This window comes from Mercenaria mercenaria, chromosome 7 (assembly GCF_021730395.1).
Source record: "Mercenaria mercenaria strain notata chromosome 7, MADL_Memer_1, whole genome shotgun sequence".
Lineage (NCBI taxonomy): Eukaryota > Metazoa > Mollusca > Bivalvia > Venerida > Veneridae > Mercenaria > Mercenaria mercenaria.
In genome coordinates, this window is record NC_069367.1 from 25,897,031 (window position 1) to 25,950,449 (window position 53,419).

Genomic DNA, 53,419 nt, shown 5'->3' on the forward strand with positions numbered 1-53,419 from the left:
AATTTGTTGAAAGACGTATCCAGACTTAGAAATTTAAAAATTGCAAATTATCTTGGCCAAATTACACGCATCTGAAATACGGAATAAGTTACGTAATGAACTGGGACTTGTAATGATAGTTGAGGTCGATTCCTTTTCTCTTTACCAAATTGAATGAAGATTTACTGGCCACCGTTGGTGTGTAGAATACTTGTAAAACTTGCTTACTTTTTGATCCACCTAATTCGGAACAGGTGTTTTGGTGAATTACGACTTTATTCTACGAGATCCATACATAACATACACATCATTCTAAAGGTCTCCAATGCTGGTATCTTTAATGGTGGAAAATCAATGGCCAAAATTATACTTTTCACATCGTACAAATCAGGCAAAATCACAATTTCGATTCTTTTTAGAAATCTTAGAAATTTTTTATAAGGAAATTTTACATTATTATGACTATAATATTCTAAAAGTTTTATAACAACCCTTTCACAGAATAAAAGAAAAACTCATTTTTTAAAATAACTTTGATGTTAAGGTATTAGACCCGTAATAGAGTACCTCCTTTTTGAAGAGTATTCAATTCCTACCATAAACCTACTTTAGCTGCAATTTTCGGGGTGGGGGGAGGGGCGTAGGTTCAAGCCCCACTGTGACGATTTTCTTTCCTTATTTTCCTTTTTCTTCTGGTAAGGTTTTACTTCTTTCAAGAGTTATTATTGATTTATTGTACAAAAGAATAAAATCTTCATTTGATAAGCGATTGTTTGCTGTTCAAAGTGAATTTACCTCTGAAACAGAAGTAGATTAGACATCGTTAAAAGTTACATGCGGTAAAAGTTCTCTCTTTTGCTTTCACTCTTTAGATTACATATTGTGAAAGAAATGTAGGTAGGTTTTACTTCTTCCCCAATGTTATTTTGGAATAAAGTGAGCAAAATTCAAAACAGACCCACAGAATTCGACCTTGATTTTTCAATGTTGGAGTTTGAATTCTGTCACATTAAATCCGTTTACTAGCACCCTGGAAAAAATGATATTGACAGTTTTATTTTGTGTTTTAGAATTGTTTACTAATAGTTTAATGTTTCTTTTATCAAACTTAATGGTATAATGAATTCTCTGCAAACGTTTTGGATAGTGGCCATCGCTTGTCTCTACTTGAGCTTGAAGAAATGCAATAAATTATTATAATACAAAATTTATAAAAAAAAAACGGCACGGTAAACAATAAATTCGTAACTAATCAAGATATTTGAAAATTATTCACAAATCCTATTACAACCTTATGGGTCCATTTAAATGATGTATGATATCATTAGCATTGTTTTACATTTAAAGAGAAATGAGGAAAAACCCTGTAACGGAAAAGGAGGATCAAACAGTAGATAGCTTGCGAAAGACAGGTGAGTCAATAGCTGAAATAATTCCAACAATTAAGTAGTTGGAATAAACAAGAAAATCAGTTATATTTACATTTTCCGAAAAAATATTTAATACAGTTATTAATTACGGATAACCGAAACTTACTACAGACAGATGATTATGGCAGAAAAAGTTAAATAAAATATAAGATATTTTTATGATTTCAGAAAAAAATATCGTCATGTTCAGGAAATTGTTCCCCAGTCGAAACTATGGACTGCATATCAACACAAGTATCAGTTGTATGCTCTCACATCTATCCCTACGAACCACTCGGAGGGTTGTCATCATCATCGTCACTATCATCCCCTCCAATAACGTGCCCATCAATTGACAGTTTACCACTAATATCGCATTTGTCGCCATCCTTGATCTAGTGACCGTAAAACAAATGTATGTGTTTTGCCCCGTATATAATATTCAAAGACGGTTGAGTAAAATATAATGAGTATTTAGTTGGAAATAACGCAGTTCCTTATCCAGGATGAGATTTAGGTAGGAATGTTAACTTATTGACACTTTAAAACAATATAAACTGTCTTTGTTTTAAGCTTAACTTTTTGATAAAATCACAAATGAGTTTACAATTTGGTTAAACGCATGTTTGTAATTTAATCCATGCAGGTTTACTGTTCCGTTTGATTAACGAGACTGATTTTCACATTTTTATATTTTGAACTACAAATATACACAACATTCCACAGTTACAATATAGGTCATCTGTCTAAATATAGAATGATCAACTCGCATTCGTAAGAATATGAGTTACTAAAAATACATAGGATTAAGTAGAGGCCATGAAGTCTGTCTAACTTGTAAAATGTTATTATAACTTAAGATTTGTAATAGACTATTATATTATTGAAAAGGCTTTTTAAGAAATGACTATTTAATACGTCGTACTGACAGTGAGGATAATTCAAAAAATCATTAACTTTCATGGACAAACTCTAGTATTTTGCTTGGCTGCATTTTATGCGCACCTTATAGCGACCTTTAAAAGTCTTCACACACTTGTATTCAGTGAAAACAATTAGTTCATGCCCCTTGGGATCTTTGTTTCTATAAAAAATATGGAGTAGGATGTAAGGGGTGTTGCGCATTTAAATATCAGTCATGAAAAGACTTGATGAAACTGGGTCTGTTGATATTTCCGTATTTTTCAAGTGACATCTTATACGTGTAAGTATGGCTAGAAAGTTGTTCCTTGGAAGACAGTATATTAAACAAATACTTAATAGAACTTCTCACGCCTCCGTCGGTAATTTGGCTATAAACCTTTCATATTACTAAAGTACATTTATGAACAGTTTACACCTGTAAAAATTTTATTATATTGTTGATATCAAAATCAAAGTTCAAGAAATTGTTTTATGTTATAATATCATTTCATTTATTTAGGTCTCAACCTAATATCAAAACTTTACAAAATGCACTTTAATGTCTAAACCTTACCATTTAGCGAATTTCATTATATTGCAACATTAAAAAGAATAGAAAGGCCTTTTTTTATTCTGTAATATCTTTAAAACAAATTAAATTTGGTTTGTTATTGGACTAAATATTCCTCTGTAATATAAAACAAATCAAGTACATTTTTATTACATTTTGAAAACTGGTAGATGTCGTGAAATGAATTAAACGATAGCACCAAATGTGTTTCAGTCCTAGCATGGTATCCACAATGTCATATTTTGTTAAAGGTATGGGAAATTGAAATAATATTAAAGATATTGACAAAATACTTAGCGGACGTGAGAAATTTTGTTAAGTGTATCTAGAAGTGTTTCACTTACCTATTATTATTATACACTCGAACAAACTTTGAGGGAAAGACATTTTACATGAAGCATGGTAACCTAACAAGTTTGTTTAAAGACTACCCACTTGGATCAGCTTTTTACATAGGTCACATCAGGATAGCTGTGTTTAGAATAGAATTTATTCATCGCCCCTGTAAGTACATGAAATTAACAGAGGTCAGGTTTGTTCAAGTACAATCCCTCGGTCAAAAATTGACACACCAACGTTTATTCATCTCCACTACATGAAATGGATAAGATTTATTTGCTAGTGGTCAGCTGTTAATTTATTTTCAAATTTTGTAAACTATGATATCCTTTAATCATGTAATATAAGATACGGTCAGTGTTGGACAAATGATGTTTAGCTTAAAAACGCGCCACAGAATAACTAACTGGATTATTTTGTATTTCCATGACGGAAATGTGACATTGTACATGCTTTGCATGAAAGCATTGAAAAAGAAACAAGTAACTACTTTATTTAATACAAATTGACAGTGCTATATATAAGGCCAAGATAATGTCTTTAATGTCTAAACATTTTATTAAATTGATGTACCAGTATGCACAGTGTTTGATGTAATAGGCTGAGTTTATGTACAATGTTAGATGGTTATTTATCTGTGTTATTATTACTGTACTGTAAAGAGATTGAACGAATAAGACTGCAAATATATTAATTCTGGGAGGGCCTTAATTCTCCACTTGTTATCTTCTTGTAAAGCTGTATTATAACAGTATTATCATAATGATTTTCATGAAGTTTACGCGGTTCACAAGGTTGTGGTGGGTCTCTAATGCCATGCACAGCAATTAGATGTGAATTTTTGGCGTCCACGAGGTACATTGTTTTAAAATGCATTAACAACAATGTAAGAGTGATGTTTGAAATAAATGGTACCTAGTTATTAAAGTCAGCGATCTTAACCACTCGGCCACGGAGGCCCCGATTTATATTCTACACAGGAAATTCTTAAATATCAAAAGAGTAAAGTTTAGACTTAAACTATTTTCTATGTCATGGCAAAAGGTTCTACAAAGTTTGTTCAAATCAGAAAAGTCCAACATTTTCCCAACTTTAAGCTTAAGAAGAATAACTTGTACTGAAACCAAACAGTAAACCTTCCATTTTTCTGTTTAATAGGTCACAATGACGAAATATCAGCAATAACAGTCAACCGCTGTATGATGTTCTTTCAACAGCATGCATGTTCCTGGTACATGTGTTAGCTACAAGTTATTGAAGAAACTAAACCACGAACAGGACAAAACGTAGAATGAAGAAAACAGGTAGACTGCACATTTTATAAATTATTATTATATTATTTGAAAGATAATGTTTTGTTTAAAGACTGGCACAACGAACATAGTGTGATGATCAGTTTACATTCACTTATCACCTAAATCGTTGATATAAAACAAACGTAGTAAAATTCCTACGTGACATGCTAACTACACTTTATTTAATATTTTGTCTACATATATGTCACTGAACTTACTTCCAGTTAAACAGAATTTCCCTTAAGCCGAAATATAGAAGGAGACGAATTAGGGGTTGCACATTTCATTACGACCCGATCAAAGTAAAACTACTATGTTTTGCTGCGATGCGTTCTATTCTTCCATAGGATTTTCTTTCTTGTATCTTGCGTTAAATTTCCCATCCTGCTTTAAACAACAAAAGGTTACTTACAGCCTATAGCCGTATGACCTGTAATTTAAGATCCATTGCAAAATATACTTTGAGAAGAAAGATAAATCCTCAGGTCATACGATTTTATATATCTGTATTGTATATAGAGTTGTGTACCTTTCAATCGTATGAGATATCAAAGTAGAATACCAGAATACCAACTATTGATCAATACATATCGTATCATACTTGTTAAATAACTGTCGTTAGAAAAGCTTGCAAATAATACGACTCTTTATTAGAAAAAAACATTTTGTTTTAAATCTATCTAGGAAAGGTATTATAACATATTCATTTATTTATAGACATGATAGATTCCATGTGTTGACATAGTGTTGTTCACCCTATACAAAGACCATATAAACCGAGTAAACAAACATTCAAACATCTGTTGTCTGGTTCTGCACGTTTGATAAACCGGAAGTGATTGCGAAACATCATTTATCCGGTAAACGTACAGTAAAGCCTGGGTCCGGCGTACGGAAAAGAAAATCATATAACTTATGAATTAATCGCAACCTGTGAGTACATTTATTACAGTGGTACTGTTTCTATCTTTCTAAAGTTAAAATATGATATTAAAACAGCTGACATTAAATTATTCTAAATAATGTCTTAAAATTAGCTTGAAATGTGCGGTTCACTTTAATAATGGCCAAATATCTCAAATTTAAGCACGCGGACCTATACATTTTATTTCACCATATCATAGGCCATAAAAGTATGTGTATTAATGATGTGAAAGTTTCATTAAAATCTCTATTGTAGAAAAAATTCTTTTCGCGAAAATGATATGAAAATTGTGATTTTCACGTAGATTCCCATTATGAAAAATTGCGTGAGATCCACATTTTTCAAATCGGTCTAGCAAAAAATCAAGCACAAGGCCCTATCCTTTTTATTATTTGCTGACTTTGCTAAGTATAATCTGAACTTTTGAAAAATCAGATTTTAATCAACTTCTACATTGTAGAAAACAATCGACCCGAACGTGCAGAACTACCTTAAAATTTATACATCTGAAACCCTTACAAGCAAATACTACCAGTACTGACGGCTAAACGATTTGTTATCTTGACCATCCCCCCTGTCGGTAGGATCACCTGTAATGACAATCGGGAATTTTCCTATTCTACGTAAGAAGTTTCGTCATTCTCCCGATTTTACGGAAAACATTGATCTCGTTGAGCTCCGTTTTCGTCCGAAGAATGCCGAAATAGCAGTATCAGGGAAAGTGCCGATTGTCAATACGGATTCACGACCCTAAAGGGTTTTGCGACTAAAGAAAACTTTAAGTTGTCTCAAGTACAAATATTTCAGCCCCTTCTTTCCAGCAAATAATTATTAGACATGCATATATTTCAGACATTAAGAAGCTCAGTTTCAAAACAAGCCACATATACAGTCAGTGCAGCTGATAATTTGATTCATGTAGCTAGCAGGTGTCTCTTCAAGGTTTAAAAGAAAAAGACGGAAATATTCAACAATAACTATTTAGCATTTGGAAACATATGGGCTCAGAACCAACTTTCAAGCTGGTTTTTAAATGCCGGACAAAAATATTTCTTAGAATCTCTTTTCTTGTAAAAAACTTAAAGTACACAACTTTTTTCGTAATGTCCTCACTCCAGCTAAACACGTTTACCCACTTCCAACTCCAGACCCGTATTTGTGAACATGTTAAAACTTAGTATTTTCTGCTTGCCTCGTTTCTGCTATAATAATGAATAATTGCATCTTACACATACATGTCTGCAAATGTTATCATATAAACATAATGCAGAAAAGTGATATCATTTAGAATAGTATTATTTGTCGTTCGAATCATAAGATTATGACTGATGAAGAATACAGGCCCTGTTTTACTATTGTATACGCTGATAAGCTTATCTACATTATTCCATGTTACTTCAAAGATAACTATTATTTAATACGGCAACCTTAATATAAATAGGCACATTAACAGAAAGTCCGAAACATTCTATTTTGATTGCTTTTTTAATAAATATATCAAGCGATTGAAATAAGTGCCTCTCGTTGGGTTCCCATGAAACAGCACATGTATGTATTGATACAAAACTTTAAATCAAACAACAAATGGCAAATGTAATACATTTCTATATATTGTGTGATATGAAAATTACAGTCTTAGTACCGTAACAAAAGGTGCCCAATACAATATTTGTAGATAAATATTTCCTCAGATTAAGTGATACGTAAACAAATATCTAAATATAAATTTTTATCTGTTTAATTTTATTTTATGCTCTAATACACTTACTACTGTCACCTGATATAATTTAATTTAAAAATAAATTGGAATTTTTAACTATAAAAAGATTTAATGCACATGCATGTGACTCACGTTGTTAGTTCTACGCATATCTCACTCTCATTTCTCTCACGGCACACCATCGGTAAAGTAGCGTACATAAAATACCGCTAAATATATTAGTTTGAACAAAGAAGGAGAAAACTAAAATAATTGAAAGGTAAAAAGTTAATAAATACTACCATTTATAGTAATTTTATGTAATATTGTACATATTAGTATGATGTGTTAATCAAATTCATAATAATGAGGCTAATATTTAGTATGATAGTTTGTATAATTAATATATAAACATTTAAATTGTAGTATGGAAACATATCTTACATGTGTAATTACGGAAAAGTAAATATTCATTTTCGAAAATAAGCTTAGCATTATTTTATCAATATATACTCGTATTCTATGGAAGGTTTTCCCTTTTATGTTTGTTCAGACGAGTAATATTATTTTGTGTATCAATTACAGGGTTTAATTCATGGTTTAATGAATGTACATTTACTACTACTATTCCTGATACAAACGGAATAGAGCTAGTGACATAAAACTCTGCATCTGATTTAACAAAATTGCATTATTTACTAAGCAAAGCTTATTTACTCTGAGATAATAATACAAGTACTTTTTATCTAAATGTTTTTATATTTGTGTCGCATTAACATTAATGTCTATACATAATGTCATTTCAGAATTTATTATTTCATTCCAAAGAAAATGAAAAAAAAACTGATTAGGAAAAAGACGGGAGCCGTGATTTTTGATGAAATTAGTTTCGCGATATAGTTATATAGACTAAACTCTAATGTTCCTTTTAGAAAAATGGAACAGAAACGGCCAGACTGGGATACGACTGAAAAACTGATTTTGTTATTACGTATGATCTCCGTGTTGCTCATAATCATTATTATTGCATCTGAAATATTCTCCCATGCTCAACATCAGAACGACTTGCTAGAGGAAGAACATACACTGACTGCATTACATGATCAGGTGAGGCATGAGATAGAGATAGAAATGATCTTGTGATGTATTATAATACATCTTTATAAACGTAACATTTTGATCAAATAAAAGGTGCAGTATCTGAATTGTTTAAACAGCAATGAACTTTTTTGAAAGTGTTAACACTTCTTTTCAGAAATTAGGCTGAGAAAGACATATTCGTTAGTGATGTAAATGTTACTCAGACAAACAATATAAATTTCTTCATTTTTTTCTGTGGTTATGATTAAAGTGCAATGCATTTAGATTTTGCAAATGTAAAATACTTTGCGTCATGGATGAAACGCAGAAAAATACAGAAATGAATCATATAATTCCAGTTAAATATGAAACATTTTGAAAACAACTTCGGATTCTGATCTACCTTGCCGGAAAGGAAATGATTTTACTCGGAAATTGATGGTCACACGAATATTTTCTGTTCAGAAGCATGGAAATAATTAGGACATGTATTTTTGAAATTGTACTTTTGTCTGTTCTATAACAGTTATAACGTCAATTGTTTTTTGGTCGTTTTTATTTCATATTTTGGCACCATAAATAAATTCACAGTGCAAAAACAATATGAAAACTTCACTCACATTTCAACAGAAAAGAAGTAGTTTTAACTACAATGAATTTTTGATAAACACTTTCGCGTTCAAGTTTGTATTAAGTATCAAGCTACTTCTTCAAGTATTTATATGAAAATTTCAGTCACATTTCAACAGAAAATAAGTACATGTAGTTCTAACTATTTTTGAAAAATACTTAACAATCCGAAGTTTGTCGAAATACCATCAACGTTTGTGTGACTTATTTCGACCAATCAAATAAATTTAGAATTATATCCTGTAAGATTAGTTTTATAATGGTTCACAGTTTCGGTATTTTTTATAGTAATGTGTCTCTCATGTCCCTCCTGCTAAAAGATACCAATGGTTGAATATAAGTAGGTTATGTATTTAACGAAGTATTAACATAAACGTTTGATTTCTTCTTTTTCTTCAGAAGGAAGTAAACACTAATTACAGTCAGATTCCTTCGGCACAGACGAATGAACTTCAAAGTTTAAAAATACCACAAGGTAAGTTTCTTTTTCGGTATACCTAGAATATAATATATCAAGCACTCACTGACTACTGCATTAAATTCATTATATCTATCTACATTTTACAACTGTTCTTACTTGACATGTTAAACTTTACAACTTTGACATCTTAAACTTTACACCTTCATTGTATTGACTTCATAATGACGGTGTAGTCTGTTTACCCTAGGTGCAGGAATACTATGTGAATAAAACAGGAAAATATGTAACGTTATGACCCGAAACACTTTGTATAAACGAATAAATGCCTCCGCGGGCGACAGGACACGCGGACGGACATCGCAATGACTTTAAACAATGAGTTTTTAAAGGGTCATTAGATGCAGTGTTTTGAATGTACAAATTATATTATAAATAAAGTAAAGATTAAGGGTTTGCGCAAAATTAATCATTATGAACACCGAAATAGTGTTTTTGCCGCTGACCGCTCCAAAGCTATGCCTTAATGTGTTTCTTTATTTCTTCGTATTGTCCTCGTTATCTCCGTTGTCTGTATGTTTGAATTTTCCTATAATGTACATACATCCATACATACACTGCTATATAATTACGTTTCAAGGGGACATGGCCTTTCGTATTTGCTATGCCTTAACATGTTTTCAAAATGCTATTACAAATTAGACGAGGGTAATAGCAAAGAATAGAGAATACGTATAGGTAATACTTATTTTTTTCGGATTGAACCAACAGTTAAATTGGACGTTATATCACACAGTGATGTAGTTAAGACAGAAACAGCACAATTATATGATATTTAGTTGAGTTACTGGACGAAAACGAATCATAGCAGACCTTCATAGTGTCTTTATTTCGTGGTCAAAACAATTCTAGTTAACTAAGTTACTGATAGAATAAAAATTATTGATTGGTTGGTGATACATGTATGTCATGTTTGCTTATTTTGGCATTTAGGATCATCTCTTCATCGCCGAAATAGAACTGTTCATATTGGGAAGGTGGAAACTTTGCTTATTCTCAGATCATACTTGGCCCATGCTACAAATTGGAAAGATGTTTTGGAAGATGTTAAACAAAATATCAGCCAACTTCCCGAAGCTGCAAATAAACTCTACCAGACTGCTGCCAATGAAAAGCAACGGCGAGACAGAATGTCGAGAAAACTTGAAAAACTGATAAATCAGAAAGCTGAAAACATTGACGACTTAGATGGACGGTAAGTTGCGATTACGTTAGCACCTTTGATGAGATAGTTCTCCTACAAGTCATCCCCAGTTAAGCTCGTTTACAGTTCAATTATATGTATACATTTTACAAAATAAATTAGTAGTCTAAAAGCTGATTTTGTCAAATATTTTAGAATTAATGATAACTTTAATGTTTGGATACATTTCCATTTCATCTTCCAATTATGTAAATTATCATTTTTCTTATAGCTCAGCAGTTCAAGATATTAAAATAATGGAGAGGATCCTGGTTAAAAGAATGCCCTCTCAACCAAAGGAGCAAGACGGAGACATGAGAGGTGCAGTTGCAGCTGGTACGCAAAGCAAAATAGAGAACAAAACTCCTAAACAGAACCAAAATCGACACCAAAAGAAGAAAACATCCATCATTGATTTAATCCGCCAGAATCTACTTGGACCAAACTGAGACAGTTTGTCCTCAGCAAGGATGAATCTTTAGTTTGTATTGCATTGCTATTTAGAAATAAACATGAAACTTGTAAAGAATCTTCTTGTTTATGCTTTTCTTTAAAATCAATGATATCAATCGGAACCCCTATATTTCTTTAACAGACCTGTTACACAATATATCTTGTATGAGACAACATGACCGAATAGTTGAATCCCTCACTAGGAACGTATTTTCTTTGATAGACCGCAAATAGTTTTACATGTTTAATTAATTGGAAGTGACGGCGTACCGTCATTTATCCGGGGAATTTAGAACAATGCTTGGTAGCGGGAAGGCTGCTGTAAATCTATTATATCCCATGTTAAATTTAAGCGATACTGTTTTTCGAAAACTTAATTATGACAATAGATCGGTTTTGAAGTAAAACAGTTCAAAATTTTGATATAAATTGAATGGCAATGTATAAAAAAAAACATTTTTCATGACTGATAAAAAGGTATATCTAAAACTATGGCAGTTTCATGAAAATCTACGTTGTAGAAAATTTTTCCACACTCGAAAATATCATAAAAATTGAGATTTTCCCATAGAAGCCAACCATAGGACCAATATTTTCAAACTTGCTGAATTTCATTCTGCTACAAAGATGCTTTGAAAGAATATTGTTTCATAAAATTCTAGAGTGTAGAACAGTATTTCTTTCAAACGTATAGAACAATTTTACCCAATTAATTCTATAAAACGGTCGATTGTAGGCATAGAATGTAACTTAGCAAAATAATAACAGAGATGGTTTTGACTGAACCTGTTCATGAAAGGTTATGCATCGTGTGATAAAATCTGTAAAGAAGAATAATTATAGCAGACACGGTTTGATTGAGTCTGTTCATGAGAGGTAATGAAACGTGCAACATCTCTCACGTCCCCTAGCACCGGCTTAAGCGGAACTCTATTACATGTTGAATGGATTCCATGATCCCAAAGGACCAGAAAATATAACAACACTGAATCCAAGCACGTGGAGACTTTTAACAGCCACCACACGGCATTATAAGATTGCTATTGTGACACCTCTCAAACCCCAAACAAAATAAAACTGCGAAAAATAAGCAGCTATGACTACGACAGCGTTAACATAAAATACCAAAACAGGCAATGCTTGTGAGAAGGAAACACTGAAAAAGACAGTTAGTGACACATTACACGTAAACATAAAAATAAATAAACAAACTTTGTAACACGGTTTCTGAGGTCTTATGATGTTTTAGATAGATATACTGCTTGTGCCAAATACCTGTTCTGGATAATGTTGAAAATCACTTCCGTACGCAGTTTGATATGTGTAAGCTTATTTTTTTTTTTAAATCAATTCAACGTAATATCTGTAAAGAACATATTGGATCATGTCGCATTCCACAATTTTAAACACACGTGTTTGAAGTGGTTAATATGTGCATGATACATGTAGGCATCAATTCTGCGTAGGAATATTTTAGTTAATACATATTTGATCTGGCATTTGGATCGCTGACCCGTATTCAGGCTCTGTTCAGCGACCCTGACTCAGTCTATGTTTAGCTCTGGCGGTCCCTAAAATGTTTGCAACCATTAAACAAAATAATAAAGGTCTTTGAAAGATGCCACTGAACAGATTTGGTGAAGATCCAGCAAGCAGTACATGAGAAATAGCCGTTTAAATGTTTTTGCATGTTCCTTTTTCATGCTCTGTTTGTCCCCAAAGAAGGCTAAGGGGAAGCATATGAATAAAATGGAGAACTAAGGATGCTACATAAGTAGTGTGGTGTAGATTGTTTAAGTTTTTATTTCTTTTGTTTCCATCTTTTGTGGCCCCTAATAGGTGTCAAGCAGAAGCATTTGAACAAACTTGAGAAAGAACATTGCCATGATTCTTCAGCTTAAGTTAGGTGTAATCCTGATAAGTACTTTCAGAGGAGGAGTTGATGCAAATTGGACCGTACAACTATACCAGTAGCTAACTGTTAACCTCCGGTCCAGTTAAGCTAAAACGTAAATAAATTAATGTAGAATCAAGCAATAGGTAACCCTAACACTACGCAAGCGATACACTTAATTGCAAATGGAAATCTATGTATATCTTTGTATAAATACATTATAAATCATTACAAAAAGACCATACATTCTGCTAGAACTACACGACCATTAAAGTGCCTAGGCGATAAGTTAATGGTTTACTTTGAAATGTATCGATTTGAAATGAAAGATGTAACGAGGATTTTTTTTTTCATAGTGAATGTAAATGGTAATTAAAATCTGTATAAACGTAAGGTCATTTGGAAGCATAGAATGCAACCAAGCACAATAATAAAAGACTCGGTTTGAATGAGTATGTTCACGTGTGGTAATGGAAAGTGTAACACCTCTCACGTCCCTAGCTCCGGCTTAAGCGAATAGACTCCATGATCTCAAAGGACCAGAAAGTAATACAATATTTAATCTAAGTTAAGAGGACACTTTTTGCATCCGGCACAGGGCACTTAAAAGATTGCTGTTTTAATAGTAATGAAAAATAAAATCAGCAAAAAGATTCTTTGAAATCATATAATGCAACCTCTAAAAATAATAGCAGATTCGGTTTGACTGAAGCTGTCGAAGTCAGTCTAAATATGACATTTATATTGTCAACTAAGAAACATATTCAATGGTGAACATAATAGTATCCACTGGGTTCTCATCGCCGTATGAATCTTTTAAATCTAGTATAGAAAACTGAAGAACATAATAGAATTAAAGATGGAAAGAAAGTAATTGTGAATAAATCATATTTCATCAATCTCGTGACAAGGGAAAGCAAATATTTATATGCATTGCTGTGGATTACCGCGTATAAGATATAAATATAATGTGATATAATTTGATAAATTTAGTTAATATTTAATCTACGACACACCTGCCGTGTATAGAACGTATCGAAGTTGTATATATAGGCTTAGTACTTGTAATTAGTAAAAGAGATGACTGGAGATGTTTATTTATATCTACAACAAAAGAAACGTAGGATCATCAGCAAGAGTGGCAATTTCAATACATTATGAGGTTATTCCTCAAACATGCACTTCGTAAATAGTTCTGCGCATAAAAATTGTGAACACATATCTAAGGAAACCCAGGATAATAGAACGTATATAAATAATGTCTTATTAAATTCTAACACACAATAGTTTAGACGGAGGATCAGACATAAACAGTTTTGTAAGGTAAATTGTGAAATTTTTACTCAACTTTATACAAAATTTATATGATATGTTACTATTAAATTTTATACGATTGTTGAATAGAAAAATAATTGTATAAGTATTGTAATTAAATGACATTAGAAATAATTTTTTACAGATTATTTTCAGGTTTAGACTTGAGCTCTGAAAACCTGTAATGAATATAAACAAGTCGTATAGAATACATTACGGACCGCCGATTTATATAAGGGTGATGTAATAGAATACACTTATTGAATGGCTTTTCGGTCAATAGTCTAAACTGTTGCATCAAAAATTATTGTTTGCAGTTTTGTTTTTTAAATTATTCACTCATAAGTCCAGTAACTTGGGTTGAATATAGACCAGTTATGTAGCACAAAGTACAAACCCACGATTTATATATTATTAAGTAGTTTTGTAATAATATGTGTTAACATTCCAAAAGGACTTCGATTTTATTCTAAAAACAGATAAAGCAATTGTCCAAGTAGATGTTATATATTTTGTCATGGTTAGAAAATCGCTACTTTCAATATTACACATGAACTTAAACAGTTAGAGCCTTTAAGGGAGGTAATAATAAACAATGGATCAATGATATTTTCTGCTATGTTAATTAATACTCAAACCTTTGGCAAATATTTGAGAAAACAATCGTCAAAAATATGTTTTAAAAAGAAATGGACACATTTTATATTTATTAAAAGATGTGGCAGCCACATTATGAGCCATTCATAATCAGGGTAATGTGTGTCTAAAGATTCTACTCTTACCTTTACCATATTTGTGCTGAATACTGTTTGTGATTGTATATCTAAATTGAGTTTAATATGTTAGCTTCTTATTAATTTTATTTATGTTAAATTATAAGATTAAATAGGGATAATATTTTTTGAGGTAAAATGTTGTTAAATATATCTGCGTTGACATATTAATATAACCCCGAAAAATTTCGAAATAATTTGCACACTGACTATTTTCTCAGGTTATGTTGTTATCGCTCTTAGAAAATGGTCACGATATGCAACTTATTTTTGAATATTACGGGATGTATTAATAAGTTAACAAAGCTGTATATAGATATTTCATTTTGTAAGGGAATAGCCACTGGTGCTTACCACATTCTACATATGTATGAATAAATGACATTTATTATCATATGCATCCTCCGAATAAGCTGAACTTTATCTGATCACGTTATAGAAGCAACCCATGATAATGAAAACTAGGCTGTGTTCCTATTTATTCACATGAATATTATTATAATGTTTGTAATATTTTTATAATGTTTGTTATAAAAATAAAACTTTGGCATAATTCACAACATTTTAGAAATTATTCTTAGACGAACATCATTCATAACAATTCTTTTTCAGAATATATATTGCAGGTTAATGCGAGTTTAAATTGTTTTAAGAGTATACATTTAAGACTTTTAGTTTAATGCACGTACATAATACGCACTTAATTTTGAGCATGTATTATTGTAGCAAAATGAAATGGCTCTGGCATCCTGAAATAAGCATTGTCTGAATATACTCTATTGAACTATTAACTAAACAAAGCTGTAAGATAACATTAACCGCTGTCTGTACATGTATACTGCATTTCAGATCCATTATTTCTTTTTAAAGCGCTTTGATAATTAAGGAAAAAATGGAGAAGAAAGGGGAGACTGGGGTACGGGTGAAAATTTCGTTTTATTAATATTTGTGGTGTCTACATTGCTCATTATCACCATTATTACCGTGGAAACGTCCTCGCGGGCTCAAAGTCGTAACGCTTTTCCGAATGAGGAACACGTGCTGATTGTATCATATGATCAGGTGGGTCTCGCAGAAAACCTAGAAATATTCTTATTACAGCATATATTATAATACATGTTAATAAATGTGACCATTGTTTATTATGGAAATGTTAAATCTTATTTTTTTTTATTATATGAATAAGTACATTGACGGAAAGTTAGCATATTTAGACAAATACTATAAGTGTGATTTCTTTTTATTATGATTTTACAATGAATACCATCTTGAAAATCAAGAGCAAATCGAATAAAGTATTAACTACATCAACTGTGACGTTTGCCGAGGTATCACCACCGGCTACATGATCTATTTATCAAAATATCCTATATGAAATGATTTTGATAATTGTTTACAGCATTGTTAGTGTAATATGTTTATACTTGCTGGTTTGAACTTGGTTTGATAATTGTTTACAGTATTGTTTATCATGGTTTTACAATGTATACCACCTCGAAAATCAAGAGCAAATCGAATAAAATATAAACTTCATCAACTGTGGCGTTTGCCGAGGTTTTTCGTACTTATGCGAAACAATATATCTCTCAGTCCTACGGTCTTCGTGATATATTCCTACGCATAAGAACTCAAAACACGGGTTATTCTACGGTAAACCACACTTAGGAACTTATAATTTCTTAAATAAATTAAGTTCTTAAGTTTCCTTTTATGTTTTCAAGAATAAAACAGTGGGAAATGAAGTATTTACGGACTACACTAATACCTCTACTGCGCAAATGATTGGAATACCAAGTGAACTCGTCTCGAAGGGTGAGTCATCTTCTGGGTATAACTAGAACACATCCGCTGACTGTCTTCTTTTTTAAAGTGTTGTCAATTCGCCAGTTGAAATAAAATCTTTACATGATATATATACTAACAACTAACTCAACACTGTTTCTTGTTGTCATAAAATGCAGTTTTGAATGTACAGATTCCATCATAACTTATGATAACGATTTGGGGGATAAAGAGTGAGAAATTGTGCAGAATTAACCGGTTTAAACTCCACAGTGTTGTTTTGCCATTGACCATCCCAAGGCGGTGCCACATTGTGTTCCTTAAATTTTTCATTTTGTCCTTCTTGTCTATATGTTATATGCGCTTCCGGGAATTTTACCCTTAATATTGTCTCTGACTTTTGTACATATATGCTAGTCGTGCATGCATCCATACATACAGTTTTATATTCTGTGGGACTTCGTCCTTGGAGCATGGCAATTCGTTTAGGGAATGTTTTTATTGTTTTTTAAACATGTATTCAAAACTTTATTACAAATTAGACGGGGGTAATACTCAAATAAACCGACTAAAGTACATGCGTGTTAATGTCTGTATCAGCATCTATATATTTCTTGCTTAAACCAAAATGGATCAAAGACAATGGAAGTGGACTTTATCACAAATATATTTTTAAGAAAAGAAGTAATACAATTGTATAGGATTTATTTTAGTTATTGTACAAAAGGAAAAACAAATCATAGCAGATCTATATAGTTGAAGGTCAAAATATTCTGGAAATCTTTGTTCAAGTAGACAAATATATTGGTAAATATTACATGTATATTAACATGATTGCTTATTTTGACATTCAGGAACATCTCTAGGGCACCAAACGAAAACAGTTGAAATAGGGAAGGAGGAAACTTTGCTTATTCTCAGGTCATACCTGGCACACACTACAAAATGGAAAGATATTCTGAAATATGTTAAACAAAATATCGGCCAACTTCCTCAAGCAGCAAAGAAACTGTACCGGACTGCCAGTGCGAAACAGCTGCGAGACAGGATGACGACAAAACTTGAGAAACTTATATATCAGCAAGCTGAAAAGATTGAAGACAAAGACATATGGTAACTTGCACTAACGTTATCGTTTTATATTTATTGCTGTGGTTTATCCTTCAATCTCCCTCAATAATGAACATAAAGTGTAATTTGTTTGTACGTACATTTTATAAATTATTGAGTTACTGGTCAATGAAAAAAAAATGTATGGTTAAATGCCATTTATTTAAATGTTTGAACACAATTCCGTTCCATCACAAAAACGATATGTATTATCATATTTCTTCATAGTTCAGCAATTCAAGATATTCAAATGATGGAGAGGATCCTGGTTAAGAGAAAGCTGTCTCAGCCAAAGAAAACATAAGTGATGATTTTGCAGCTGATACTCAAAGCAATAAAGAGGACACAGCTCCTAACCAGAACGGTTATCAACACCAAAAGAAGAATACGTTGATAATTGATATAATTCGCGATAATCTATCGGGAAAAAACTGAGACAGCTTGTCGTCAGCAGGAATGAATCAGCAGTTTTTGTATTGTATTTCTATTTAGAAATAAACATGAAGTTTTATAAGAATGATTTTGTTTACTGTTTTCATTAACATGTATAATATCAATTAAAACCACATTTCACAATATATCTTGCAGGAGACAACATTTTAATATTTATTAGAGACGTGTTTTATATGACAGGCCGTATGTTTAAATGTTTAAGTGGATAGAGTGTCGGCCGCTCAATCCAGAGGTGGTGGGTTCGAGCCCTACTCGGGTCACGACCATGACTTCACATATGACACCAGTACTGGTTTTTCCAGGAAGCGGACTCGAGAGTGGTTCCAATAAGCTTGAAGCTTTAATCACAATCGAGCCTAAACAAATTAGTATAAACTAATAAAGCGGACGTGACGGCATCATTTATTCGGAAAAAATCTAGAATAGTACTTGGTAGCAGGCAAGCATCTGGCAGTCTATACTATCCCGTGATAATCAGTCAACGAAGCTGTCTTTCTACAGCTTAAAAGATAGGTTTTGCTGTAAAATAATTCAAAATGATAACAAAAATGAAAAGCAGATTGAAGCCGATTTTAAAGTTGGCGAATTTGGAAAAATGTAGCAAACGGACTATACATTTTAATTAGGCAAATAAGTGGAAAAAGGTATATCTACAACTAAAAACGTTTCATGGAAAATGTACTTTGTGGAATTTTTTCTACCCTCATAGATCTATTTGTACCATCACAAATGTAATTTTCTCATAAGAATCTAACAGAGGACCAATATGTCTAAGTTTGCAGAATAACATTCTGCTACAAAGATGCTTTGAAATTATAATATTTAAAAATTCTACAGGTTAGAACAGTGTGTTTGTTGTTTTGGGTGGTTTGGAAGCATAGAATGTAACCAAGCAAAAATAATAACAGACATGGTTTGGCTAAGCCTGTTCATGAGACTTAATGAAACATGGAACACCTTTCAAACCTTCTGGCGCTGTAAAATGGAAATAAAAACACCAAAACCAGCAATGTTTGTTGGCAAAAAGCACAAAAGAGAGTTAGTAACAATATATATATATATAAATATAAAGAAATAAACAAAGAAACTATGCAATCCAGTTTAGTTTATTCACTTTTTAAACTCTTAGATATATTGGGTTTGCCAAATACCGGTTTTATATCGTTAACGTTGTATATTCTTCCCGGATAATATTGAAAACAACTTCCGTACACAGCTTGAAAAAATGTTTGTATTTACACAAAACGGCCTTGTTCTACTTACATATACCGGGTTTACAAGTTTTAACATTTTCTGTACACTACATATTAGATCATGTCGCATTCCACAATTTCAAATCTGAATTAATCGTACCTATTTCAAGCACGTGTTTGAAGTGGTTAATATGTAGGCATCCTGTCTTCATAGAATAGTTTTGAGTTAATACATAAAAAGATTGCTTCATATCCGGGTCTTGCATTTTGAGAGCAGCATGTAAATTAGTCTATCAGAGCATTTCAACCAAGTATAATAATGCAAGTATTTGACATGAAAGGTAATGATAAGTGTAAAATCCACACGCCCACTAACATTTGCTCCACGTCACTCTTTTCAAATGAATACTAAATGCATTCATAGTTGTTACTTATTCAGCATTTACGCAATGTTTTCAATATTGTTTAATAAAAGAAACAAAATCTTTTGAAGCATTGTAATACTGTCAAATCATAGATCATTTCGTGGGCATGAAATTTCGTGATTTTGTTCAAAACGGCAATTTCATAGGATATGAATTCGTGGATTTTAACTTTTCAACGTAAAATGAATTGGAATTTTACTTGTTCGCTGGGATTAAATTTCATGGATCGACTCAACCACGAAATCCACGAAAATTAGACCCCCACGAATATAATGATTTCACAGTAAAAGGTCGCTCCATATATGGAACTCAATGTTGTTTGTGATTATATAGGTTCATGGTGTCCATGCATTGTTATTTTGTGTTTAAAAAGGATTTATCAACAATTCTAAAGAAGGGTTTCTATAACGTAAACAGAGCAAACAGTATTGAAACAAATCTGAAAGCCGAAAATGTTATGGTTAAAATTTAGTCATTGCAAAATTGTTGTTTCCGAGTGGCCTGTTGCATTTAATTCGTGTTAGTCAGAAGTGATATAATAATAAAATCTGTAAAAATATCCTTTGGAAGCAAAGAATGCAACCAAGAAGAATAATAGCAGACTCGGTTTGATTGAGTCTGTTCATGAGAGGTTGTGAAATGTGCAACACCTCTCACACACCCTAGCACCGGCTTAAGCGGAACTCTATTACACATATGTTGAATGGACTCCATGATTCCAAAGGACCAGAAAATATAACAACACTAGTATAAAGATAAGGTATTACATGTACATTGTAGTTCATAGCCTATTTTCTGGAACAATTAGTCCAAACAGGCATTTAGGGATTTTATTCACAAACAATTCCATGGAGATTATCAATTGTCTATATACATAACTTATATGACTTTATCCGATAAGTGATAGATATTTCTTTAAAGTACTGCTAGATCCTATTTAACGTACATCAACGTATTGATTAACACGACACCAGAGGTAAGGGGCATGCTAGCCTATAAACTCAATCTTTCAATCCTTTGGGCTAATTGACAATCAATTATTATCATAAACCCTATTAGCAACCTAACACCTAACAAATGATAACTGATTACATTGAAAATCAGTCAGTGCTTAATGTGATTGAAAAAAAATAATTTTATAGTTAGATAGATTACGTCTCAGATAACGTAATTGTCATGTTTAAATGAATTGTCGGTATAAGGCAGTGTAAGAACAAGGATCAAATTAAGGTCTTTGTTTCCTGCTTGCTTGAATCCAGGAACTGAGAATACTTTAGGGGCTTATGCATGATAGTAAAACTTTGGAAAACCTCGGTTATGTCTGTCTTATTGAAATGCCATATGATTTTAATTTTTTGTTGTCAGTGAAAATATTAATAAATTCGGAAAGTTAAATGTGGATGTTAATGTATATACTAGGGTAAATAAGAAGACAAGAAACGCATGTTATAATATATTACCACATATGCAGTAGAAATATAACAGGACAGTTGATTAAGGTTTGATGTTGTCAACAATTAAAAAAAGTAAAACGGATTTCATTGAAACTGTTATTATTACGCATATAATAAATAAAAACACAGATCTTCATAACACAAACGCATGTACACTAAAGTCTTACATATTATGTCGTAATATATTCCGTATTTACAAATTGTTCTGAACTTTATTTGAATTCAATATAAAAGCGTCGGTATTCAATTAGATTTGAAAATAATGGATGAAAATAAGAGTTAATTTAATAACGGTTTCCCAATACACGATGACAACACCTGTCATAATTTGAGTGTAGTTATTACATAGTTCTACGGAAGTGAAATCAATCGATTTTCGGTTACTTGCATATTTCACTTACAAAAAGACTTTAAATTGTAATCCACTGGATGCAAATACAATTAGGACAGAACAGGACAGAATATAGATCATTCATAGCCTGCGTGTTGTAAATTAAGAATGTATATTTTTGTCGTGCTTGGAGTTCTATATTAAAGACTCCTGAAATAAGAAAACCATTTTTCATAAAAGAATGCTAGACACATTTTCATTCATACATTTGTGTATTATATACGTTCTTATTCCTTTTAACTGACGAAATATAACATAAATTTCATGGAGTATATTTAACTGCACATATTTTCTGCATTTCTTTTACTGTTTTTTTGTACCTTTGGGCATTGAGTTGGTTACATTTGTAATTAATCTTTAGACTTTTAACGTAGAACAATTGTATGTATAGGATCATTATAAGACCGTGCTGATCTTGAACTATGTGTACATGCATAAAGAGATTCACAAAACTGAAGCTGCTTTTATCACATTACAAAATTATGTGTAGATTTACAAGAAGCGAGCTATCTGATTAAAATCACAGGACAATTCATCCTAATCTATTTTTTCTATTTCATGTTTTTTCCATACGTAAAATGTTGTTGTCTCTGCAGTGTATTTTGTTGTATGTTGTTACGGATTTTATTAGCTATCACAACGGCTTGTGACGGCTGAAAAATTATCCCCGTACTTGGATTCAGTGTTTGTTATATTTTCTGGTCATTTTGGGTCATGGAGTCCATTCAACACATGAGTAATATAATTCCGCTTAAGCCGGTTCTAGGGGGCATGAAAGGTGTTGCACAATTCCATTACATGTCATGAACAGACTCGATCAAACCAAGTTTGCTATTATTCTTCTATGTTGCATTCTTTGCTTCCAACGGACAGTTATACAGAATTTATTATCTACTATCATTTTTTATAATCAAATGTTAGGACCTACATTTATTGGTTGCAGATTTTTTTTTAATGCAATTGATAAATATGCATTTGTTTCATTTATGTTGACATTGTATGACAAACGATATTTATTTTACTGAACCACGTAAACTTGGATTAAAACCACATGCTTCCATTTGACTTTGACTTCTCTCAGGAGGAGAAAACATTAAAAATGATATGCGTCCAAGGAGTTTTAACATTGTGATAATTCAATCTATTGCGTTTTCTATTTATGTGAAAAACTCCTGAGAATTTCGTTGTAGCATATATCAATAATTGAAAAAGACAGAAATTGTTGTATAGCTGTCAAGGAACGAAAGCCAATACGTTTACCACAATGAACACGTAACACCCCCACCCCGCACCCAACCCTCCGTTTGGTAGATGGTAATCACGAGATGAAGAGCAATAACCAGATAAATTAAACTAACCCCAAAATAATTATCTCGCGTGTACTTGAGATACGTTATGTTGCTAATTTTTACAGATATTTCATCACCAGCTTTTAATTCAACTAAGGAAGACACATAGCTATTGTACAAATTGAAATATTTGCTTTGTGAAACAGTACGCGATTGAATATTTGAAACTAGTTCTATGTCCTCTTTATCGAGAATCTTGAATTTAAAAATGCTATGTTTGATTGGTTTTGTAGTATCTTTGACATTAGGCTTTCCAGTTAAAGGGTCACATGGCTCTAATAACTCAACAAAAGAATGAACAAAATATGTCCCGTCAACAGGAACAACCAAGTGTCCATTTCGGTATCCAATGCCATTTCCTTGAAACCCGCCGGTTCTACGCAGTTCTTTGCCGTGACACCATTCTCTCACTAGTGTCATATCACTGCCGGTATCATCTGTAAAAAAGGAAAACTTACGATTAAAATTAATTCTGTTCCTTATTCGTGTTGAATATATTATGATACCATTCGGAAATTTTCATGCGATTATCCTCCGTATACAATTTCGGCATCCTTCAGCCATAAAAGAATTTTCATAAATACCAGAAAATATCGGATTCGTATATGTAAAACACGTAAAGGAAAGGAAACTTCCAATTGTCATTACGGGTTCCCTACCTTATGTAAAATGATGTGATTTTAATAGGTGCATTAATGTTATTTCACATTAGATTTACCATCGATAGAATATAAAGCTAGGAATCAACCATAGAGTACATGTGTTATTAAATTATACCGATTTATACAGCGCCTTTTCATGATGCGCTTTACATATACTGCAGCCACTCAGGGCGCGAAATCATCCTCTACTAGTACAGAGTGACAGAGTGAGATAAAGCCCCCAGAAGAGACAGAGAGAACTTTTCAGATACAGACGTTTCCGGCTAACTTAGCTTAGCTGTTTTCGAATAGAGAGTCTGGTTCTTTAACGTGCCCGGTGTATAGCACCGATACACGCGAAGCCGTCTTTCCTGGAAATAACCAGTACAGGCCTCTAATTAGGTGGGAGACACTCAAGAGCATCTCAAAAATTTCCAGTGCCTGGACCGGGATTCGAACCCCGGACCTCTGGATTGACAGTCAAGCGTGTTACCACTAGACCACCGGCCCACCAAGAGTACATAATAGTGTGAAAATCATAACAATTGGTTGGCACAAATGTGCTTGGCTTTGACCACAACAACAAATCCTTTTGGCACATGAAATCATGAATGTCAAGGTTTAACAGGTAACTCTAATTTTATGTGTTCGTTGGGTCTATATTCAGAACAATCATTTTACGGTATGAAAATAATAGAAAAAAGGTCATCTTTGTATCGGATACCGGCTAGTGTCGTACTTTGCTTTGTCTTGACGTTTTCTCTAACAGGAATCATCTCAGGATCAATATCATCTGTTTAAAAAAAAAGTTGTCGTACTTACTTAACTATTTAGCCTGACAAATAGTATCATAAATTAGAATTCAATTACAAACATGTGATATTCAGTTCGACCCGAATGTTAAAATAAATATATGCCAAACATATCTATGTTACTCTAAGGTTAATACTTAAAATTTTATTCTTAAATACCTCAATTATTTAAACCATTGAAACGATTTTATAAAATATTGTAAATATTCGTACTTTTAAGACATTAGCATTGGTTATCACTGTTATGCACATTTATAGTAATAAGGAAAAGAAGATAGTAACATTTGTAACTGAAATATATGCAATGTTGTACTTTTGTTTAATGTGCCTGACTGTTTCTTCCCTGTGAGTTTTGCAGCTGGCTTCATTTTACCCCATTGTTTCTTTGTCTGTTTACACGATTCTCGCATCTTGCATTGTTCTTTTATTTCTATTTCGTCGTAAGTCTTTGCAGCTATCTAGAAAATATATTAGAAATCTTTCTTTAAAGGAAAGAGAAATATAGCCTTCTATTTAAGTTTTCAAAACATAATTCTTAAAACATTGAACGCATCGAGTTCAGACTTGATTCCTTTGACAAGAATTACATGCATATTTAGAAAAGATGCGTTATTTTTCAAAGAAAGCAAGATTTATGTTAATATTTTCCTACGAAAAGGCAAGATCGCTCGAGAAATTCATTATTGCCCGCAAACATTATCCACCGAAAATGGAACAACAGTTTTATAAGATGCCAAATTTTAAGCAGTTCCTATTATTAATGTGCTATGAAGAATATTCTAGAGCTTATTACTTGTACTTTTCTAGAAATCGGTCAATCAAAGGCTTTGCTTTACTTGTTTGGACGATAACATATTAGCATGATTTTTATTTATCTGCCAAGGAGGGCAACACTACATTGTATTTCATGTGGAAAGATTCAGCCAACTGGCAACAAGTATCAGCTTTATGAAGGACTATGTTAAGAACACACTCTTAAAACTTGAATTCATATTGAAAGTCTTGGACTCAACCTTAGCACTAATATTTCTGTCAATGTGTCGAAATAACAAACGAGCATGACTGTTTTCGTTTTATATGAGGTTTTCTTTTTTTTCTTTTTGGAAGTAATAAATTGTAAGTTCTTATTCATTGCTACATTATTTTAACAAGGAAAGTGACATTTTACGCTTTTGCAAATATTATTAACAAAGATATCATTTCGTTCGTTAGTAACAAGAAGATCCTTTGAAAGCATAACGCAAACCAAATGAAAAAAGATTCTTTTCATAATAAGTAATTAAATGTGTGTACTCCGTGTGTCAAAATAACAACAACACGAATACGGGGACAGATATTTAGTGCAATAACAATCATATCCTAGGGCCAATAGGACTGGCATTTTCTCTACATGTTTTCATTTCTTAACGTTTGTTTTCCATTACGGTAGAAGCACGCCATTTCAATAAAACTGGAGTTAAAGTAATATGAATAACTTTTGATTTTTTTTCTTGTAAATCTGGATCAGTAATTATCCGATGTTATGAATCTTAAGATAGTGCATACTGAGATTGAATGTTTTAAGTTTGCAATAAAACTGAAAAGAAAGACTTATTTGGTTGTTGGATTTCTTCACTGAAAAACTATTAAAAGACTATTGGATGTTTTAAAATTACTTACTCTTTCTACATACTCGTGTAACAGATCAGCTGCAAAGCCACATTTAAAATATCCATCCTCATTTGGCAAACAAATTTGATCATGTCCCATAGCTGTTGGCAAGTCAGGCATAGTCAACACCAATGCCAGCACTGTAGCTAGACATATAACGACACTGACTAGTAAAGCCATAACAGCAAACTTCAGCTTAATATCCATTACTTTGAATTAAAGTTTAAACTATCTCCGCTAGTTTAAGATCTACCCGTTTATACAGTTGTTAACGCTACCTGTCCTACGACTTGAATGTGTGGTTTTAAACTTTATCAGTGTTATTTATACTACCTTAGGCGGAGTTTGTGGAAACTGGTAACCGCCTCTATTTACCACACAAGCGATGAAGGCCTGTACATAACGCCAGAACAAACTTGTGAAATTTGACAATTCATGTTTGTCAAATCACGGGATAGAATTATGTACTTAGGAAAATACGTTAGTTAAGAAAAAATAAGTTCCCAAACGTGGTTTATCGTAGAATAACCTGAGTCTTTCGTTCTTATGCGTAAAAATATATCACGAAGGCCTATTGTTTCGCATAAGAACAGAAAACTCATCTTTCTACCTTTGAAAGGTATCGTGGCTGAGTACATCAACCTTAGAATTTTACACGAGATGCTTTTCGATACTTACAATTGCATTGCTGGGCATGGCAGCTTGATGGGCATTTGTGAAGTTGGAATATATGTATATAGACCTATGCATTTTGGAACATATAAAATGAAAATTCACCATATGCAACATTTCTTGGACAGTGATTGTCCCGCATAATTTACTGCATCTTATGAATAAAATGTGTATGTGATGTTATGTAGAGATGTAACTACCTTCCAACATTTTGAGAAACAAATATGAAAAAAAGCATTGCGATGTGTTCAAAGTAGTCATCTCATAGGTGGCTACAATAGTTTTAAATCTCAATCAAAGTATATTACAAAAATCATCTCTGTTTTCGTATACAATGGATAACTGTGATGCATATTTAACATGCATATTTACAAAATGTGTACACAGAAACTTGGTGTCAGTAAACCCTCCTCCACCCCTGCCAAGTATTAGGCAATATTTTAAGCATTACAACACGTACTGGCATAGGTAACAATTACAAATACGGGTTTAGTTATTTTTAATCATGTTTTAACAATACTCTTTTTCTACTATCGATGCTTTGTAAATAGAAAGATATGCAAATGTATAAAAAAGATACTAGGAACCCCCTCACCCTACCCATCCTCTCACCCCGCCTTTTATCGCGCGTGTCATTGACTAGGTACCAAAATTAACGACTATTTTTTAACTGGATCATCAGTTCCTGCGATAAAAGTCCTCTTTGTACAAAGCAGAGATATATTTATTGACCGATTTATGATAGTTATGGATTTCTCGTCGGAACCTGAATGTCAGTGGCTGGAACAGATGCCATTAATTAAAATGGTTACAGACCCGTCAATTGATACCATATTCATAGGTAGGTGTTAATTTAAGTTTAGATTTTCCTTTAAAAGAGCATTGATAACAAAACAATCCATTCTAAAAGCATGCTGGAACTTAAACAATACCCGTTTTATGATCGTCACCTATGCTAAGTATAATGATAAAAAATGTTGGCAAACAGCTGACAAGGGGCGGTGGAGGGTGTGTATGCGTCGGGGGCATGTGAGGGGGAGTCCTGAACCCGAGTGTCTGTGTATGTGCGTATAAACGGAAGTAAACGAAAAAAATGTTGTGCAAAGTTATTTCTGATTACTTACAAGTGCAGATTTATTATCAACTTATGGGTTCATTATTTTTATATACCTTCATAGGAGAATAAACTAAAGCAATGTTCCAAATGTATTTGTTAAAATCAAAAAGTGTGTCATTAAAAAAGAGTTTATGACCCGTTTTTTTTTTGTAGTCATATAGAAGATTTTCCTTGATGCTCCGCAACTTTAATGTTCGTGTATTTTGTGCGCTAGGTTTACTTATTATAATTTTTTTTCCGAACATTTATGATTCATAAATCATGCATGTGTAAGGAACTCTTTTGGTTAAAATAACTTTCATTTAAACTGTCTTGCAAAGGAGGGTTTGAGCAGAGATGACTAGTGAAAATCTAAGTGGGGATGACAAGTACGGGTTATTTATACAAAGTTTACCGGCTTCTACTCCCCAGTAGTGTTTTGCCACCGACTGTTCAGAGTAGGTTCTTGTTTTTTTTCATTTATCGTCGTTTTCTATATATAATTTACTAAAAACGCAACATTTATTTGTGATAAATAGTTCATTTGTTTCTTGTATGCAAACGTTTTTATATATATGTATCATTATTCAAACAATCCGATCTAATATGGTAGTTTGTATGACAGTTGAAGCATGGCCTATCTCAAATATGCACATTGAACTTGTGTTGTTATTAAGCCAAAAAAAAAGAATCCATAGCATGTTACACAAAACACCAAATGTTATCTTTTTTCTAAAATTTGGTAACAAATGCTGTAATTACCATTTCTTTATAACTGCAAATCTTTTTAAAAATGGCGAAATGTTGTCTAAATTGTTATCGTCCTCTTTACCGGTATGTCAAAAAGGCTTTCTTGTCACATCACAAGAGAAATTTACATTCATTTAGGACATTGAAGACTAAAGTATACGAACTTTCGTGTGGCATCAACAAGCCATCTTTTTCAATTACGTAAATGTAACATACGTAAGCGTTTTGCAACCTTTACCGATGGATCCTTGGGACAATTCATTTCTTATCAAACGGTACCACAACTTTACGGATATTTGGCATTTCTGTTTATCAAAATATTATTAATCCGAATACGAGATTACCGGGTGGTAGCTACATAAAATACATTCACATGCATTTAATATCATAAAAATATATATGTTGCGTTTTTTGCATTTCTCGAATGCAAGTATTTACATTGTATGTGGGTTATGGTCTGAGGGAAGGGAGCTGCAATTTTTGAGAGTGGCCTGTTTTGGATATCTATAGTTGTTTTTGTATATTATGGATATCAAAGTTTCCAGCTGGGAAGTCATGAGTCGCAAATGACATATGCTAAACGCTGTCTTAGCAAAAAACTTAAAGACATTGAGTACATTTTGTAGGACTGGGCTAACGAAATTATGCTGCAACTAGTTTTGTCGAATGAGTCTAATAACATTAGTTAGATAACCTTCCATCCTTTGATAACTAATAAAATGAACGGATTGTTTCCCTTGTATCATTATAGAAAAGCACTTCACATGGTTTTTACCATGTTACTGCATGTAATGGTATCGATAAAACTCGTATTTTATGCAATATTACATTTATCCTTATTTGGTTTGTTTAGTTTTATCTATTAAAAATAAAAGTAGCCCTGTCTGAGTGTTTTTTTTTCTTTCTTTTTGTTTGGTTTAACGTCGCACCGGTACAGTCATTTGGCGCTTTGCCAGCTTTGATGTCGTTAATTGGCTCCGAATCACTTGCTCTTACCGATGTCACTTATAGTGTAGCCCTGATAGGCACTTAGGGTTTTTCCCACACCAATAAAAGCTGGAAAGTTGCCGTATAATAACAATATAAAAAATACTGATTTTTTATGAGTGAGTCCAAAATGAGGTCTACATTATTATATCAGCAAGTTATTTTTGCACTTTTATTATGAATGTCAGCCTGATATAATCAGATATTGATAATATTTCCAGTTGTTCTATTTCACTTCGACAGACGGACGACGTAAACTGATTGAAACAGGTAGATAACTATATTCCGGTTTACCTTGGTAAATTAAGATAAATTTACATACGCGTCTTAAATAGCAAAACTTTTTAAGACAGTTTAAAACCGGTAGAATATCCCCTACGCAGTTTAAATCAGTTTGAAAAGGAATAGAAAATGTCATGCGAATGTGTCGAAATTCAGACGGATTTTCTGTCTTAACAATTGTATTGGCAATATTATTTACATTGCTTTTTGGACTGAACATTTTAATTAGCACATTTGTTTTATGAGGAAGATCAGTTCAAGGAATCAGGATATTTCATTGACTATCTGAAAGAATATCCATTCTTCTGTGATGATTTATCATTGAGTTCTGATGAGGATTACGACACCTTTAATGTGAAAAGAAAGCTTTATAAATACTACCTACACAACAACAGATACACCTGCAACTTTTGGAATCTTACAGAACCTTTACAAAAGGTTGTATCTGTGACAATATATTTTGTTTGTAAGGAAACAGGCCTTTAATAAAATGTCAAAATACTTTATGCACTGTAAAATAAACTCAATTAACAAGGATTAAGGAGTGAAGGCGCGCTTTTAACGCAAATAGATTAAGAAAATCTGTGCACTCGGATCAAGTTCTCGTCTATAATTAAGGCATTTTGTAGTTTGTAATATTTTTGTAAAAAAATATATATACAAAACAGATAGCTCTTTTTTATCTCTTCATCTAAAATGACGCTAACATTATATTGTAGATTTCATATGTTTTACATTTATTTTTACAGTTTGTTGAACGAAAATCAAGACTAAGACTTGCTTCAGGTACTTTAAAATAAATTTGTTTCTCATAAGACGTTTTCGGAAAATATTACCAATATCACTTTTAATATAATATAGTAATACATTTATGATCAAATGATAGCACTAACAATTCATCACTATCCTATAAATTTTATTGAATATTTTCTGGTGTTGTATAGAAACATGTTTTATCGTTCAGTCATTTTTATTATACAGGACTTCAGGGAAAACAATATTTACAATGCGGAATCGAAAGTCTCAAAGAACCCTCAGGTTATCTGAGTGCCGCTTTCAGAAAAGTGTCACGGCACCAAACTTACAAAGGTACAACAATGTGTTACTTGTTTTACATTTCTACTTGACAAATATTTCGAATACGAAGTTATTCTGTTGATCTCATTATCTTCGTTAAAGAGCTATTTTTATTATCAGTACAAAATATATTCAAGTTTTATTACTTTATTTATAGCGTAGGTGTTCAGCCTTGTAGGCACACAAAACCTTGAACTTATTTGTAAGGAAACCAAAAATGACAAAATCTTTAGATGATTATTCAAAATTGAAAATTGTATGTTAACTCAAATTATGAAGCAAAATATAAACATTAATTAATCTGAATTTGATTTATTATCTGATTGATTTCCTTTTAAGGAGACGGATCAAACATCAAACTGCACTGGGACAAACATTCACAGGTTTCTTTCATTTCCGAAAATCTCTTATACCACAATGGTGAAATCAAAGTACCCGAAGGGCGGTTTTATTTTCTTTATTCTTCCGTATTGATTAACCTAACCAACGTTGTAATCCAGTTTGGGAAAGCGTACAAATTTCTTTTACAGATTTGTGTTACCAGTCGTGGTTATGAACGCACTCTTTTGTATAAATCTAAAGTTTATTACCCTAATTCCACTAGTTCAATTTCATCCTTATCGGTTGGAGGTCATGTTTTCATTGAAAAGGGTGATGCAGTTTACGTAAAGGTGTCTGAAGCAAGCAGACTGATTCGCGCTTCTGTAGGAAATGTATTTGGAATATTGCCACTACGTTAAATGTTTGGAAATTTTCATCTTATCAGAACACTTCTTGTTAACATTTACCCCTTGGCAAAACTGTTTACGTCTATCAAAAGCTAATGGAATATATAATCTTTGTTGTTTTTTTACTGCATAATTCTAACTGAAACCTTTTGCTTACTGTACCTTTTCAATTTGTAGTATTGTTTATTCTCATTTGGAACATATTAAAAAGAAAAATATTAGTTCTTTGCGTTTTTCTTCTCGATTAGATGCATATCACACAAACCTTTGTACTTATATCAAGACTATGTTAAGTCATTCTACACGTTCCATAACCTACCGACGTTACCCGTGTACCCTGGTACATGTCCCAACCAAACTTGTTTCATAGACAGATTATGACTGAGAACGATTCATATGACATTGTGCCATATTACTTTAACTTTGTAGTTATAACGACACCATAAATAATGAGCAAGCTTTGCCCTTAGGATACATATAACTCTTTGTTGCACATATAAAATACTGATTGTCAATTTGAATATAATTTAAAATGGTTCTGAATAAGGAAGTGCATTTTGATGAAACTTATATGATGATTCTTTTAACTTAAAGCACATAAAGCAAAACAAAAACACAACAGAGTACAGTTTTGCATGATCAAGAAAGATAATGAAATCTGCGACACGCCTCATCCCTTTACCTGCTATTGCATGAATCCATTGAATGGACTTACTGGTTCATATGTACTTGAAATTACAACGACGCTGTGTCAACTGTTGGGAGAGTTTTTAAGACTGCAACAGGGCACTTTAAGTCAACTTTTAGTCAAATTTGTAGGACGATCCGCGGGAAGCATAGAACGCAGCCAAGCGAAAGAGTGGCAATCTATTCATTATTCTACAAAGTATGGTACATGTATAATAGTTTCAACAAAATATTGAGTGGCAGCAAATATTTTGATGATCGCCAAGGACGACAAATAAACCCCTTATAAGTATACAGTAATAAACGCCAATATGAAATGTAGCTCCATAAACATTAAGTACTTTTAAGTGCTTTTCGCTTTAATAGAATATTTTTTTCGTATTTCAATAAGTTTTTTTTTAAATTTATTTGACAAGACATTATTTATATTACTGTATAATCAATACATAACGAACAAGCCTTTTCAGATAATCACTTGTTTTGGCGGTTACTTCTATGTATTGCTAACAATGTGGTGTAACAGTAACTAAAGGGTTTCACGCTGCTAACTACAACAACAACAACACTGTTCTCTATGATAACTACTATTTAATATTGTACTAAGTTCTGCGTTAATAATACATGAATGTCATTCTTTACAATTCTCTAACATAATTTTCTAACATTTTGACAGTTATTAAAAGAACTTCTATTCTTCGACATAATTACTTCAGCCCTAACCTAACTAGTTCATTTTTGCGCGTATCGGACATACATATCTAACCTAACTGAGTACCAGAATGATACCAAAGCTCTGCCTCAAAGTATGCTGTATTTAAGGAAAACTGTCTATCGGATGACTAAAATGTTTTTCTCGGAGCACACACGCAAATGACCATTAGAAAATAAACATGTCATAATTCCTATTTAGTCAGCTTGTCAAAACAATTAGTAACTGAACAAACATGACGTGGACAGAGGGTAGTTAACCTGGGCGAGATATCATGACCTGTCACTTTCTCATATGACCAAGTGCTGAAATTATTTTAAGTAGCATTCCAAAATTCTTTTGTGTGTGACTTATAACTGACCATAATGCTTATCTAATAAGTATAATGAATTCTTAAAGTCATTATACAACAACAACTATATACATTAATTTCATTTAAAATTTCTATATTTTGCTTGAAACAAAATGTTTTAGTTTTGTTTGGGCTATTAAAGCAGATGAACCTTCCAAATGTCTATGACATGGTCGCACCCCCTTTCCTGTACAGTAACTGTTGTCTTTGTCATAACAAAATTATGTTGTCATTTTTTCATATTTTGTGGTTTACAAATCCCGTTTTTAAGGAAGAAAACTATTATTTGCATAATAGTATAAATAAAAGCTTGCCAGAACGTATGTATTGTATATTGTCTGCTATGACCTACGAAATCAGAGCCAATGTTTGCATACTTGAATTTTTCAGTGCATTTATTATATAATTTTATGTTAGTAATTTGAAATATTTTGTCCATGACTAATTTGGTAATGAAATTGGAAAGCCGCTAGAAATAGTTCACTGATTACCTGAAAAAGTCGGCGTATTAATTCAGAATGAAGAATCTTAAAAATGTAAGCCCACGACACTGCACTCTTTAAAAGCCGCTTAAAACTACAGGTATAATACATCTTTTACCCCTTAGAATATTTCACATTATATAAAGAACATACAAAAATGAAATATGTTAAAAACAATAGATACTATGCAACGCCAACAAACCGTCCTAACAACCGAAAAATAATTCAACACAATTACATATTATTCTTACCATTGTTATTCCATTTGAAATATTTGTAAGGAAGTAATGAGATAACATCTGAACTTGAACAAATCCTTTTCAGAAAAAATACGCGACTAAGCACATATCAAATGATAGTTAGCAAACAAATACAATCACATATTTTTTCACAAAAATCATATGAACATAATTATTTAAGTTTCATTTTTATTGGAAAATAGAATTATCGCATGTTGAGTTAAAGATAAGGTAAAATCTAATCTGCAAATTTATATTTATTTTCTTACTTTAGTACATATAAGCCCCGTGGAGTATACGTACAGAAGTTATACAATGTTTGTTTTCTTTAAAAATGAAAATACAACTTCGACAAGATACTTCTTTTTAGCCTGTACGGAATCATTAAATACGTTTAAAAATTTATTGTTTCGCACAATCATGCTCCAGCAAATATTAACATGAATATTAGAACAAATAGAATATAAATATGCGATACATTTGCTACAACGTAATTATGTTGTAAAGGTACAACAATGATGTTTACTTTTGTTTTTGAAAAATGCACTGGTAGCGCCGACCATATAACATAAATTAAAATATTAAAATACCAGAAATGGCGGAACAAAAAAGAATATTCGAAAAAGAGAAAATGTTGAATATAACCAACCAAAGCGGAAATATTCATGCCAAAAAAGATGGCATTACTTTTATTTAAGGCTCACAGTATGAGAAGGTAAACTGTTACAATGGTTATTATCATCTAAAAATAGTATCATTACTGTGCTACTTCAGTATATATTTTAAATTTATGATATCTTAACCGTCTTGCAACGATGAATGGTTTCTTTAGAAACAATAGACTCATAATATCAATATATAAATTAGTAATATTAACTTGTAATTGTCGAATAAATTAAGTACATGGTAACATATTTGTACAAATAGACCGTGACCAGAAGTGTTTATGTGATAATATATCTATACTGATGATATATCAATAGATACATTATATTTGTTTTTATCCGGCTATATAAATTCATATTATAGTAGTCGCAACTTGACCGCGATGGTTGTCCTTAGGCTGATTATTCATATCGATTATTTCATTGTAGAAATAAGGGGTGCTTAGGGTGGCCGTATATATTTAAATGGAATGAGTTTGTATATAGCGTTTTATGTACATACCTTTTTCATAATAGGAAGTGTCTCATTACGTATTATAATACAAAGGTCAACCATCGGGGTCAAGTTGCGTCCACTATACAATGCGATTAACAAAAATATTGAAGTTCGTATTGCTTTTTACCCTATGGTGTGTTATGTTTAAAGGGGCTTTCTTGAGAAGTACATGCTTTCGAAAATGACCAATTATCATAAGGAAATGATACAATGAATGATGTCTTTTTAACATAAAACATCTTAACTTGCTACAAACAGTATTAATTATCAATACAAAAATGATAAAGTAGAAATAATGACAATTAGGAATGTTTGACAAGTTACCTAATCGAGGGCAATGGAATATATGTTTTAGAAGAGGACATCTACAAAACCAAGGAAATACCAGAGGAAATGAAAGGAAATATATCAAGGGATGCAAGTGATAACTCGAAAGAATGGGTTTGCTGTGGACATAAAGTGATATTTTAAACTTGATAGTTGCTAAGGTAAAACTTGATGAAAATATATTTTTTAAGAAAATGTCTTCTACATATAAACAAAACTACGTGTCTGCAAAGAAGTTTGCATTTTATGTTTAGTAGTTATTTAAATAAGAATTTACGTTTACAAGGAAATTAATGATTAAATCATTATTAATCATTCCAGGCATTAAAAGACAGAAGTAACACTGTCAAGTCAAGTAAGTGTCATTTCACGTTATGCTCAAAATTTTCAAATTGTTTCGTTCAGGTTGAGAATAAAGGAATCAAATTGTAAAATTTGTCAGATAGTTCCCTTTTTTTTCATATTGTTCTAGGTAGATACTAAATGAATTCTATTTTAAATATAACAACATGTTTTAGTACTCGTTCGCATCAAAACTATAAGATAAACCAAAACTCAACATATTATGTTACAGGTCTTTATCCCTTTATAACTAAAGAATGCAAGAAAACAACAGAAGTAAAGCCATCTGCGCAAGTAAATGGAATATTGATATCAAAAATGACCAGAGGTAGTATAAATATATAGATGTTATCAGGGTTGTCTAAATATTCGGTACACTAAAACATATAATTTATGCCTATTTTAGCATTGAATATTAAAAGCACTTTTTCTGCTCAAACTATCAAAGTATCTTATCATTCATCAACAGACATGAAATTAAAACAAAAAAGAAAACACTACTGTTCTTTTTCTCTTTATCCAAATTGTTTCTAAATGGACGTTCTATATAACGCTACATTTGTAAGATATGCTAAGAATATTACATTGTCTCTGTCCTGTTAGTCATAATTTTATCAATGTGTTTCAAAGACATCAAGCTTAAAACATCACTTTATGTCCACAGCAAACCCATTCTTTCGAGTTATCACTTGCATCCCTTGATATATTTCCTTTAATTTCCTCTGGTATTTCCTTGGTGTCAAATGTAATTTAATAAAACATTACAAATGTACATAAAACACAGTTTATAAATATATATTTATTGAACATAACACATAATATGTTTTATGAATAATCAAATGCGTTTTCAGAAAGAAAGCAAGCCTGTTAATTCATACCTTATGTCTAAATGCAATTTGAAATGTGTTTTTACACTGTCCACAGTAAAGTTATGTTGTAACGTTGAAGTTACTTGTATCTTTCAGTATGTTGCCAACGTCTCTAAGTCTCTGAATTTTATTGTGACCATGAACAGAACTTAAACAGCCATTTTTGCCACAGACAATTGTTGATGAAGTATTATCACAGATGACATTCACTGGGTGGATACAGTTTAATTGTCTAGCATTTTGTAAATTTTTATTTTGTATATGAATAATTAATGTTCCACTATGTCCTGTTTTTCACCCTAAAAATGTCGGTTTGCTTTGAGCTTGTGATTAAATTCTACAAGCGTCGTGCATGTAAAAGTTGACATATCATTCCTCGTACACATTATACTTGTAAATCAACTATTCATCTTATAAGAATAAATAGAAATTAATATCCTAAATGTTCTTTTGTTTTTAAAATTCTGTAATACGTACTTGTATCACTTTGCTCGAAACAGGTGCGTTAATTAATATTTATCTATACATGACAGTTCAATACACATCAACAGACACTTGCATTTGTTTCAAAGACATTTGATCCTTGTTTTTACGCCCAGTGAAAATTCAAAGCGGACAGTTTTAGAGTTAAATCATGATATAACTTCACTAAAAACTTTTATATATTGCAGAACGATCTGATGTTCTTTTGCAAACTGAATGAACAAATGTTATCAAACTTTGGCGGACAAGCAGAAATGAATTAGGAAACCCGTAACAAGGGTCTCCGTTCAATCTAACCTACAAAATGGTATCTAGAATGTTTGAAATATTGGTTTATATAGTCTGTCAAAAAGTACTTATTACAAATGGTTCTGTCACTTGACTATTAAAAATACGGGGTGTGGGTAAAAGAAATGGGTACCACAAAAGATTTAATTCGCTTTGAACGACATATAGATTTTGCCTGGGTCATGTATAACGAATAGTTTTGCACTATTACTAACTTATCTATTTAAACCTAAAAAGGAGGTCATTGACTTAAGATAAAGTATGTCGTAAATATGTCTGCTTACGAATTTACAGGTAAAGCACGCCATCATGTGGTAAAAGTTTGTGTATTTTATTCTTTTTGTTAAGAAAAACTGTACCCTTTCCCGGAAATAACTGTACCCCAAAACCACGTGGCAGAGTGTATAATATATTCCGTATTTTATTCCATTAAAAAAAAAGGCAATAACATGACATTTGTACAATGCCACAAAAAAGCGATTAACGCACATATTGTAAATATTAAATATGATCTATATACCCTTTAGAAACATAACCATTTTTAAAAATAATTTTCTTTCATTCACCAACGATCATGCTTGCTAATCACATTTTATGTCCTCGGTCTTCCCAAAGCTTAATATAGTTTTCTAATTTTACACGTACAAGATGTATACTAAAAACTGAAACGCAAAAGATAATCGAACTAATTTATAAACCTCTCAGCTAGGTTAAGGACATGTTATTGCAACATACATTGTTTATACTGCTTTTGGTGATGTCATATATTATACCCACTTTGATATTTGATAGCCGATTTACAACGATGATAAAGTATTGTTTTGTTCATATTATAATAAAGCTACGACATTGAAACGTATTATGGTCTAGCATTTAAACATTTTATTCAATGTTGTGGTGAAGTAAGATATCTGACACACACAAAAAATGATACGAGAATTGAGAACTGACACAAGTGATTATCATATCCGTTCAGTGTGCGTGATCAATGATTTCAAAAATACCCTTGTCCTACTTACCGAGTTCAAATGTTTTTGGGAAACCAAGTAAAACATGTCAAACTTTCTGTATGTAAAGTGCATACCGGTACTTGTTTTTCAATGGAATATTTAGTAGACGTTTTCATTTTCTTTTTTTATTTTATAATATTGTGAAAAGGGCATTTTTTCATTATGTATGTATGGCACTGCTGACACTTCATTCGTTTCGTTTTACGAACGTGTACACTAAATAATATTTATGATGCCTTAGGAACTAAGTAGCTAGTTAAAACAGAATCAAGGCAATAAGATATTTGAATCTAGCTCGTGTGTCCTCTGAATTCCACGATACAGAGTAATCTTTAACATAACCTTATTTCATACCGCGAAAACCTTTGTTATGTTTACTTCGAGAAGACTATTGACTGATAGCGCGGGACAATGCTAAATACCTAAATAATTATCGTATGACCTCAGAGTATTTTCAAGGACATTCACAAGGATAATAATGTTAAGGTTCCGATTTGTTGGCCAATTTAAATAACTATCTGATAACGCAATCTATATCTAAAAATAAAAACAATTCATTTTACACTGAAATATCGTTTCCTCGTATACACTCAGAGTTTCGCGTTTTTCTTTTGGAAAAAACCTATGAATTACAACTCATGTGATATAAAACCTGTAAAATTTTGTAACTACCCTTTTAATGTGAGTGCATAGAGACACGACATGAAAAAAGAAGATAACAATTTGGAAATAAACTAAGATACACTCAAACACATATAGTCAAGATTACATAGCATTTAGAAGGAATATTAGCTGGTCCAGAATCCGATAGTCTGTCGGTGTGTTTAATCACAGTAGTTCATGGCAACTACCTAAAATCATGCAAACGAGAAAGTCATATTTCTTGCTCTCAAAAAAGAGATGAATATTTCATTCAATGCTTCACTGTGTTGGAGTCTAATTGAAATGTTATATTTCAGTGTCATTGGATTCAAATTTTGTTGGGTTTATAATCACACCGATACAATACATGTCATACGGAAACATTGATCGTAGAAAAAAACACCAGATGCCCCTTCTGGCATTGTTTCGGGCACGCACCTGGATAGATCCACCGACATTCCCGAAACCATCTAGATGGGTTCATCACATGTAGCACTGTACACTCCAAAATAAGTTTCAAACCCATGTCTGTGAGGGGTAGGTGATTTAAACCAGAGACTAGCCTTACTCATTTGGCTTATTGGGATGACTTATTTTATGATCTGTCATCCCTCTAAGCCTCACCCATATCTGCATTTTACTATTAGGAAAACGAGGGCATTAAAAATAAAAAAGTCATGAAATACTAACCAGACTTATTTGCTCCAATAAACTAAACATTAATATTCATGTAGAAACTTCAAATGGGTTTACCTCATAATTCTATATATAAAGTGACTTAAATTTTCGGAAATATGATGTGAACAGGTGCGAGAAGAAATCTGTCCCAACACCGGTTTCAATACACAGCGGACTGCCAATGACACGAAACACAAAATTCACATTCAAAAATTCAAGGCAAGATAAATTTTATGCTTTAATATCAACATAAATTCATTATCAGAGATTTCATTGGGAATTTCCTAACAGAAATAAGTAAAGTAAGTTCGGACGCCTAAACGGGACAGCGACAGTCGAAAGCTATCACGCTGTCTCGAAACGTCCTATTATATTGCAAGCTATATTTATACAACATTGAAATTCCCCTGGCGAGAAAGTTTTGTGATCAGATATTATCTGAAAACCAGCTGTTGCGTCCCGGCGGTAAGGTAGTCAATATCAAATTCAAAATTTAGCTGATATAATTTAGTCGAGCTGGCGCTTAACCAAGTAAAGTTTAAATCGTATTTATATACTATTTATCTTAATAAGCATGGATAACAAATTAAAATTTACAGTTAGTATAGGTAAGAGGTTCTGATAACCGGGCGAAGCCCGGTTATCAGAACGTCTTACCTACTTATTGGCAAATATGTGGGGGTGAAGAAATCTGACCTTCCTAATTAACCATGAAATTGCTGTTGTCAAACAAATTTGTGTCTTCAGAGGTATAAGCTGAGTGTGATTTACGTCATTTAATTTGTCTGTAATTTGGAGCCAAAACAGATCTGTGAATGTCTAGCAAAATGGTGGACCGTTTTCAGTTTGTTTCAAAGGATTATGTTGAGCAAAGAATTAAATATTTAATTAAATATTTTCACACTTCATAATATCAGTATGTCACTGCATTCCTGTAAAGTACACCACAATAAATGAGTCTGATAAATAAATTGCCTTTATCACTTGATTGTGGTCTTATCATGACCTTCCCAATTAAACCTGTCAGTTAAAAATTACGAAATAAGAACCGGGTTCTTACTGATTTTTGGGGAATCATGAAGAACGCACCATTAAGAAGCAGTTTGCCAATAATGTTTGTACTTGTCAGTGTAGCGGTATGTCTGTTTGTAGTTATAGCACTTGTTTGGACTATGCCCGATTTGCAATCAAATGTCAGAAATGATCAAATATGTCTTCCTAGTGAGTTTGGAACTCTAAAATGTGGTTCAACGGCTGGTTTATTACACGAGTATCTAGAAAAAGTAAGTACATTTTCATCGTTTATCAAGCATTTGAAGTACAATAAGAATCACATTCTGTCTAAATCTGTATGCATTTGGTAGGTTTTCATTTCGTCATAATACATACAAAACAAATATAATATTACAATAAAATTTTCCTCTACCGGATAACCGTGATTTTGTGTGTTTAAATTATGGTATCATTTGTTTATGTAGCATGACGAATAAATCAAGTAGAGAAAACCGATATCAAGGGTTACTGCAGCTATGCTATAATTAGATCGCTTTTGCAAACTGGCCCGGGGAAATTTCGAGTCTTGTTAAATATCTAATAAAGCAGCAACATGTTTATTCATGAATAGCCACGATCAAAGAATGCCGCCTTTCCAAGATGAAACTGCACACCACTGTATGTAGGATAATTGACATATACACGTAAATAAAATAAGGATGTAAACAATCGAAAAAAGAGGGCCCAGAAGGACCTGCACCGATTGCCTGATCCAGGTCCAACTCGAGAAAATTTAGAATCTAATATGGCCAATACTTTGTAGAGAAAACTAACATCATTTTGATCAAGTTTGACGAAAATCAAGTTTGATGATTATACAAGTCTTTCAATGATTTGGCAAAGTAGCATGGTTTTTGACGTCAGGTGCCCCACTTTTAAACCTGATCTACATTTTATACAGTCAAATGTTCTGACAAGGACGTATGATGATAAAGTTGAAAAAGTAGCTTCTAAAGTGTTGACAAAGTTTTTCTATGATTTGACCAAATGACCTAGGTTTTTTCCAAAGTGACTCATTTACAGATGCATCCTAGATTTTAAAAAGTCTTATGAAGATCGGGTTCGGCATATGGCCTTTTGTGTATTAAACAATGGATTTCTATAATTTTACCTTGTGCCCTCGCTTTCCAAATAGATGATTTAGCTTCGAAACTGAGACAAATATTCTGACAAAGATTTATACATATAAAGTAGAAAATACGGCCACGGTGTTAGCAAGGTTTTTCCATGATTTAACCTAGTGACAAATATTTTAGACCTCATGTAACCCAATTTTGAACAGACATATGTTTTTAAAAAAATACAAATATTTTGAGGATCAAGTAGAAAATGTGGCCTTAAGGGTGTTAACACGGTCTTTCCATGATTAGACCTAATGACTCAATTTCTTACCTCAATTAAATCCAATGAATTTAATCCAGACTTGATAGAGACAAACACTATGACAATATCAAGCAGAAAATCTGGCCTCTATAATGTCAACTAGTTTTGTCTATGATTTATCCTATTGACCTAGCTTTTTACCTTTGGTAATCCTGTTTTTATCTTTACCTGGATTTCATAGCGACGAAGAATCTTGAAACGTTTTAAGAAATTGTCCTCTGAAGTGTTAATAAGGTGTTTCCGTGCTTGAACCTAGCGACCTAGAGTTTGACCTCTAGTAATCCTGATTGTAAGTTCGGCTTAGATTTCATAGAGAAGAACATTCTTGAAAAGTTTGAGGAAGATCAAAAGGAAAACGTGATCTATAGAATGTAAACAAGGTTCTCAATTTTATCGCCTAGTGACCTAGTTTTTTACCTCAAGTAATGCTACTTTTTACTCGACCCATCTTTCATATCGACGAATATTTTGAGGTAGATTTAAGAAGATAATACCAAAAATGTGGTCTATAGAGTAATAAAAATATTTTATCTTTATTTTTTTGAACCAGTGACCTAGATTTTGACATCAGGTATTCCAGTGTTAACATGAACTTGATTTTAAAATGACAAATATTCTGACAAAGTTATATTTATCTTGATAGCTCAAGCAGCTGCTAAAAGGGGCGGCAAAGTGTCCCCCAATTAAGACAGTTGGGTAAAGGGCCTTATAAAAATGTTACAAATCAAGTTTGATGAAGATCCCTGAAGCAGTTCATTAGAAGAGGACTTATGAAGGCGTTTCTATTTTTAGTTCTAAAGGCCTCTAAAATGGACTGACTGCCCGATTTGTAGAAATTGGAGAGAGGACCCTATAATGATGCTACTGACCAAGTTTGATGAAGATCCATCAAGCGGTTCATGAGAAGAAGTCATTCAAATGCATAACTATCTTTAGTTATAATGGCCCCCCGTGGCCGAGTGGTTAAGGTCGCTGACTTCAAATCACTTGCTCCTCATCGATGTGGGTTTGAGTCTAACTCGGGGCGTTGAATTCTTCATGTGAGGAAACCATCCAGCTGTATTACGGAAGGTCGGTGGTTCTACCCAGGTACCCGCTCGTGATGAAATAATGCACGGAGGGGCACCTGGGTTTGTTTCATCCACCGACCCACCACCAAAGCTGGAAAGTCGCCATATGACCTAAAACTGTGTCGGTGCGACGTTAAACCCAACCAAATAAAAAAAAACTAAAAGGGACCATGTGACCCTATTTGAACAGAATTTGGAGAAGACTTCCACCGTTTCATGAGAAGAACTCGTTTAAAAGTATTTATAATTTTGGCCCAAGCGATCCCTAAAAAGGCCAAGTGCCATCATTTAAAAAAAGATGGGAGAGGGCTTTATAATGATATTACAGAAGTTTGATGAATATCCTTTAAGGTTCATGGGAGGAAGTCATTTAAAGGCTTTTCTATTTTCAGAAAAGTCCGAATTGGCTTTGAGGATGCAGTCACGGTTTAATTTAGTAGCCTCAGTTTCGCTACGTTTTACACGAGTTTTTCGAAACGTAATTTTATTGCATATCAAATGAACCTAGTGACATGATTGTTATAAATGCAAACAGATAGCAAATGATTTTACATATCGAAAATTATAAACAAGCCCTGTATAAATAGTTATTTTATCTTCTTTGATACAAAATACATGATGAATTGAATTAACTCTATATCATTTAAAATTTCACAATTCTAACACGATCCGATTGATTTTCCTATTAAACAAAGAAGGAAGAAAGCAATGAATTATCATACAACAAATCACTGTTCTGACGTCACATTTATTACGTCACGGCGTCAAGCGGCATAGCGGCGCGCTGGAAAAGAAACCGATTGAAAACGGGCAAATATTTAATGCATGTCATCAAGGATGTACTTTAAAATCCTTTATAACGTGTTAGAATCGAAATAATATATCTCATTTAGTGATTTGCTCTTGAATAAATCACTGCTTGTCGTTCTGATGCGTATTATTATATCACTCGGGCTACGCCCTCGTGATATAATTCCTTCGCATCTGAACTCCAAGCAGTGATTTATTCAACGACAAATCACTGGATGAGATATATTATTTCTTAAGTAACTAACACTTCTCAGAGTTTTCTTCACACTTGAATACTAGTAATTAAAAACGTGATATTGTAGATAATAAGTTCTGATTCACTTTAAAGTTTATTTCCATTATATTTACTAACAGGAAAAAAACTTTTCTAAATTTCGAAACTGAAGACATGCATTTTTAATGGTAATAAAACAGGCTTTCAGAAGTGTTAAAAGAAAGTTTGTTTCACAGATTTGTTCAGTATTAAGGTCTAATCAAAATTGTAAATTCTGCACCAAAAAATGATACTTTCCTCCAGTATAGCCTTGAGAACTACATATCACAGTTTCTTCCAACACTTTCGTCAAAGGTAAACAAAGTGGAAACTGTAAAAAGGCTAAACTTTAACAGTTGTATTATATTGCTTGAGTGCTAGTCCATGTAAGCTATAAGAGATGTTATATTTTATAACAAATGAAACGAAAACATTATCATTATAAGAAACGAACCATTATAGTATGGCCTATTGATTTCTTTTTCTATTTCTAAATCGGAGAGGAAATGTCTTATAAGCAACAGACAGAAATACAGTTGATATCTCTAGCTCACTTATTTCAAAATAATTCCAGACATTTTCAAGTCCCGTCACAAAATATCGTTTAAAGACGAATTTCGGTTATCTCAAAGTGAAACGCTAGAATCCTTTGAATTTGAGATATCGAGTTTCAACTGTATGTTGCTGGTTGCTTTCTTTTATAATCCGACACCTTCAAGTTTGTTATAAATCAGACCTTGCCCTATTAACAGTATGAAAAGTGACCGTATAGGGCTACATTTTATACAAAAGGCAGGCTAAACCCGTCAAATAAATGCATAGTGTCATGATAAATGTGTTTTCAGCCTGTTCTTATATCTTCTCCAGACAATTGCAAAGAAATACGACGAAATTAAACAGGAAGATGACAAGCGACAACAAGAGTACCTTGATAAGAACAGAGTCCGATTAATAAGTATCTACGACAAGGCATTCTGGGAAAGGAAACCCGCCGCAAAACTCACTGGAAAAGAACAACCTGCCTTAAGAAAAAGTATAACACAATGTATCTTATTAGATGTTAGATAAAAATGTTAAGAAAATAATAGACAAAATCGTCAATAGATACGTCCTGCTATGGACATAACCAAAACAAATTTGATCAGGCCTTATTCATGCAGCGATAACATGCTGCAGTGGTCTATTCATGTTGTTGTTACATGTTTGTTAGTTTTGGTTTGTTTGTTTGTTTGTTTTGGGTTTAACACCGTTTTTTTTCAACAGTATTTCAGTCATGTAACGACGGGCAGTTAACCGAACCAGTGTTTCTGGATTCTATACCAGTACAAACCTGTTCTCCACAAGTAACTGCCAACTTCCCCACATGAATGATCAGAGGTGGAGGACGAATGATTTCAGACACAATGACTTTTATCAAATCGTCACGGATAACATACGCCCCGCCCGGGGATCGAACTCGCGATCCCGTGATCCGTAGACCAACGCTGTCCCTACTGAGCTAAGCGAGCGGGTTAGATAAGTGTTTGTCATTATTTTATTTATGTTACTTGTAACTATAGAATGCTTCAATCTTTTTTTTTTTTTTTTTTTTTTCGTCTTCTTCAAGTTCCTATAATCCTTCATACTTTGAAGATTATGTGTAGAGATTTCAGTAAGGATATTTTTGCATTTGTAATTACCAAAATGATACAACCCTCTTAATGTCTTTAATGTACTTTCATCGGATCGTGAGCAGTGAGTGGGATAAGATATTTATCAATGCTTTAATAGGTAGGGTTATATGAAAGAGAAATACATAGAAATTAAATATGAAGTTTTTAAAAATCATACACGGTAGGCTTCAAAATGAACAAATCGAATGGAAAAAGTCGTAAGCAAAGCTGTTGCAGTCTCGATTGATTGAGCATGTTCATAATGTATTGGAAATCTAAGTTACCGTCCACGAACTCAAGACTTGTGTATCATACTCGGTCCTAAATTTTATATATAAACAACCAACGTTATTTTTTTAATCATTTTCTTTATTTAGATTTTAGGAACAATTTCAATTTCTCACCTTGTTTTATGAACAATTTAAACAATAACTAAATTGAATTAATATGTATAAGTAATGACTTTCATTTTATCTCTTCACGTTCCTACATTGAGAATCCTGCTTACACAGTAAAAAATGCATACAATTTAAGCAAATTAAGCTGAGTAGTTTATCAAGCTTTCTTTTTCTCACAGGTGACATTAGTGCTGACATGGTACCTGTAAGAGAATGGCACCATGGCAGAGAACTTTACGACACAAGCGGGTTCGAAAGATACGGCATCCGATACAGAAATGGTCGATTGGTCGTGCCTGTAGATGGCACATATTTTATTTATTCGTATGTTGATTTATTTGAGTCATGTAATCCATCAACGGGGAAGCCTAATGTGAAAGATACCACAAAGCCTATTAAGCACGGCATATTTAAATTTAATATCCTTGATGGTGAGGAAATGGAATTAGTTTCAAATGTACAAGTACACAAGGTTTCGAGTAACAGATATTTCAATTCTTACAGCAGCTATGTTTCGTCACTTGCACAACTTAAAGTTGGTAATGAGCTTAATATAAAGGTTAGCAATATAACGTATCTAAAATATACTCGAGACAATTAATTTGGGGTTAACATGATATGACAACCAAGCAATTCCATCCTTACCACCGAGAACACGTGCGCGTCGTGGTGAGGGCACAACTCGTCGTTTCTTATTATACCTTCTAACAACCACGACTTTACTAAATTAATTTTGGTTTCATTTTTGCTTATATTCAATTAAAGTTGAAATACTAATAAAATCTTAAAAGTAGATCACTCTGAAGCACCGAGAACAAGGCAAAAAGTAAAAAGCACAGGCTCGGTTTGATTGACTCGGAGTCTGTTCCTGAGCATTAATGGAAAATGCAACACTGCCCCCCCCCCCCCCCCCCCCCCCCAACCCCCGCCCCTAGTACCGACTTATTCAATTCTCAAATCGAACTGAGTTGAAATAAATGATCCTAAAGGACCATAAATTACAATAAGCAATGGCGGGTTGACCAAGATTCCCGACACATTAATGTACACATTTGCATTTTTAGATAAACTCAGACACTAAGCAATTTCGTGTAAACGATATTCTAAATGGCAGTTAAATTTTGCCAATACCAGGACAGTCTTTAAAAAGATACAATTTTAAGAAAGTTCGAGAAAGCAAAACAAATGTATTACTTGAAATTAGGAGTGAATCGCTGTCATTTCCAGTTTGTCAGTTCATTATTTCATACGATATGATAAAAAAGGAGTTAGGCATCGGTTTCAGAACAATGTTAAGACAAAAATTCCTACTTAGTGGAACCTATTCTGTATTACCTGCAAATGACTGATTTAACGAATGTTGTACATTTTATTGAATTAGGTTACACGTGTGCAATGGTAGTTAGAAAAGTGTTTCATAAATATATCACTTTTGTAAATTTGAGTTGAATCTACTTTTGACACCTTTGTTAGTTTTAAGGTTCGGCCGTCCCTAAGGAGACGGGAATTCGAGCATTCATATCTTTAACATAAACATTCTTATTCCTTGGAGTTCTTACCTCTATAATAATCAATTCATTATATATATATATATATATATATATATATATATATATATATATATATATACACTTTTTAAAATTGTGTAGCGTTGGAATTCATTTATTTTAAATCTACATGTATTTTGGATGTGCAACTAAGATAGGGAAAGGGAGGTAATAATAATCTTTGCAAACTTCGAATGAATTTCGGCTGAATATACAATGTATATCCCTAGTTGCAAATCTTCGACAAATATGATATTTCTTACATTCAAATTATTTTCTAAAATAAGCATGTTCATCAAGTAATATTTCTCCTTAAACAAATTTATCTTAGCTGGGCTACCATAATTGGAAAATCAAATTTTAAAAAGTACCTCCAATGAACATCTAACATGAATAAAATGCCCAGTAACCATTTAATAAGTTTAAGTAATCAGATGTTTTGAAAACAAAATCCATTACTTGTCCAAAATATCTGATTTTCCACCTTTAAAGGTATCTTAATCGAATTTATAATAACTATATAGATGTACATAGACCATTGTAATGCATGCACAATGTCAGATCTCAGTTTGTTCATTTTGTTTTTGTTTTGTATCTATTCTTTGTTTTGTTTTTAGTTTTGTTTCCGTGATCAGGATCATATCAAAGTGTATTTTAGGTACAAATACTCAAGGGCAGGAACCTGTCGTAGTCCATTTTCAATATAGATTTCACTTTCGTAACCATTTACCGGGTTCAATCAATGCAGTCTCAAAATCCAAATCATAATGTTATTCGTTATCATTATAGGGTTTTTAAAAAAATCAATGCCAGAATTAATAATGTTATTCCTAACATTTTAACTAACTATCAAAATCCTTTTCACAATGTTATTTTTTTGTAATCATTAAACGAGTTTAATGAATTCAGTATTAAATTCCATTTCAGGATCGAATACGTAACGTTTAAATGAGTTCAATGATATATATATATATATTATATATATATATATATATATATATATATATATATTATATATATATATATATATATATATATATATATATATATATATATATATATATCGTAAAATTATAAAATGACTTCACACGCTCGCTTAGTTTTTCTTAAATTGTAATATAAAAGCAACAAACTAGTTTCGCCGTGAATGGCTCATCAGTGTGTCTGAATATATAACAATAAGAGAAAGGGAATTCATTCAATAGAAATGTGAAGTCATTTTATAATTTTGCGATATTTTGTTCCCGTTCCGGGTTCTTTTTTATTCGTGTTATAATTTATATATATATATATATATATATATATATATATATATATATATATATATATATATATATATATATATATAGTATCAAAATCCAGTTTATAATGTTATTCCACTCAATTAATTCAGTATCAAAAACGATTTACCGAGGTCATCAAAAATTATCAAAAGTCAGCATCATCAACATTCATTTCATTTTATTTTACTTTTGGAGATATGATTTATGTAAATACAAAATTGGTTATTTTACTGATGAACACAATACATGCAGAAACGTTTAATGTATCTACTTTTAGTCTGCATGTACAAAAGGTAACATAATAAGCTAAAGATAAAATGTGTATCCTTACGGCCTAGTTTCAATACAAATTCATATAGAAATAGCTTTTTTTAATTTTGTCGAAATATAATTTCAAACATCAATGCAATTTGCCAGAATCAATTTAAATTTACTTACAATGTATATTAAGGGCAATAACTTATATTAAGTTTTGTCGAAGTATAATGACAAACACCTTTATAATTTTGCCAGAAGTTTAATTGCAATGCCTATTTATGGGTAGTAACTTTCTATAAATTTCTTCTATTGTTAAGGCAAAACATCAATAAAATTCATTAAGGAACATTCAGATCTTAGGAAACGTTACAATGTCTAGACAAGGGAAATAACTCTTATCTTCTTGTCATAACGACAAATCATCAATGTAATTTGAAATAAGTTAAAGTGCTTCCTTAAAGGAAAGAAATTTTTGTATATAATTTCCTTACAAAATACAATTAAATCAATGCAAATTTCAGTTAGATTGCCTGTTTTAGGTAAATAACTTTTGTTTAGTTTTGTCAAAATTTGATAACAAAACATTAAGTTATATGAAATTTATCAGAATCATTGTAAGTCTTTGTTTTAATGCTGATTAATTCTAAAGAGTTTTATTTAATTTCGTCAGAATCAATGCAAAATACAGTTAAAATGCCTTTACATGGAAAACACATTTTTAAACTTCATCAAAAATATCATGAAAATATTGATATCATTGCAGATTTTACTTACAATGTATATTAATGGGATATAACTTTTGTTTAAATTTTGTTGAAATATTTTTACAAAGTATCAATGCAATTTCGCATGAATCAATGCAAATGTTTGTTACAATGCCTTTTTCAAGGGCACTAACTTTGTTAAGTGATGTCAATGCATCAAACTGATGTAGTTTTGCAATAATCAATGCAATTTTACGACTTTATGGTAACATTTATTGACTGAACACCTGTACAATTTTGTCAGAATCAATGCAATGTTTGGTTACTATATGCCCATATAAGGGAAATAACTTATTTGAAGTTTTGTCTAAGTATTAAGACAAAACATTAACGTTATTTTGCTTACATGTAAATACGCGGCTGATAAATTTTAATTGTTGAACCTGTTCGTGACTTTTTAAATATGTAACTGTTTTATGAGATACTTAAGTACTTTTATATTACCATGTGTATAACTTTAAAATTATGTTAGTGTAGAATTTAATGTTAAATGTTTAACATTCTTTCAAAAATTGTACAATATTACAATTAATAGCATCTATATTACAATAGAACTTAATGTTTTAACTGTAACATATTTTAAAAGGAATCCTCCTGTCGCAGTTTTAGAAGCACCTTCAATCAGAAAATGTAGCCTTTAAATACCGCCTTTTAACACACTCATCGATGCGACTCTGCTATCATACTTCTAGAATTTATTATCAGACTAAATAGATAACATCCAAATTTAACAATATGTTCGTCATTAATTAAACTTACTTTTGAATATAATTGTTGCTTTATTCACAATTTGGTTTATTCATACATAAGTAAGTAACAGATCTAATAACCATACTATCATTTAAGTCATATTGTATTTACACCGTCAATTCAAACGGATGTCTATAATAACACGTTTATAATCTAGCAGGAATAAAATTTAAAGGCCATACAATCAGTATTCACCTTGAGTAATCAAAATGGTGGACTGAAATCAGTCGTGAAATTTATTTCTACTCTGCTTCAATCTCATGATCATGAGTTTTTGATAGAATTTGTAGCATTTTATATTTTGCTAGACAATTGAAAAGATGTAAAATTTGAGAATTGTCATTTTGTATTTGGACATGCAAAATGTGAACACTACCATTTTCTCGTTATATTGCAATAAATGTCTGAAACTTGTTTGAAATAACAGAAGTAGAGTAATAACATTTTCATATTGAATAAAGTTTGCTTTAAAGAACAAAATCTGTGTTATATTTTATGTTATCTTTATTGCTCTACATTTATTCATTCTACTGGTGAGAATACTCCAGATCGAACCTTGTTTGAGGGACCAAGATTGATGTATTGTATAATAGGGTATGCAGAAAAAAACACACATGACGATTTATTTTTACTGGCGTTTATTGTTAAAACACTACATATCTTTATTTCTTGTTCAAATTTTAAAACTTTAACTTGGTTTAATCTGTTCCATAAATTTTCAAACAACAGTAGACCGTGATGGTTTCTTGTACGATTCTTCACTTTTAAACTCTCTATAGTCGTTAGGTAACATTTATGGTTTTAAGTCTGAGAGGTTTTAAGTACTAGAGGTTTAAAAAAATTTGATACAGAAGTTAAACAACCGCGCTCTGTTATTAAACTAGACATATATTTTCTGGTGCGCAGTGAAATATCTCGTTAAATCCGCTACAGGAAAGGGGGAAAACAAAATAACAGTTTTAAACAAATAATAAAGACGTGTAACAATTTTTGTTAATATATTAGGCTTTAAAGGGTCATGATGACTTCATGTGGCTGCAACGTTTTTGGCTTTGACCATAAAATACAAGTATATCAATTTCCTGTTATCTCCTATTTTTGATAATTGCTATCCAATATTTATGTTTAAGTTTTTAATATTTGATTAAAACAATAGAAAGTGTCATTGAATTCATTGTTTTGATTACCTCAAGTTATGGCTCTGACTGTCTCAGTCCATTTGCAATATTGGCAGTATTGTTTTCCTTACTATGTAGTAATGCAAAATCTCTATTTCAACAACTGCTTCGCCTGTGTCTGTCATAAAATTAAATTTGTATTATTGCAAGAGACAACCAATTGCCTTCCCAGAGACTTCTGTTATAACATTATGGCGGGTAAGGTCATCCATCTAAATGTATACATATATATCTAATCAAATATTTTTCGAGTACTATGATAATATATTTAACATATCATGTCATGTTTTTAAGCATCGAGAAATCACAAATTACAGTCATTTCCCTGCAGTACAAAAGAATGAAATTCAAAGTGAAAAAGTACCAAAGAGTAAGTCTCTATTTGGGAAAAACTAGAATTAGGCTGGTCATTGAAACATTTCGGGGCTTTTGAGTTAAACGAATTCCAACATAAAATTTTCTGGTGTGGAATAAAGAGTACGCATGTATAAGGAAATGAAACACAGTAAAATTCCTCAAAATATCATATTATATTGTTTAGATATTGCATCATGAATTCTGTTAAAGTTAAACGCCTAATACATGTTAATTGCGACCGTTACTGTGCACCATACGCTATATTGTTGAACTACTGGTATACTACAACATTAATATTTGTTGAATATCAGAAAAGAGATATTTTAAGTTTTCTAGCAGGTACTGGTAGGCTACAGTCAGTATTTTACTATCTTTCTCAAAAAGCTTCGGGGTGTCAAAATTCAGAACACAGAATTTCTAAACCAATATTTTTTTTTTCTAAAACAAACTTCTCAGCATTGGAGTTAAAAGGAGTTGAACACTAAACATGTATATCTGAAAGTCAGAAACAAGAGAAAAAAACTGCAAAGGGGTTTGTAAAGCAAACATGTATGCAGATGGGTGGTGTACTTAAAAACATCAATATTTGCTCGAGATTCATAAACAGCTACAGAAAT

At 32.1% G+C, this 53,419-nt stretch overlaps 5 protein-coding genes across 8 annotated transcripts; 4 read left to right on the forward strand and 1 right to left on the reverse strand.

The window, feature by feature from the left end:
- Positions 1–7,118: 7,118 nt before the first annotated feature.
- On the forward strand, positions 7,119–11,020 carry LOC123554539 (uncharacterized). Of its 2 annotated transcripts, none has more exons than XM_045344763.2 (5): positions 7,119–7,400; positions 7,927–8,227; positions 9,230–9,305; positions 10,242–10,503; positions 10,724–11,020. In XM_045344763.2, the coding sequence occupies exons 2-5, from the start codon at positions 8,057–8,059 to the stop codon at positions 10,938–10,940; spliced, it is 726 nt and encodes a 241-aa protein (XP_045200698.2). In that variant the 5' UTR covers positions 7,119–7,400; positions 7,927–8,056; the 3' UTR covers positions 10,941–11,020. The 2 variants fall into 2 exon arrangements, with proteins under 2 accessions (XP_045200698.2, XP_045200697.2); XM_045344762.2 differs by having other exon boundaries at positions 7,127–7,400; positions 8,053–8,227.
- Positions 11,021–13,852: 2,832 nt separating this feature from the next.
- Positions 13,853–18,337, forward strand: LOC128558473 (uncharacterized). Of its 3 annotated transcripts, XM_053547874.1 has the most exons (5): positions 13,857–14,161; positions 15,775–15,987; positions 16,647–16,737; positions 17,562–17,820; positions 18,046–18,337. In XM_053547874.1, the coding sequence occupies exons 3-5, from the start codon at positions 16,704–16,706 to the stop codon at positions 18,119–18,121; spliced, it is 369 nt and encodes a 122-aa protein (XP_053403849.1). In that variant the 5' UTR covers positions 13,857–14,161; positions 15,775–15,987; positions 16,647–16,703; the 3' UTR covers positions 18,122–18,337. The 3 variants fall into 3 exon arrangements, with proteins under 3 accessions (XP_053403850.1, XP_053403849.1, XP_053403848.1); XM_053547875.1 differs by lacking the exon at positions 15,775–15,987 and having other exon boundaries at positions 13,853–14,161; XM_053547873.1 differs by lacking the exon at positions 13,857–14,161 and having other exon boundaries at positions 14,171–15,841.
- Positions 18,338–22,989: 4,652 nt separating this feature from the next.
- Positions 22,990–26,611, reverse strand: LOC123554574 (uncharacterized). Its single transcript, XM_053547077.1, has 4 exons — positions 26,195–26,611; positions 24,849–24,993; positions 24,448–24,516; positions 22,990–23,519 (listed from the first exon to the last, which is right to left on the reverse strand). Exons 1-4 carry the CDS (start codon positions 26,390–26,392, stop codon positions 22,990–22,992), a joined length of 942 nt encoding a protein of 313 aa, XP_053403052.1. The 5' UTR covers positions 26,393–26,611.
- Positions 26,612–27,604: 993 nt separating this feature from the next.
- LOC123554569 (uncharacterized) lies at positions 27,605–31,998 on the forward strand. Its single transcript, XM_053547078.1, has 5 exons — positions 27,605–27,698; positions 30,202–30,410; positions 30,722–30,758; positions 30,954–31,061; positions 31,389–31,998. The coding sequence occupies exons 1-5, from the start codon at positions 27,605–27,607 to the stop codon at positions 31,787–31,789; spliced, it is 849 nt and encodes a 282-aa protein (XP_053403053.1). The 3' UTR covers positions 31,790–31,998.
- A 9,158-nt stretch (positions 31,999–41,156) lies between these two features.
- LOC128558474 (uncharacterized) lies at positions 41,157–45,723 on the forward strand. Its single transcript, XM_053547876.1, has 2 exons — positions 41,157–41,329; positions 45,483–45,723. The coding sequence occupies exons 1-2, from the start codon at positions 41,159–41,161 to the stop codon at positions 45,681–45,683; spliced, it is 372 nt and encodes a 123-aa protein (XP_053403851.1). The 5' UTR covers positions 41,157–41,158; the 3' UTR covers positions 45,684–45,723.
- Positions 45,724–53,419: the final 7,696 nt, after the last annotated feature.

What these genes read in the sequence shown, in the direction of transcription:
- LOC123554539 (XM_045344763.2), top strand. Translation starts at nt 8,057, where the DNA reads ATGGAACAGAAACGGCCAGACTGGGATACGACTGAAAAACTGATTTTG. An exon ending in AAGTTTAAAAATACCACAAG is followed by an intron (nt 9,306 to 10,241) that starts GTAAGTTTCTTT and finishes TTTGGCATTTAG; the next exon opens with GATCATCTCTTCATCGCCGA. An exon ending in ATTGACGACTTAGATGGACG is followed by an intron (nt 10,504 to 10,723) that starts GTAAGTTGCGAT and finishes TTTTTCTTATAG; the next exon opens with CTCAGCAGTTCAAGATATTA.
- LOC128558473 (XM_053547873.1), top strand. Translation starts at nt 15,818, where the DNA reads ATGGAGAAGAAAGGGGAGACTGGG. An exon ending in AAGTGAACTCGTCTCGAAGG is followed by an intron (nt 16,738 to 17,561) that starts GTGAGTCATCTT and finishes TTTGACATTCAG; the next exon opens with GAACATCTCTAGGGCACCAA. An exon ending in ATTGAAGACAAAGACATATG is followed by an intron (nt 17,821 to 18,045) that starts GTAACTTGCACT and finishes ATTTCTTCATAG; the next exon opens with TTCAGCAATTCAAGATATTC.
- LOC123554574 (XM_053547077.1), bottom strand. Translation starts at nt 26,392, where the DNA reads ATGGATATTAAGCTGAAGTTTGCTGTTATGGCTTTACTAGTCAGTGTC. An exon ending in TACACGAGTATGTAGAAAGA is followed by an intron (nt 24,994 to 26,194) that starts GTAAGTAATTTT and finishes TATATTTTCTAG; the next exon opens with ATAGCTGCAAAGACTTACGA. An exon ending in GCAAAGTACGACACTAGCCG is followed by an intron (nt 23,520 to 24,447) that starts GTATCCGATACA and finishes CCTTTTTTACAG; the next exon opens with ATGATACCGGCAGTGATATG.
- LOC123554569 (XM_053547078.1), top strand. Translation starts at nt 27,605, where the DNA reads ATGGATTTCTCGTCGGAACCTGAATGTCAGTGGCTGGAACAGATGCCA. An exon ending in AATTGATACCATATTCATAG is followed by an intron (nt 27,699 to 30,201) that starts GTAGGTGTTAAT and finishes CATTTTAATTAG; the next exon opens with CACATTTGTTTTATGAGGAA. An exon ending in AAGACTAAGACTTGCTTCAG is followed by an intron (nt 30,759 to 30,953) that starts GTACTTTAAAAT and finishes TTTATTATACAG; the next exon opens with GACTTCAGGGAAAACAATAT.
- LOC128558474 (XM_053547876.1), top strand. Translation starts at nt 41,159, where the DNA reads ATGTTTGTACTTGTCAGTGTAGCGGTATGTCTGTTTGTAGTTATAGCA. An exon ending in TACACGAGTATCTAGAAAAA is followed by an intron (nt 41,330 to 45,482) that starts GTAAGTACATTT and finishes TATCTTCTCCAG; the next exon opens with ACAATTGCAAAGAAATACGA.